Consider the following 72,089-nt stretch of genomic DNA (forward strand, 5'->3'; position numbering starts at 1 on the left):
AAAACCTACATCATGTCACAGAGCGTTAATCTCGCGATAAAAAAATTATCGCCGTTAAAATTGAGTCAAGTTAACGCGTTAATAATGCGACATTTTTGACAGCACTAATATTATATATATATATATATATATATATATATATATATATATATATATACACACACACACACACACACACACACACACACACACACACACGTCCAACATCTGAAGAATGTCAATAAAAACAAAACAATTGAACTTTGTGTGTGTTTATGAAGACATAAGTTAAATTGTAAGCAAAAATATATATATTTTTTTATAAGCAAAAAATGGACTTTAGAAAAATATACAATTGTGCAAAATAAGTTGTCTTACAAAACAGTGGTCTGCGCAGGACAGTTTGTAGCCATACAGTCTGTTAGAGCAAGCCTAACAGCTTGAGCACGGAACTTGTGAACACGGAACTGCCAGTGTTGCCAGATTGGGCAGTTTTAAGTGCATTTTGGCGGATTTGAACATGTTTTGGGCTGGAAAATGTCAGCAGTATCTGGCAACACTGCTGATAACTTTGTTTACTCTTGAATAGCTCTTCTTCATGATGACAACCGGAAGTGTACCAACACGATGGGGTGTGTAGCGCCACCTGTGGCTCGGGTGCACAATGTACCTCACACAATAGCTCGATTTCCTTGTGTGCATGTAGGATTGGATTTCTCTGGCACCCCTGCTGGGACCCTTAGCTCGATTACCGACAGTAGCTCAATTTGGATGTGCATGTAAACGCACTGACTGAAAACAGCTGGGTTGTGGTGTGCATTCAGTTGTCTGGGAAGTGTGCCAAGGACTGCATTGTAGGTGGCTGATAAATTATGTCTTAGACCCCCACGTCTGTTCAGTGATGGCCGACAGAGAGAACCAGCAATCCATTGATCATTTGATCAATGGATTGCTGGCGTGGATTGATCAGCGTGGCGATATAGCTTACACAGGTTATGGTCGCTGAACTGCTGGCTGTCCAGGTGGTGCTCTGAAAACAGTGTGGGCTTTATAGATAATTGGGCTAATTTTGAGGGCACTGCTGGCTTGTTAGGGCAGGATGGTATCCATCCCACTCGGGAAGGTGCTGCTCTCATTTCCTGCAGCATAGGTCATAGTCTCAGAACAGGCCTAGTTAATTTCTGACAATCCAGAGCCAAGGCCAGGGAGCAGATGAACAGGCTACACTGACTGTCTGCTTGCTGCACAGAGTCATCACTCAAGGTCCACTACATTGAGACTGTGTCTGTTCCCCGAGCTAAACAAAAAGGTAGAAATATTCAGAGAGTTTGTTCCAGTAACCTAATCAATATAAAATTAGATCATACTGACTGTACAGCTGCTGCCAGCAACTTTGATCTAAAGGTGGGGCTATTAAATATTAGATCTCTTACATCTAAAGCACTAATGGTTAATGAACTCATAACTGATCAGGAGTTTAATGTACTTTAACTGAAACATGGATTAAGCCAAATGAATATATAGCATTAAATGAAGCGAGTCCTCCTGGATACAGTTATATACACCAGCCTCATCAAACTGGCAGAGGAGGAGGCGTTGCAGTTATTTATAATAATTATCTAGGTGTAACACAAAAACATGGTTATAAATTTAATACATTTGAAGTTCTTCATACTCAAATAATGTATGTAGCCTCGAAAAATAAGTCTACCCAGTTAATTCCATTGCTTATTATTTACAGGCCCCCGAGGCCATACTCTGAATTTCTTTCTGAATTTGCAGATTTTATCTCAGATCTGGTTATTTCCTTAGACAAAGCTTTAATTGTCAGATATTTTAATATTTCACTTCGATAACCCAGAAGACCCTTTAAAAACAGCGTTTGTGTCCATTTTAGATTCAGTAGGGATTAATCAGAATGTCATAGGACCAACCCATAATGGTGGTCACACCCTCGATCTAATACTAACATTCGGGTTAAACATAGACAATATAGACATACTTCCACAGTCTGAAGTTATCTCAGATCATTATCTCATCTCACTCAAACTATGTCTGAGTAATAATATATGCACCTCACCACGCTACTGTATTAAACGTACATTCACGTCAACTACTGCACAGAGCTTTATACAGTAAATGATCTCCCAGAGTTATCAACTTTGATTGGGTCACTGTCAGTCCCTGCAGAACTTGATCAGGCAACTGAATGCTTAGAGTCAACATTCCGTCATACCTTAGATAATGTAGCTCCTCTTAAAAGGAAAATGGTCAGAGACAAAAAAATTAGCACCCTGGTATAATGATGACACTCGCACATTAAAACAGACCACTCGAAAATTGGAACATAAATGGCATCAAACAAAATTGGTAGTGTTCAAATTAGCGTGGAAGGAGAGCTTCCTGAAGTACAGAAAAGCTTTTATTGCTGCGAGATCAACATATCTCTCCTCCCTAATAGAAGAGGAAAATAATCCTAGATTCCTATTTAATACTGTAGCAAAATTAACCAGGAATAAGTCCACTATAGAGATCTTGCATGTGACGTCACAGCCGATCCAGATTGTGACAGACGCCATCTTGTCAGTCAAACGCCATATTTCCGCCTTCTACTTCTACTTCTGGTTCTACTTCTGCCTTTTCTTCTGGAAAACCCTACTATATACAATTCTACGACAACGGCTGCGGCTACAAGCTCTCCCTAACTGTGCATGTTTTTTTTTGTGTGTGTGTATTTTTGCGTGTTGTTCGTCTGTATCGGACTTCAGTATCCACTACAACCATATGGACTTACTGGACATTGGTTTCCAGCAGAAAATGACGGTTTGTAGCGATTTCTATCGCATGCACAACATTCCGGACGAGATAGCGAGACCAGCGGGGTCTCCGTGGATTGTTATCGGAAGCAAAGCGAAGGAGGCGGCGTCGGGAGCGGAAGCAAAAGTGAGGCTGCAGGCAGAGCCGGCCTGTTGACTAAGCTCAGAAAACAGCCACTCAAATCTCCACTGCTAAGCCTTTACCTCTCCAACGCCAGATCCATGGTAAACAAGATGGACGATTTGGAATTACAGCTGGAATTATCTTATTCTATTCTATAATTGGCTGGTCAGTATTAGTAATACTTAAGTGACTTACCCGTCCAATGAGGATTGTTATTTTCTTGTTTACAAGATGCCACATCTGAGTCCCTGACAAATCCTGAATTTCTGTAAAGATAACTGTCCAGAGATTTATAAGCACGCAATGCTTCACCACTGAACAGCGAGGGAAAGTTGATGAGGTAATTATACACGTCTGGGTATTCCACCTCTGGCAGTTCAATATCCACTGACACGGTCGTGAAAACTACGTCTGGTAAGCCATAAGGGTCTCTGTAGATCGTTTATTTTAGACATATATCTAATTATCTGTTCATTAGAAAAATGAACCGTGTAGTCCGTTGGTTGAAATTGATCCATTCTGTACACGAGTGCAGCAGTATTCAGCTGTGTTTTTTACTGACAAGATGGCGGCTGTTAACTTTCCGGTCACGTGACTGCAAGATCTCTATAGACACATGCACACCTGCAGTATGTAATCAGAGGTGGGTAGAGTAGCCAAAAATTGTACTCAAGTAAGAGAGTATTGTTACTTTAGAATAATATTACTCAAGTAAAAGTAAAAAGTAGTCGTCCAATTAATTACTTGAGTAAGAGTAAAAAGTACTAAGTGAAAAAACTACTCAAGTGCTGAGTAACTGCTGAGTAACTTTTGTTTATTGATCAGGATGTCATAACAGGCAGAGATTTCATATATTTCACACAAACTCTGTGTGTGTGTGTAGTTCTGTGTATTAACAATAACAAGAAGCTCAAGGCAGTCTGCACATAAACCATAACACTGTGTGTGTGTGTGTGTGTGTGTGTGTGTGTGTGTGTGTGTGCACGCGCGCGCGCGCGCATGTTCACTCCATGAAGTGACTGTTCAGATTTAACAGCAGCTGGCTCTCAATTTTGCACTGTGAAGCTGTGACCTTTTAGCTGTGAACAGGTGAAAACAATAATAAACTAAATATTAATTAATTAAATCTTTACAAAGTAACATAACAAAACAATGGGTAGAGGTTACAAAGAAAAAGAAGAAAAAGGCAGTCTGCACATAAACCATAACACTGTGTGCGCGCGTGCATGTTCACTCCGTGAAGTGACTGTTCAGCTTTAACAGCAGCTGAACATCACACGTAATATCTCCTCGTACGAAAAAGACTGGAAATAATCCTGCAAGATGCGATCAACGATGTTAATCCTTTCATCTCCCAAAAAGTTGTTTACTGGCTCCATCTCGCAGAGGAGTTAGCAAGTGGAAGTAACAAGCAGAAAGGTTGCTAACTAGCTGCCAGTGCCCAGCTTGGCTGGGTGGTGGTGGGGATTGCTAGCAAGCGGTCAAGCTAACAAGCTAATGCCCTTCCTTTTGTGAACAAGCACTTGTAGACAAATAATAAAACAAATCTCACAGAAAAAAAAACACCTAAAGTCTTCACAAATCCCTCTAATCCACAACAAATACAGTAGCTTGAAAAATGGAGATTTCACAAACGAAATGTTATTATGTTACGAAATGTAAATATAATTATGCGTTTTGTTATTTAGTAAGTTTTCACCAGTCTTCCATTCCCAGTTTTTGACCAGAGCCGTGCACAACTGTAACGCTATTGAGGAGCTGACATTAGGTGAGCAACCTTATTTTCATGAGCATTTTTTGGTTTCACATCAATAAAAAGTGATTGTTAGGAAGATTTTTTTTGTAGTTTTATTTCTTGGTTCTCTGGTGTGTGTGTGTGTGTGTGTGTGTGTGTGTGTGTTATCTTGCCGTCTGAGGCCGCAGTCCGTCAATACATTTCCACAAAACAATGTATTTTACAGTTATTTATGATGTTACAACAGGGCTAACGTCTGCCTACGAATAGGGTTGCCACCCGTCCCGTAAAATATAGACTAGGTCAGAATTGCAAAAAGGGGCTTAAATAAGGAGTTGCAGGCATTTGTGAGTAAAAGTTGGCAAACAAACTTTTCTAAAGGTATTTTTTGCGCTGAATCCATTTTTGCTGTTTGCCAAGCTGTATCTCATACGTGGAGCCCAGTAGAGGGCACATTTGCATATAATTTGCATATTTCGAGTATTTCAATATAAAACTCTTCAATGTTGTACAGTATGAAAAAAGTAAAATAGCAGAAAGTTGCATATACCTCTTGGCTAAATAAGTACCAAATTTGGCTTCAATTGGGTGAAAGGAACTCTCAAAAACAGACTTTAGGTAGTGTGTGTGGTCCAAATTACCATATTAAATTATAAAATTCGTGGTCTTGAGTTTATAGACTATATAATAGACTATATAAAGGGTAATTCTTTCTGCTGAATCCATTTAGGCAGTCTTTTTATTTGTAACTCAGTAGAGTGGCAGTCTCATAGGCTAAAAAAATAAACACATTTCTCAGCTCTGGCTCAAAAATAAAATCTTAAATTGCGACAGAAGATTTATTGGGTACATAAAACAAACATAGGCTAATATTTAAAATACATAATATTTATCTCTGAATATTTTTGGTGAACACTGAACTTTTTATCCATTTTATATATATATATATATATTTTGGTCTTTTTTGCCTTTATGTAGGACATTTAGAGGGCGAGAGGAAATGATTGGGAGAGAGAGATGGGGAAGGATCGGGAAATGACCTTGGGTCAGACTCAAACCTGGGTCCCCGGATTTATGTTACGGCATCCCAGCCAACCAAGCCACGGCGCCTCCAGAACTTTGATTTTTTATTTTTTTTTACTTGAATGCATCCATATAAGAACATCAAAATCATATGTACATAAATGATCTGCAACTATGTAATGTAACTAGGGTGATGGTTTAATATATAAACATATATTAACATAAAACTATAAACAACAACATGACAAGATTCTCCAATATGACTAATTTCACAAAACAGCAAAAATACCACAGACTGTGATATCATGCCTGGCCAATGATCTTAAAATGAAGTTAACTAAACTAAAGTTCAGCAATTGCTACATTCTGCATCAATTGTTTTACACTTACATACAGCAGAGCAACGTAAATGGGACTTTTTGCACATACATCGTGCACTCATACATCTTGAGGTGCAGCTGCAGCTGATCAGTTCCAAACAGTAGTCTGGGACTGGAGGAAGTGACATCAAGATGGGCACTAGTGTAGAACCTTCCAGTCTCCATCCCATTTTCTCTGGAGGAGGAAGGACAGGATATGGCTTGTTTGCTTGGCGCCACAAAGCAGATTGGTAATGTGCCCAACGGATATGAAATGACAGTGCATCACTGGTTGGTGGAAGACTCTCTGGAGCTCGGGACTGTACAAATAGGAGTTCCCTTGCCTTGTTCACGCTGGTTACATTGTGAGCCCGATACACCTTACACACAAATAATTCAGCATCTTTTGCAGTTTGGTCATCCAGTTCGCCTCGACCTATGCCTGTGAGGAGGTGATGTTCTTTGAAAGCTTTCCAGCATGTTTTCTTCCCATGTCCAAGTAGATATGATGTGGTATCACAACCAGTCAAGGCATGAAATGCAATGATATCTTCCACTGCACTGTCATCAAGCAAAAGTTGTTCTGCAATCAAGTGAATTGGGATATATTTCCTTTTTGTGGCTGTACCTGCCTTCATCCAAATCTTTGAACAGGCCATCTTGGGAAAATGTGCCAGAAGCAGTACAAGAACATCTGTATCTCTTGCAGCAATGACAATGCTTGAAGATTGGTTTTCCATACAATGAAGGATGATTCTCGTGTCCGCTTCTTCATGGAGCGCTCTAAGGTGGTCTGTAATCACCATCGAGTCAGAGGATTCCACCCACTCGTCTCGTCTCGTCTCGTCTTCTTCCGCTTATCCAGGACCGGGTCGCGGAGGCAGCAGTCTAAGCATGGAACCCCAAACTTCCCTTCCCCCAGACACCTCGGCCAGCTCCTCGGGAAGAACACCAAGGCGTTCCCAGGCCAGCCGAGAGACATAGTCCCTCCAGCGTGTCCTGGGTCTTCCCCGGGGCCTCCTCCCGGGGGGACATGCCTGGAACACCTCCCCAGGGAGGCGTCCAGGAGGCATCCGAAAAAGATGCCCGAGCCACCTCAGCTGGTTCCTCTCGATGTGGAGGAGCAGCGGCTCTACTCCGAGCTCCTCCCGAGTGACTGTGCTCCTCACCCTATCTCTAAGGGAGCACCCAGCCACCCTGCGAAGGAAACTCATTTCAGCCGCTTGTATCCGCGATCTTGTTCTTTCTGTCATTACCCAAAGCTCATGACCATAGGTGAGAGTCGGAACGTAGATCGACCGGTAAATTGAGAGCTTCGCCTTTTGGCTCAGCTCCTTCTTCACCACGACGGACCGGTAAAGCGACCGCATCACTGCGGAGGCTGCACCGATCCGCCTGTCGATCTCACGCTCCATCCTTCCCTCACTCGTGAACAAGATCCCGAGATACTTAAACTCCTCCACTTGAGGCAGGACTTCTCCACCAACCTGGAGAGGGCAAGCCACCCTTTTCCGGTCGAGAACCATGGCCTCGGACTTGGAGGTGCTGATTCTCATCCCAGCCGCTTCACACTCGACTGCAAACCGCCCCAGTGCATGCTGAAGGTCCTGGTTTGAAGTAGCCAACAGGACAACATCATCCGCAAAAAGCAGAGATGAAATCCTGTGGTTCCCAAACAGGATTCCTTCCGGCCCCTGGCTGCGCCTAGAAATTCTGTCCATAAAAATTATGAACAGAACCGGTGACAAAGGGCAGCCCTGCCGGAGTCCAACATGCACTGGGAACAGGTCTGACTTACTGCCGGCAATGCGAACCAGACTCCTGCTCCGTTCGTACAGGGACCGGACGGCCCTTAGCAAAGAGCCCCGAACCCCATACTCCTGAAGCACCCCCCACAGAATACCACGGGGGACACGGTCGAATGCCTTCTCCAGATCCACAAAGCACATGTGGACTGGTTGGGCAAACTCCCATGAACCCTCGAGCACCCTATGAAGGGTATAGAGCTGGTCCAGTGTTCCGTGACCAGGACGAAAACCGCATTGTTCCTCCTGGATCCGAGGTTCGACTATTGGTCGAATTCTCCTCTCCAGTACCCTGGAGTAAACTTTCCCTGGGAGGCTGAGAAGTGTGATTCCCCTATAATTGGAGCACACTCTCCGGTCCCCTTTCTTAAAAAGAGGGACCACCACCCCAGTCTGCCACTCCAGAGGCACTGTCCCCGACCACCACGCGATGTTGCAGAGGCGTGTCAACCAAGACAGCCCCACAACATCCAGAGACTTGAGATACTCAGGGCGGATCTCATCCACCCCCGGTGCCTTGCCACCGAGGAGCTTGCAAACCACCTCAGTGACTTCGGCTTGGGTAATGGACGAGTCCACCTCTGAGTCATCAGCCTCAGTCTCCTCAGTGGAAGACATGACGGTGGGATTGAGGAGATCCTCAAAGTATTCCTTCCACCGCCCGACAATGTCCCCAGTCGAGGTCAACAGCTCCCCACCCGCACTGTAAACAGTGTTGGCAGAGTACTGCTTCCCCCTCCTGAGGCGCCGGACAGTTTGCCAGAATTTCTTCGAGGCCGACCGATAGTCCTTCTCCATGGCCTCCCCGAACTCCTCCCAGTTCCGAGTTTTTGCCTCCGCAACTGCCCGAGCTGCAGCACGCCTGGCCTGCCGATACCCGTCGGCTGCCTCAGGAGTCCCGGAGGTCAACATGGCCCGATAGGACTCCTTCTTCAGCTTGACGGCATCCCTTACTTCCGGTGTCCACCACCGGGTTCGGGGATTGCCGCCACGACAGGCACCGGAGACCTTGCGGCCACAGCTCCGAACAGCTGCGTCCACAATGGAGGTAGAGAACATGGTCCACTCAGACTCAATATCCCCCGCCTCCCTCAGAAGCTGGGAAAAGCTCTCCCGGAGGTGGGAGTTAAAGACCTCCCCAACAGAGTGCTCGGCCAGACGTTCCCAGCAGACCCTCACCATACGTTTGGGCCTGCCAGGTCTGTCCAGCTTCCTCCTCCGCCAGCGGATCCAACTCACCACCAGGTGGTGATCAGTTGACAGCTCAGCCCCTCTCTTCACCCGAGTGTCCAAGACATAGGGCCGGAGATCAGATGAAACGACTACAAAGTCGATCATCGACCTCCGACCTAAGGTGTCCTGGTGCCACATGCACTTATGGACACCCCTATGCTCGAACATGGTGTTCGTTATGGACAAACCGTGACTAGCACAGAAGTCCAATAACAAAACACCACTCGGGTTCAGATCGGGGAGGCCGTTCCTCCCAACCACGCCCCTCCAGGTGTCACTGTCATCGCCCACGTGAGCATTGAAGTCCCCCAGTAGCACAATGGAGTCCCCAGTCTGAGCACCCCTCAGTACCTCTCCCAGGGACTCCAAGAAGGCCGGATACTCTATACTGCTATTTGGCCCGTAGGCACAAACAACAGCAAGAGCCCTCTCCCCAATCCGAAGGCGCAGAGAGGCGACCCTCTCGTTCACTGGGGTAAACTCCAACACATGGCGGCTGAGCTGGGGAGCTATAAGCAAGCCCACACCAGCCCGCCGCCGCTCACCATGGGCGACTCCAGAGAAGTGGAAAGTCCAGCCCCTCTCGAGAAGCTGGGTTCCAGAGCCCAAGCTATGCGTGGAGGTGAGCCCGACTATCTCTAGCCGGTACCTCTCAACCTCCCGCACAAGCTCAGGCTCCTTCCCCCCCAGCGAAGTGACATTCCATGTCCCAACAGCCAGCCGCTGTGTCCGGGGATCAGGTCGTCGAGGCCCCTGCCTTCGACTGCCACCCAATCCACATTGCACCAAACCCCTACTGCTACCTCTGTGGGTGGTGAACCCACAGGAGGTCGGGCCCACGTCACCTCTTCGGGCTGAGCCCGGCCGGGCCCCATGGGCAAAGGCCCGGCCACCAAGCGCTCGCATACGAGCCCCAACCCCGGGCCTGGCTCCAGGGTGGGGCCCCGGCTGCGTCCTACCGGGCGACGTCACGGTCCACCCACTCCTCATCTGTAAAACCACCAGAGACAGCTATGCACTTACTGACAGGAGCCTTCAAAATTAGTTGTCTTGACAGAAAATTTGCCAAATCTGTTTTGTTCTCGGGATGTGCCATGAAGTTTTCCCACTTGGGAGGAAGTGGAACATCCCGGTTCTCAATCAGCCGACGAATGGCTGCTATTCCTTGGCCACGCCTTGTCCTTGTGCTAGATTTGATTGAGGTTTGATAATACCTATCAAATAAGACATCTATTCTCTTGAAAGCTGTACCTGATTGAAGGACAGTGGATGTAAATACATCAGCAAGACCTCCAAATGTTCTAGCCTTCTGCAGTTTTCCAATTGAACAGACCAGTGCTTGGCCATCAGTGATCAGTGTTGCTGTTGGTCCAAGGTCCTCAACTGAAACACTTGGAGGACATGCTATTTGTGCAGTCAGGACATCGCACAGGTCCACTTTGTTTCCTGAGCGAAGTTTTCCATTGCTCTCTGCCAAAGCTTGTGGAACTGTTAACAGTTCATGGCTAAGTATTTCTGAGAGATTAACCTGGCGGCCACATTCGTATGCAGTGATTAATCTCTGCATAATTTTTCGATCTGCTTTGATGGATTTTTCAGCACCTTTTTGTTTGGAATCCCTGTTTGTTACTTCATAAAGTGAAGCAAATGTACGATATTTCCGTTTTGACAGAGGATCACGGAAGTGGACTTTTCTTGCTTCTGGACTGAGAAGCCTTTCTTCAATGAATTTGTCCAGCTGTTGCTTGCCTTTGATCTGAATGCTCAAAAGGTCTTGTTCAATTTCCATAGTAGCAACATCCTTAGTTGCAATGTTTTGCAGGTCATCACACATCTCATCTGAGAATAGTTTGAATGACTTCAATGCTTGCAGGAGGCTGTCCTCAATCTGTCTGTCATGTATTTGTCTTGATTGGTAAGATTCATTGTGTGAGTATTCATCTTCAAGAACAAGACCATAAGCAGCTCTGGTTTCATTGGCAATGTGAGACCGTAGGTTGTAAGACAGTGCCCATCTACTTAAAGCAGATGAGGTCTTGGTGATGCCTATAATCCCACCACTCTTTTTCCCAATGCCATTGAGCCATTCTTGACTCTGGTCTGGGTCCACTTCATTGAATGGTTGGTCAGTGCGCTTAACCACAAAGTTGCCTTTATCAAATTCCTCCTTGACTTCTTGGGGGAGTTGGTGCATCTCGCTAACATAGATTGTTCCACAACGGGCATAGTTGGTATGCCCATATGCCATGAAGAAAGGAATCATTTGCTTGAAGGCATGCAAGTGTAAGTTCCAGTTTCCTTCTCGTTGAGCACGAGTGAACATCAACAAGATCTCCACCATCTCCATATAGCCCCACCAAAATTTGAAGTTCGGATTCATGTTTGATTTCTCAAAAGAATCCAGAATTTCCAGGAACTCTTTGGTTGCCAGGAATGAGAGAAGATCTTCAATGTCTTCGCTGCTTGATTTCTCTTCCAATGTCTGCTTCAAAGCCTGATTTTTCGTCTGGATGAAGTTCATGAGTTTGGGCATTAGGATTCTCCACATTGCTTGGACTGTGATTTTATGTGCACGGATCGCCTTGGAGTAAGACTTGCCTTTGCTGAGGATGACTTGCTCTGCTGTACCTGGAGCAAAAAGTCCACTTTCAATCCATGCTTCCATCAAACCAGATGATTGCATGTGTTTTCCAATCACCTTAAGGAAGGTAAGAGAAGTATGTAGGCCACCCATTCTGACAATCAGGAAATCCCGATATTCGTCTTTTGCCCACTTGAGTTCCATAAGCTTACAGTAAAGAGCTTCATCAACTGTAAGCACCACATATTGTTGACCAAGTGCTGTTGCAATGTGCCTGCATCTTTGTATTACTGTGTTAAGTGTGTCAAGTTCGTGGGCTGGAGCTTGTACAATTGGCATATAGCCAATACTTGTAACAGCTGAGCTAGTCCTACATATTGTCTGATTGAAATTGGTCCAACCTTTTTTAAGATCTGCATCTTGACGTTTGATGAAAAATGCCATGTCCTTGGCAAGTGCTACACGTGCTGATGGATTATCCTGGATTGGGTCATTGTACCATTCCTGTTTGGTTTGTATAATTGATCCTGGTTCTTTTTTTCCAATCACAACGGCAGCTGGAGAAAGTTGTTCCATGATTTCGGGAACCTGAAGAGTAGTCTTTGTAGATGGATGGAGATCATTCAGTCCCATGTCTGCTTCAGGACCTCTTTGCCATCCTGCAACTTGAGTTGCATGAAAGCTGTTTTTACCATCAAAACTGCTGTCATTTATGTCAATATTGTCACATGTGAAGTGCACAAATCTGTCGGGCACCAAGTTTGGTGGAACCACTGCTCCTGTGTCCATGTCCATTGCATGAAGGGTGCACTCTGCCAAAGCTGTATCAACTTGCTTTAAATTGTTGTAGCTTATGATGTGACCAGCCTTGTGAAATAGCTCAACCAGTTCTTTTGATCTAGTAGCTTGGTGCAATGTGCTTGCCAGACCGAGATGCTTGGGAGTCCAGCGTTTGCCACCACTTATGTTGTACACTAGGTCTTGAGCAATACTAAGAACCTTTCTTTGAGTGTCATCGTCTTTGTTTTGAGCTGCCTCATCATCTTGATCCACCTCTAAGAGACCCTGTCCACCAAACATTAGACGCAGGAACATGAATAGGCTATCTGGAATGCATGATATCATTTCCTCTTCACTTACTACAAAACCTTTGTAAGCTGGTTGTGCAAGTATGTCACCTCTCAGTTTTAATGCAACATGGATCAATTCCATGAACCCCTCAGGGGCTGTGTATTTTGGTATCAGCGAATGTTCTTTTGGTTCTGATAGCAAGATTGACAAAGGGACATGACCAAATTCAACTGGAACGAGCAGTATTTCCTGATCTAGGTTGATGAATTCGTATTTATTCCTTAGCCGTTGTTGAAGTTTCTCTTTGAATGTTGACCTTCTGCTCAGGTAAGAAGGAGGGATGGGTACCTCGGCAGTTTCTGCCAATACACGGTACCTGTCCCAAACCTCCGAAAGTTCATAGACATTTGAGATATTTTCTGTGGATGTCAATTCCTCCAAAAGCCATTCCATGGCCAAATCTGAAAATGAGGAATTTTCTTTGATCTTCGTAGTTTTCCAGAGGAATTTCATATAACATGGAGTATGATACCTTCCTTCTGCTGCTATGAGGTCACTCACACTAGCAAGATGGACTGAAAGGACCTGGTCATATTTTGAAGCTGCCAGTATTTGATCACTCATGTTCAGTGTTGTGACCATGGAAACTTTAAACTTTGAGTTCACTTCCTGGCAGAACATGCAGGCATCCCAATTCATGGTTGCAACAGAACTCCTTGTCACTGTTGGTACTGTAGTGTTCTTGCTCTCTTGCTTGGACCAGCACCTTCATCCAGATCTGCAGAACTGTCACAGGATTTTTGTTGCAGCCTAGAAATGTGGTTTTTACTGGTAAACGAAGCATAGCACATACGGTGCCAGAAGACATTCTGTATGTTCTGAACAAGAAGCACTCTTTGGATAGCATCTCTGTAATTAGTGTCATGAAGCCTTTTTCTGTCTTCTGCAGCTGCTTTTAATGTGAGAAGGCCCTGTTCAGTTGCTTTGAATACCTGATCTCTCTTGGACTCTTTGCATATAATGCAGGTATCCAATGGTATTGACTGGTCTAGCTTCAAGCTACACACAGCTTCCATAATGATGTTCCTACAATCTGACAGACTTCATGGATGATCTTACCGACAGAAATATTTCAAATGCTACCAGAAATGTTGGCTTATACAGCTCTTTGGATAGAGTTTTATGGTGATGAACTAGGGCTGGGCGATATGGAGGAAAAACATATCTCGATTTCTTCTATATCTCGATATACGATATATATCTTGATATTTTCAAATCCCCCTAAATAAATAAAAAATAAGTAAAACTTCTGCTAGTAGGGACAGAACTGTATCAGTTTTTAAACTGCTGTGGGACAAAACTGTCTGTGCTGCTGCTCCGCAGTAAGATGTTTGCCTACTGCAGCATGGGCGATCGAAGCACAGGCAGTCTGAGTGAAGTCGCTGGAGTAGCCAACCGAAGGCATGCAGTGGAAATATGTGAAAACGCAATCAAGTAAATGCTACTGCACAATATTAAATGCTACTTATCTTTCAACTAACAGTGTTTTGAGGTGTTACAGAGTGATAGGGTGACCAAACCTCTGTAATTCCAAAAAGTAATTTTTTTTCTCGATTAATTCGACATCTCAAAATCCATATCGAGATACTTGTCCATCTCGATACATCTTAAATATCAATATATTGCCCAGCCCTATGATTAGCAATATTTAAACACTGTATGGAAATAGAAATGATGGCAAAAAGTGATTTTATTTTGAATTAAAGTTCTTGTGGATAAGTTTGAAGTTAATTTACAAACTCTGATGTGATGGCAACAGTTTCCTTACATCCTCAATGAAATGACTCAGGAATGTAAGATTTTCTATTTGTCTGCTTGAAATATAGGGATAAAAGAAGACATATTCAGGACAACAATAAGAAATGAAAGTGCAATTGTCCTTGTCACATACAAGTACCATAATTCTCACTACAAATAAACCTCCTAGACTTGATCATTATTGTTGTACATGATGTAAAATAAAAAAAACGGAATTTACTGAAATTTTAGAGGTTGTCTTAGATTTTGTGCTTTACAGACTTCCACATAAGAGATACAGCTTGGCAAACAGCAAAAATGGATTCAGCACAAAAAATACTTTTAGAAAAGTTTGTTTGCCAACTTTTACTCAAAAATGCCTGGGGGTGTCACATTATCTGAAAATCGACCTAGTCTAATACGGAATCGTCCTTTATTTGGCAATTAAATCTTGTGTCCCGTATTGAACCGATATGGGACGCGATTTGTTCCGCATTTTCATAAATGTCCAATACACATGTCTGTCTCACACATATCAACACTAAATCTAACAATAATGAACAAAATAAAACAGGAAATACTACGTTGCGGGATCTACCCAGGACACAAACCCCTCCACTCTGTCACGCTCTGTGCGTCTGTGCCTGGCTGCCTGTGTCACTGCATGTGGCACTGTCACGGTTGCCTAGAGACAGACAACACACACCGGCGCTGCTCAAAAAACCCGGGCCTTTTAACAATGTCTGCTGCACCCGGGACTCCACCACGTCCTCAAAAGCGTAAACGCTTGCAAAAATACAGACGTGAGTGGGAAGAGGCACATCCTTGGCTGGACAGCGTGAGCGTGAGTGGAGACGACTACAGAGCAAACTGTAAAGTCTGTCGGCGAGTGTGTTCAGTGGCGTACGGTGGGCTGTCTGACATTAGACAGCATTCGTCAGGAGAGCAACACTGCAGATATGTACACTACCGTTCAAAAGTTTGGGGTCACCCAGACAATTTTGTGTTTTCCATGAAAAGTCACACTTTTATTTACCACCATAAGTTGTAAAATGAATAGACATTTTTCTGGCCATTTTGAGCATTTAATCGACCCCACAAATGTGATGCTCCAGAAACTCAATCTGCTCAAAGGAAGGTCAGTTTTATAGACCCTTTTCAGTCACGTGACCTTCGTAAACGCGACCGCCATTTTGGACATGTAGTGGACTTCGGCTTGAATCAGTTTGAATGTGAGGAAGGCGACAAACGAAAAACATAAAAGAAAAAGGAGCGAGATGCAGAAAACACCTTCACTATCCAGCGATGTAGGGCATTTACAGGGCGAGCAGAGGGAGAGGTATTTGCAAAAATTGAGTTTAGCAGGCTTAGAGAACGACGTTTACCTGCTTCCACCAGGATTGTTCACTGACGTACGGAAGTACACGAAGCCCTTGTCTTTACCTGACTTCGGCCCACATGATCTGTATACCTATGTCGTTAAAAACCCATCGCCATACACATACACGCCAACGTCCGAGGTTCCGGAGCGCGCTCTGGCTTGCTCCAGGAGTGCTCCGGCCGAGGTTCCGGAGCGCGCGCCGGCTTGCTCCCCCTCAAATTAAGCAGCGCGGTCTGGCTTGCTCGCCCTCAAATTAAGCAGCGCGCTCCGGCTTGCTCCGGAGCAAGCCGGAGCGCGCTGCTTAATTCGAGGGCGAGCAAGCCGGAGCGAGCTCCGGAACCTCGGCTGGAGCACTCCGGGAGCAAGCCGGAGCACGCTGTTTAATTTGAGGGCGAGCAAGCCAGAGCGCGCTGCTTAATTCTCGGATGTTGGTTCCAGCAGCTATTTACACTGGATCCGGTGTAAATAGCTGCCGGATCATAATTACAGAAAACTAGTAAATGCAGTAAAGGAAAAACTTGAGACTGAAAGGTTTTAACAGTCATCCAAATGACTGAACGTAAACATTGCTACAGTAACATACCAGCTATGATGTTGTTGACATTAGCTAGTCAACAATAGCTACTACAGAAGAACAAAGAGGTTACAATGGGTTATTTTAACCTATTTGGCTACACACTCGCTGCCACAGAATGTTAACAGCAATGTAATGCCTTTTCTGGCTAATTTTATTCGTCTTACCTCCAACAAAGTAGTCACTACACAAGCGTTGGTATGCCGAGGGCTGCCAATCTGTTAATGGCCGCTATCCATCTTCTCCGTCGGGATCTGATAAAATGATAAACCTTGCCTTGTTTGTTGATGGTTACTACATCCAGGTGCACAACAATATAGTGGCATGATGGAAGTCTTGCTGAAAATAAACACTTTCTTTGCTGCTGTTCCTCAATGTTGGCTGTGGTAAACTACTGGTAGTACACGTCCAAAATGGCGGCCGCGTTTGTCGTGACGTCACGTGAAAAGGGTCCATAGCTTCTCTAAAGAGCTAAACTGTTTTCAGCTGTGCTAACATGATTGTACAAGGGTTTTCTAATCATCCATTAGCCTTCTGAGGCAATGAGCAAACACATTGTACCATTAGAACACTGGAGTGATAGTTGCTGGAAATGGGCCTCTATACACCTATCCCTAGTAACACAGAACGTTAATGTACCGTTAGCCTATGGTTCTCTAAAGGTTTGTTAGAACGTAACCAACAACTAACATTTAGAGAACGTTTCCTCATGGTTATGCATAAACCTAACGAAGCCAAACGTCCCCAAAACGTTGAGGTAACTAACCAACTGAAACGTTATCATTTGGTTACACTATAACCTCCACACAACGTTATGTTTGGTTGTTTTTTTGTTGTTCTGAGAACTATACTATCTGCTTTTCCTGATGCTGGCTAAATTATCTTTTAATCTTTTATTTCAACCTCTTTTGTACTTGTAGCCTTTTCTTTTGCCATAGTAAACTGTCACATATAACTTTCCTTTTGTTATGCATTGTTATGTCGTGCCATTTTGGTTTGGAATCCAACCCTCACACATTGAAGACACCATATGGTCAACAGAAATGTGTGCATACTAGGCCAGATAACTAGTCTATGTTGAGTTGTGAGATATATTGCAAGGAAATTTTCACAAAAATAGGCGACAAACCCATGTACATTCCTGAGTAATGTGTTTTGACTGTCTAAAGCAGTGGTTGCCAACCTTTTTTGGCCTGGGACCCCATTTTTACATCACCAATTTCTCATGACCCCATACACATTTTTTAGATTTTATAGAGATTGCACAGTGTCACATATTCTATATTTTGATCAGCAGCCTAGCCTTCAGTTATGTGGATGTTTTCTTTTCAAAGCTGATATATAGCATTTTATTTGTAATATATAACATAATTAGTTGAACATTTTTATTTTCAGTATTTTCCTTCTATTGGTTATTTCAGGCGACTCCAATTCAATTCCAGGAGACCCCATTAAGAACGAAGGAAAGGAAGCATTTTGAGTGTTAAATGTAAAAGATATTTTACTGGGCAAGAAGGGAATGGTGAAAGCAAAAATGGACAGGTTAAATGTTTTTCTAGTTAGTGCAATGTGGGTAGAGTGTGGCTGATTTGCAGAAATAAACTTATAGGCTAAATTTGTTTGGATTGAAGTGGTGATGTTTTTTGTGGAATTCAAGTGATCTGTAATGAGCAGGCTGCAGCATATATCATATGAAGAGGGTGAACATGGTTTGGCAATGGGTCGTTGTGACTTGGTGCACAGTCTTGTGTGGTGCAAATTGGCTCCTGATAATATGGCAGAGCAGCAACAAAAGTTTGACCTTTAAGTTGTGGTCACACATTTCGCCCTCAAAACATGCTGCATTACAATAATGCCTACATTTTCTCATGCACATACTTCTGGTACATTATCCCTATTGTTGCCCCAACTCACTCACACCCAGCTCCATTGATCAACTTATTTGTACTTTGTCCCAACAACAACCAAATCCACCCTGTACCACTAACAAAATCTGCTGCAATACAAAAAACCACTTCTCTTCTCCTCTTATTTTCTAAAAATAAAAGTCCAGCTAGGTAGCTTCGATGCATCATCATCCTGCACATTACCCAGAATTCTCTGTGCTTTCAAACAGCTCTAAGGCAAATAACAAAATGGCGGACTTAATGGATGCTATGATAGCCCTTTTATTTAGCTATTTGAAAATTTCACCGAGTCTCCTTGTTGGATTTAGAACTACCAGCGCCAGTGTACGTTATCTGGATTTACAGTACGTGCGATCAGGTAATGTGTTATTTTATTCTGTATAAATGTGAATAGTATTCACCTAGCAGTTAGCTGCTATGCATGCAACCATCTCCATCTCCGGTCACATTATACGAAGTGAATCGTTGTTGGTATCTCTAAAACACGTCTTTTCCAGTCTCCCATCTGACAAAGAATTTGTACATAATTCTTTCACCTTTGTTGTGATTTAGCACGCTGATATAATGCTATGTAGCATACCTTAGCATGGCTAACGCCATAGCGCCGAGGTTACGCATGATTACCCCATATCGATATACATGTCGTGTAGGTGACGGTGTTCTCTGTTAAAATGTCTGTGTATTTGTGCCTCAGAACGGCGGCATAACAGCAGTACGGATTTCCCCATGTATTATTTGACGAAATATAGTATGTTGGTGGATAAAACCTCAAGTGAGGGCCTACTTTTGTAGGCTGCAAAGATCAGCAACACGTTTACTGCAGTACTCTGTTAGCCTAGCTCACTCAAACCACATTGCTTAGAGTTTAGAATATAGCACGAGACAAGCATTGTAGTTCAGAGGTTGCACAGAAAACGTAACGTAACTTTTACTGTCTGTTGAAAAACAACACTTTGTTGGTGTGAAGGGTTGTCATAAAAGTTAATAATCATCATGTATTAAATCCAATGGATAAGGGAATCTGAACTATAAAATAAGTAACTTATTTTATAGTTCAGATTCCCTTATCCATTGGATTTGTTCCCATGGGGTCTACAGGAAGAAACGAGACCTAGCCACTGTAAGTTGTTGATTGGTCAGGTTGCCTGACGCAACGGCATGTGACGCAAAACGAACACTCCTCATTGGCTGGACAGATGGATAAGAGGACGTAGGTGCGTGTAGTAAAGTCACTACCCGGAACTTGGATTTGGAAGCAAACGTCTCTGTTGGAAGTACTGAAGTCTGCTTCTGTTCAAGTACTCTACTTTCGAAAAGGTAATTTGTGATTTCTTTCTGGTTGTGGTTATACCTTAAAGGAGAATTCCGTCTGTTTTGCAAATATGTCTCAAACGTTTGTGGTCAAGGAAAGTTGCTAATGATGCCTTTGTTTTCACAGATGAGTTCACATACAATGCTATTGAGGTTGTGCCATCTTCATGGCTTGGACACACTTCTGAGGTACGAGTCTTTTTTTTTTTTTGTCGATACATAGCAAATATGTATGCTTACATATATGCCTATATATTTTTGATATATATATATGCGCTTGTTTTTTATATATATATATATATATATATATATATATATATATATATATATATATATATATATAATATGCGCTTGTTTTTTATATATATATATATATATATATATATATAATATGCGCTTGTTTTATATATATATATATATATATATATATATATATATATATATATATATATATATATATAATATAAATTTTTTTTTTTTTTTTAATTATATATATTTTTAGCATGGCATGGTCTGCTACTGGACGACACACAATGTGCGATTGCATGTTGTGAAGTGCCGAGCACCAAATACAACTTGGGCCAAACATCCCGTTAAGAAAACCTGGTACGAAACAGGTGAGCTATCGCTGCTATGCACTACATGGAATATACTGAATTGTTCTCTCTATGGCAGTACTTTTTTTTTTGTGCTACTGACTAAAAGTCATTTTCCATAGATTCATACGCCAAAGCTGAACAGAAGTGTTTGCAATTGATGGAGTCCTCAAGTGTTGAGACAGAGGATGATGTGAACACTTTTGCAATAAGGCAGCGTAAGCGCCCAAGGAGGTTTGTCTCCGAATCCTCTGATGATGGTAAGCTGTCTTCACTAATGACAACATTAGTTACTCAATTCAGTGTTCATTTTCAAGTCATTTACAAGAAATTTACATTGCACATTGTATGGTCTTTCCTTCCAGATGATTCTGCTCCAGTGGTAGCAGCAACCAAGAAGCAACCCAAGACTCTGACTGTGCCTGGAAGCCCTGTGTGTAAGTTAACAGTTCCCAAATCATCATTCATAGCTTGGAGCTAACATTCATGATGAATAACCGGTGCATATTACGTGACTGATCTGATGTTTGTGTGCTCTTTTCAGGTCAGCAGGACCCAATGCCACTACCACCACAATGTAAGTGTTTTTCAATTTATTTGTAAATGTCTAATGTATTATCATAGGTTCTTCTTTTGTGAATACCATGTATAAGAACCCCCCCCCAATAAATGACTTAACATCCATATGCACCATCTTTTCAGGGTCAACACCAGCCGGGACTGGAGCCAGTCCTCACCACCCTAGCCCAAGTCCTGTTGACCCTGTTCAAGGTACAGTTGCTTTCAAGTTCCCATTTACAGATGTTGGAATACAAAGTCACGAACAGGAAAACTAACATTTTCTTTTTGAAAACTTCAGCCAGCAGCTGGGCACTACACCCAATTCAGTCAGCCAGGCACCTCCAAGAATCACTGGAAACCTCTTTTGACTCTGTTCAAGGTACAGTTGCTTTCAAGTTCCCATTTACAGATGTTGGAATACAAAATCATGAACAGGAAAACTAATATTTTCTTTTTGAAAACTTCAGCCAGCAGCCGGGTGCTTCATGACGGACAGGGTGTCTCAGCTATCACAGCCATGTTTGAGAGAAGTAAGTACTTTTATACACACTAACTAGTTCACTCACTCAGGAAAGTACATTATAAATTACAACTTCCATCACATTTGTCCCCATAGTCACAGAGGCCCACATGAGTCGCTTGATGCGGAGGCTCGAGGCTAGGTTTGACAAGATCGAGTCATTGGTGGAGACCAACGCCCCGACACACACGCCTCAACTCCAGCAAGAAGATGTGGTGTTGGCTAAACCATGCAGCATGGTGATGGAGCTGCTGGAGTTGGATAGGAGTCTGGAACAACCAGACAAGAGGAACAAGATGGTAATTCATTCTATCTATCTATCTATCTATCTATCTATCTATCTATCTATCTATCTATCTATCTATCTATCTATCTATCTATCTATCTTATAAGCTCGCTACAGTAATTTTCATTGTATAATTATTTTTATTTTTTTACAGCAACATTTTCTTGAAACTGTCGGAGGGGCAGGTTTAGGGGCAGCCATTCACCGTATGCTACGCCGAGTGGCAAATAATGAGGTACTCGCCCAGTACAGCTTGCGGGGCAGACGGGCCAAAATGTCCTTTGATGTCCATTCTGTGCAAGATTATAAAGGGTAAGTGTTTATATATTGATCACATCACTTTTATGCCATGCTTGACTGACTAGGTTTTGATGTGTAACTTTCCTTTATTTTGCCTTCTAGCTGCATGCGTCAAAATTTCCTGGCCATATGGAAGCTGAAGTGGAGGAATGCCTTGGGCAGACTCTAAAATTTGCACCACACAGACGGTATACTTCTGCTGTCTAATTTGGTGCAATCACAGAAATTTCGTGGTTGGTAGTAGGGTGGTTTATCATGCTTTTGTGGACATGTGCTCATTGTTCTTGTTTTTAAACATTTTGTTCCTTTTTCTTTTCAGGTCAGCTGGTCAGCAGCAACGGGTGAACAGTGAATTTTTATTCTTTTTTTTTGTGAACAGTGATTTTTATTCTTTTTTTGTGAAGTGATTTTTTTTTTTTATTCTATTTTGTTTGTTATTGAATGCACAGTTACACTTTAAAAAACTGTTATTTCTATTTTATTCTGTTTTGAATGTTTTATTGAATGCACCGTTTCAGAAACTTTTCTATTTTATTCTGTTTTGTATATATGATTTTTATTGAATGCACTGTTACACTTTCAGAAACTTTTTTCTATTTTATTTTTTATTTTCAAACTTTTTTTTATTCAAATTTGTTATTGATATTTTATCTCATTAAACTTTCAAGACCTGCCAAATTTGCCTGTTCATTCATCACTGAGTTTTCTCATGTAGATATGCTAGCAGTTGTGTTGATGTTGCTAATTAGTTGAAAGCAAAATCTAACCAAAACATAAAATTCTACAACGTCAGGGGGACGTTTGGCTAACATTCAGGGAACCAAACATGCAACCAGCAAGGTTAGGGGAAGGGCAGGGGAAGGTTGTTGTTGTAACCAACAGGAAACGTTTGGGCAACGTCAGAAAAACTTTCCATGGCAACCACGTGGCAACCAAGTGGCAACCAAACCTAACGTATATGCACCGTATAGGCAACCAAAGGCGTACGTGCCCAGAACGTTCTGGGAACATAAAATTGTTACTAGGGATGTAGATATTGCACCAAAAACCAGACATAAATGGCCCTTTTCCACTACCCTTTTTCAGCTCACTTCAGCTCACTTCAGCCTGACACGGCTCGCGTTTCGACTACCAAAAAACAGCACGATTCAGCTTGCTTCAGCCCTGCTTAGCCCCTAAAACTCGCACCGTTTTGGAGTAGGGCTGAAGCGAGCCAAAGCGAGCCGAGTGAGGCTGGGGGCGTGAGCAGACACTCCCCTGTGCACTGATTGGTGAGGAGGAGTGTCCTCACATGCCCACACACGCCCCGCGAGCACGCTGGGATCTGTAAACACCGCAAACCCGGAAGAAGGAGAATTACGAATTACGAGAATTATGAAGCCTTATGCGCCTCGCCTCATCTATACGCTCTTGCCAGTATCTGTTGTCGGTGACAACAAGCCACAGCACCAAGACCAGCAACACTAACGACTCCATGTCCATGTTTATTGTTTACTATTCGGGTCATGAGACTACCGCTTAAAAGCTCACTGATGTCACTGTTTGCGCTGCTTAACGACATCACGTGACGTCCACCCACTTTCGCTAACTCCACCCAATGTGTCCACCCACTTCCAGCCAGCACGGTTCAGCGCGGTTGTAGTCGAAATGCAACTCCAACAGCCCCGCTCAGCTCGACTCAGCACGGCACGGCTCAGCCGCGTTTGTAGTGGAAAAGCAGCATTAGTAGAATTTAGCTAGAATAGTCATTTACCACATTAGCAATGTATAGAGTGTATTTCTGATTAGTTTAAAGTGATCTTCATTGAAAAGAACAGTGCTTTTCTTTCAAAAATAAGGAAATTTCAAAGTGACCCCAAACTTTTGAACGGTAGTGTAAAAACACAGAAGACACAAGCGTCAGTCAGTGCGTTTACATGCACATAGAGAGAATCGAATTTCTGCCGTTGCTCGACTGAAATCGAAGTTCAAAATGCCATGTATACACCTTAATTTGGCTGAAATTGAACCAAACTTGATTTCTCGGAATCGAGCTACACAACCTAGATTATGCGATTTCTGCCGAGCTACTTAGTGCATGTAAACCCTATTGAGCTACGTATTCGAGCTACTTACTTCAGCACTGCCCCTTCCGGAAGTGACGATTGACGAGACCACAAGCGGGAAACACAACAGCCTCATTCGGCATGACAACGAATCATGACAACGGCATGAATCTTTTCTTTTTGTGGCATTGTTTGCACTGTTAAAATTTAGCTCACTTACTGTATCACCAAATACATCTGTACAGCTGTTGCATAGCTGTGAATTGTGTACATAAACAAGTCATTGTATGTGTGTGTGTGTATATATGTCCAACATCTGAAGAATGTCAATAAAAACAAAACAATTGAACTTTTTGTGTGTTTATTAAGACATAAGTTAAACTGTAAGCAAAAAAAATTTTTTTTGTAAGCAAAAAATGGACTTTAGAAAAATATACAATTGTGCAAAATAAGTTGTCTTACAAAACAGTGGTCTGCGCAGGACAGTTTGTAGCCATACAGTCTGTTAGAGCAAGCCTAACAGCTTGAGCACGGAACTTGTGAACACGGAACTGCCAGTGTTGCCAGATTGGGCGGTTTTAAGTGCATTTTGGCGGATTTGAACATGTTTTGGGCTGGAAAACGTCAGCAGTATCTGGCAACACTGCGTGATAACTTTGTTTATACTCTTGAATAGCTCTTCTTCATGACGACAACCGGAAGTGTACCAACACAATGGGGCGTGTAGCGCCACCTGTGGCTCGGGTGCACAATGTACCTCACACAATAGCTCGATTTCCTTGTGTGCATGTAGGATTGGATTTCTCTGGCACCCCTGCTGGGACCCTTAGCTCGATTACCGACAGTAGCTCGATTTGGATGTGCATGTAAACGCACTGAGTGATACGGTATGGGACATTATGTTATGATTGTCGTTTGTTTGATTGATTGTTTGAATTAATGATCATTCATCCGTCCGACTGGACGTGTTAAAAAGGATGACAGAGTTGATCCACAAATCAAGCTCTCACTAAATCTCAGCACCTCACTCACTCACACACAGGACCCCCGTCTTCCACACTCACCCCGCCCCCTCGCTTTCTCATCTAACCACGTACTTGCCCGTACTATACACATTCACTGACAATCAGAAAACACACAGCATTATTATTATTATTCTCATCTCATTATCTCTAGCCGCTTTATCCTGTTCTACAGGGTCACAGGCAAGCTGGAGCCTATCCCAGCTGACTACGGGTGAAAGGCGGGGTACACCCTGGACAATTCGCCAGGTCATCACAGGGCTGACACATAGACACAGACAACCATTCACACTCACATTCACACCTACGGTCAATTTAGAGTCACCAGTTAACCTAACCTGCATGTCTTTGGACTGTGGGGGAAACCGGAACACCCAGAGTAAACCCATGCGGACATGGGGAGAACATGCAAACTCTGCACAGAAAGGCCCTCGCCGGCCATGGGGCTCGAACCCGGACCTTCTTGCTGTGAGGTGACAGCGCTAACCACTACACCACCGTGCCACCCCCTGATTATTATTATTATTATTATTATCACACAGCATTCACATTATCTCATCTCATCTCATTATCTCTAGCTGCTTTATCCTTCTACAGGGTCGCAGGCAAGCTGGAGCCTATCCCAGCTGACTATGGGCGAAAGGCGGGGTACACCCTGGACAAGTCGCCAGGTCATCACAGGGCTGACACATAGACACAGACAACCATTCACACTCACATTCACACCTACGGTCAATTTAGAGTCACCAGTTAACCTAACCTGCATGTCTTTGGACTGTGGGGGAAACCGGAACACCCAGAGTAAACCCATGCGGACATGGGGAGAACATGCAAACTCCGCACAGAAAGGCCCTCGCCGGCCATGGGGCTCGAACCCGGACCTTCTTGCTGTGAGGCGACAGCGCTAACCACTACACCACCGTGCCACCCCCTGATTATTATTATTATTATTATTAGCACACAGCATTCACATTATAATAGTAACAAATAAATACATACATACATTTCCTAGATTAAAAATTGTATTTTATTAGTGTGGTTTACTTTAACTGTTTGTTGTGTTTTTGTTCTCTTTTTTCCTCTAAGTAAAAATGTCCCCAAAGTTCACAAAGAGAGTCCCCACACCAAGAACAGTTATGCACTTACATTTACAGTGATAAAGCTCTCAATATATTTAGATTATATTTTAAAAGTTCACTGTTGCCCACTTGTACATTATACATTTTTACAGCATTGGCAATAAAGCATTTCAAGCTTTAAGTATGAGTAATTGCTTTCTTGATCACCCCTTTACTAAAAACACCTACAAAATGAAACATACCACTGCTGCGGGCACCCCACCCCATGGGAGTCGTGCCCATGGTGGTCATGGCCCCACAAGCCGTGGTGGGCGTCCCTTATTTTCATTTCTGAATGGTGGCAACCCTACCTATGAAGACAGCCAAAAGCACATAGCCTACTTACCGCAATGTGTTTCCTCAAATTCGATGTTGAGTTTTTATAAGCTGAAACGTCCACTGGTTTGGGGAGACACATGTGACACCGCAAAACATAACTATTATTTTTTGTTGTTTGGAGAGTGAACATGGTTTGTATGTGTGGCCAGGGTAGGGTGACCACCTGTCCCGCATAGCGCGTGCGCGTACAGCATTTGAAGCCGAATTTATGCGTCCCGCAAATTCAGAACGTGTCCCGCATAATCGATGCTTGCTGAGGGGGATGTCGCTCTCCCCGGGCCACCCAGGCAGCCAAACGAATATTACTTCACATTTCAGCACACCACCGTCGCCACTATAGACTGTAGAACAAAACCACACACACACCCCTCACAACTGACTGGTTGTTGTCAACTTTTTGTTGTTGCCATGACACTGCACTCACGTGCACAGACAGTAACGAGGGACGCAGGTGCAACGCATGCATTGCTTTCATATTAAAAAATGGAGAAAGGTACCGGGGAGATGGCAGGTGAGGCACCGCCACCTCCAGTTAAAAAGAGAAGGTGTATGTACAGGAAAGAGTGGGAAAATGAATATTTGTGGCTGAAAGGGGTTGAGGGGGATACCGAGAGGGCTTTTTGTGACCTTTGCAAAACATCTTTCTCAATCGGACATGCATGCATGGATCTTAGTTCCATGGCGGGGAATACGATGTGAAACGACACAGGCTCGCGGAGACTCACAAGAAAAGTGTGCAACAGGAAGAAACGTCTAAATCTATGGATGCTTTCCTCCGACCTAAAAACGACTCTCTAGCTGACAAAGTGACTGCGGTTGTGAGTTAAGAGACTTTTTTTCTAGTTTCTGTAGTGCTGAGCCACTACAATTCCTGTTAATCCACTGAAAACTAAATGGAGACTTGTCACTATTCCTGCTGTTCTGATGCACTGCAAAGCCTCAGACTCAATATTATATTATGATTGATTTAAAGTGAATAAATTGTAATGGAAAATAAATAAAATTGAGTAGCTTCAGTAAATCATAAGTGGAAGTGTGTCTGTCAAGTCATTGAATGGTCAAAATATTATGAATGTTTATTTAAAAAAAAAAAACACATTTGGTGGCCTGTTCATGACCATACATCACCAATAACAGCAGATTAGGGTATTATTGATATACCATGTAAGGTAGTATGTGCTAGAAATGCATAAACCACTATCTGTGAGTTTTCCAGCGGCCGGCACGGCACAGTGGGGGCGGCGTCCCACATTGTCCCTCAAAAATATACCCCTTGTCCCCCCTTGGGCTTATGAGCAGCTGGTCACCCTAGGCCAGGGGTGTGCCTCTTCGGCTTGATGAGAAACGCTGGCCGCTGTCTCTGCCATTTTTCTTCTGCGCGTGCTCTTTTCCACCTGGACTGGGCTTGCTGCGGGAATTTTGTGTGCGGGCGCGCGCGGTGGCTTGGCTCTGTTTGATTGGCGAAACAGAGTTAAACCATAGCTCCTCCCACTATGGCTCTGTTTGATTGGCGAAACGGAGTTAAACCATAGCTCCTCCCACTATGGCTCTGTCTGCTACATTTGATCGGTGAGATGCGGTCATGTGACAGAGCCTCTGCTGGAAGTCTTGACAAAACATAAACAAACAGACCACGCATTGCACGGATCAGTACAAATAAAGTAGCGAGTAATGAGCAGAATATAGCCCAATGTAACGGAGTAAAAGTACCGCTTCTTCTTCACAAATATACTCAAGTAAAAGTAAAAAGTATGCTGCATTAAAACTACTCTTACAAGTACAATTCATCCAAAAAATTACTCAAGTAAATGTAACAGAGTAAATGTAGCGCGTTACTACCCACCTCTGTATGTAATAGCAACGATTTCATGAATTTTTTTAATGACAAAATTGAGAATATCCGACAAAAAATTCAAACTACTAATTTAAGGTCAAACAATGTAAGTGACCCTGTAGTTAACAATATAACTGTATCAGATCATCAATTAGAATGTTTTACTCCCCTAAAAGAAACTGAATTACTTTCATTAATATTGGCATCAAAAGCCTCAACTTGCGTACTAGATCCCTTACCTACACGTCTATTCAAACAGATAATACCTGAAGTAATTGAACCGCTTCTAAAAATAATAAATTCTTCTCTTATGATTGGCTAGGTACCCTAATCCTTTAAATTAGCAGTTATCAAACCGCTGATTACAAAACCTGACCTTGATCCCTGTCAGCTGTCCAATTATCAGCCAATATCAAACCTCCCCTTTATCTCCAAGATCCTTGAAAAAGCTGTGGCACAGCAGTTATGCTCATATTTACATAGGAATAACATCCATGAAATGTATCAGTCAGGATTTAGACCTAATCATAGCACAGAGACAGCTTTGGTTAAAGTAGTAAATGACCTACTGTTAGCATCTGATCAGGGCTGTGTCTCGCTACTTGTGTTGCTTGACCTTAGTGCAGCATTTCATACCATTGATCATTCCATTCTTCTGGATAGACTAGAAAATGTTGTGGGAGTTAAGGGAACGGCCCTCTCCTGGCTCAGCTTTTATTTAACTGATCGTGATCAGTATGTTGATTATAAATGGTAATATTTCTAGACGTACTGAGGTAAAGTTTGGTGTTCCACAAGGTTCTGTCTTGGGTCCACTGCTTTTTTCTTTATACTGTATATGTTACCTCTGGGTGATATTATTCGTAAACATTGTATTAGTTTCCACTGTTATGCCGATGACACACAGTTGTATGTTTCTGCAAAACCAGATGAGAGACACCAGCTTAATAGAATTGAGGAATGTATAAAGGACATTAGACACTGGATGCTTATTAATTTCCTTCTGCTTAACTCTGACAAGACTGAAGTACTTGTACTCAGACCACATGCAGCTAGAAGTAAGTTTTCTGATTACACAGTAACTCTAGATGGCCATTCTGTTTCTTCACGTGCAGCAGTAAAAGACCTTGGAGTGATTATTGACCCCAGTCTTTCATTCGAAACTCACATTGATAACATTACCTGGATAGTTTTCTTTCATCTCAGAAATATTGCTAAGATAAGAAATTTAATGTCACTACATTAACCGGAAAAACTAGTTCATGCTTTCGTTACCTCCAGGTTGGATTATTGTAATGCCTTACTGTCTGGATGTTCCAATAAGTGCATAAACAAGCTCCAGTTAGTTCAAAATGCAGCAGACACAGTCTCAGCATTTAAGTCTAGGCTGAAAACATATCTGTTTAGTCAAGCCTTTTGTTAATGGTGTTAATGGTGTTTATGAGGTAAAGGTGTAGATCTGGAGGGTCCTCAGACATAGAGTGTTTTGGTAAACTGGGATGTATGGATGCTGTCAGTCCCCACTCGCTTGCTCACTTGAGTTTGTTGACAGTGTAGTGGCTGGCTGCTTCATGTCCTGGGGCTCCCTCATGCCTATGTTACCTTCTGGCTCTCCCCTTTTAGTTATGCTGTCATAGTTAGTTGCCGGAGTCCCTGCTTGTACTTAGTGCAATATGTATACTGTTCCTACTTGTTCAGGTGACATTGGGCATACCTAACAACCTGCGTTTTCTCTCCCTCTCTCTCTCTGCCCCCTCCCCCCAAATCTGTCCCTCTGATGCCCCTTTTCCACCAAAGCAGTTCCAGGGCTGGTTCGGGGCCAGTGCTTAGTTTGGAACCGGGTTTTCTGTTTCCACTGACAAAGAACTGGCTCTGGGGCCAGAAAAACTGGTTCCAGGCTAGCACCAACTCTCTGCTGGGCCGGAGGAAAGAACCGCTTACGTCAGCGGGGGGGTGGAGTTGTTAAGACCAACAACAATAACAAGACAGCGAAAGGTCGCCATTTTTAAGCGATGAGAAGCAGCAGCTGTACAAACGCGAAGTCATCCATTATTGTTGTTGTTGTTGTTGCTGCTGCTTCTTCCGTGTTGTTTTTGCTTCGATATTTGCGGCAAGGTTTATGCAAACATAGCGATGTAACTGACGTATACAGCGACGTAACTGATGTATACAGCAACGTAATGACGTGGCTTCCCTTAGCACCACGAGCTATGGAAAAGCAAACTGGTTCTCAGCTGGCTCACAAGTTGAACAAGTTGTGAACCAGTACCAGCACTGGCCCCAAACCAGCCCTGGAACTGATTTGGTGGAAAAGGGGTATGAGTTACATGTTGGTCCTAGGATCGAGATGCTGACCTTTTCTGCTCCTCGGACCTGCCAGATCCGTCCTGGTGCCCTGTGTCTGGTTGGAGTCTCATTGCATCGCTCCTTTGGAGGACGGCCCCATGAGGACAGTTAAAAGTCACACTTGGAGGACGCTCTGGACTCTTACAGTAATGCTTTTATGGATGAGGACTACAGTTGACTTGCTAACTTTAGGACTGCAGTTGTCATGAACAGTTTTGCACTCAAGTTTCCATCAATGAAGAGTTTATAACATCAACAAAACTGACTTCTTGTTAAAACTGTTAATATTATAGTCATGCTGTCTGTTGTTGCCCAAATGAGGATGGGTTCCCTTTTGAGTCTGGTTCCTCTCAAGGTTTCTTCCTCATGTCGTCTGAGGGAGTTTTTCCTTGCCACCGTCGCCACAGGCTTGCTCATTGGGGATAGATTAGGGATAAAATTAGCTCATGTTTTAAGTCGTTCAAATTGTGTAAAGCTGCTTTGCGACAATGTTTATTGTTAAAAGCGCAATACAAATAAACTTGACTTGACTTGATCACCCCAACGACTCTTGAAGCCATTCACACCCAGCCCCCAGTGACCCACACCAACAGGATGACTCAACGACACCTTAGGATTGCTTTTCATCCATGAGAGGTTAGATACCTGATACTCCCTATAAGTCAGACAGAACTGAAGAAGCCTTTCGGATGAGAGGTGAAACGTCTTCAAGAACCTTCAAGCAAGTCCAGTTGCTCTCTTTTACCATCCACAGTATATTAGAAGATAATTCTCTATTTTTAATAAACCCTGTCTGTTCACCTCATACAGTATCAATGACAGTTGTATTTTTTCCAGTCGTAGAGCAAGCATTTTGGCAAGTATTTTACTGTCAACATTTAGTAGGGAAATGGGGCGATATGAGCCACACTCTAAAGGGTTTTGGTCTTTTTTTGGGATAAAGGATATAACAACCTGACTCATAGTTTGAGGTCGTGAACCAGCTATGGATGACTCTTGAAATACAGAAAGCAATAGAGGAGCTAGTTCTTTAGTATTTTTTTTATTCACTAGGAAACCCATCTGACCCTGGGGATTTACAATTTTGCATAGATTTAACTGCAGAATAAAATTCTTCCTCTGTAAATGGTTTTTCTAGCTCACATGCCATTTGCTAACCTACTGAGGGGATATTTAATTTCCCAAAAAAAAGATTTGAACAGGTTATCATCTTTATGAGATTCTGAAGTGTATAACTTAGAATAAAACTTATGAAAAACCTGGTAAATATGAGAGTGGTTTATATGTTTGGTGCCAAACTCATCTGTTATTTCCGAAATACACTGAGTTGCAGATTTTTGGTGCAGCTGAGGCAGAATCCTTGTGCAGGTCTTCTCTCCATGTTCATAAGTTCTGCGGCATGTTTTATTGAGAAGGTTTGTTGTATGTTTAGTTGAGAGGAGGTTAAATTCCTTCTGAAGTATCAGTCTTTGCTTATGTAGGTCGGGTGATGGGGTTTGAGCAAGCATCGTATCTACATGTAATATATCATCCGTTAATTTCTTGAGGTGAAGCATATTTCCCAGAAAATTATTGCATTTACACATGTTTTGTTATATACATGTTTATTTCCTATGTGTGCATTGGATTAAAACAAAAAGAAAAAGGAAAAAAAGCAAACTTGATATAATTTCATGCAAAACTCAAAAAATGGGTCGGACAAAATTGTTGGCACCCTCAACTTAATATTTGGTTGCACACCCTTTGGAAAAAATAACTGAAATCAATTGCTTCCTATAACCATCAACAAGCTTCTTACACCTCTCAACTGGAATTTTGGACCACTCTTCTTTTGCAAATTGCTCCAGTTCTCTCATATTTGAAGGGTGCCTTATCCCAACAGCAATTTTAAGATCTCTCCACAGGTGTTCAATGGGATTCAGATCAGGACTCATTGCTGGCCACTTTAGAACCCTCCAGTGCTTTCTTTCCATCCATTTCTGGGTGCTTTTTGAGGTATGTTTGGGGTCATTGTCCTGCTGGAAGACCCATGACCTAGGACGCAAACCCAGTTTTCTGACACTGGGCCCTACGTTGCGACCCAAAATCCCTTGATAATCTTCAGATTTCATGATACCTTGCACACAGTCAAGGCATCCAGTGCCAGAGGCAGCAAAACAACCCCAAAACATCTTTGAACCTCCACCATATTTGACTGTAGGTATTGTGTTCTTTTCTTTGTAGGCCTCATTCCGTTTTCGGTAAACAGTAGAATGATGTGTTTTGCCAAAAAGCTCTATCTTGGTCTCATCTGTCCACAAGACGTTTTCCCAGAAGGATTTTGGCTTATTCATGTACATTTTGGCAAACTGCAGTCTAGCTTTTTTATGACTCTGTGTCAGCAGTGGGGTCCTCCTTGGTCTTCTGCCATAGCGTTTCATTTCATTCAAATGTTGACAGATAGTTCGCGCTGACACTGATGCACCCTGAGTCTGCAGGAGAACTTGAATACATTTGGAACTTGATTGGGGCTGCTTATCTACCATTTGGACAATCCTGCGTTGCAACCTTGCATCAATTTTTCTCTTTTGTCCTCGTCCAGGGAGATTAGCTACAATGCCATGGGTTTGGAACTTCTTGATGATGTTGCGCACTGTGGACAAAGGAACACAAAGATCTCTTGAGATGGCCTTGCAACCTTGAGACTGTTGATATTTCTCCACAATTCTGGTTCTCAAGTCCTCAGACAGCTCTCTTCTCCTCTTTCTGTCCTCCATGTTTAGTGTGGCACACACAGACACACAATGCAAAGATTGAGTCAACTTCTCTCCTTTTTATCTGGTTTCAGGTGTGATTCTTATATTGCCCACACCTGTTACTTGCCACAGGTGAGTTTAAATGAGCATCACAGGCTTGAAACTAAATTTACCCACAATTTTGAAAAGGTGCCAATAATTTTGTCTGGCCCATTTTTGGAGTTTTGTGTGAAATTATGCAAATTATTATTTTTTCTCTGTTTTTTTGTATTGTTTCAATACACACAAAGGAAATAAACATGTGTTTAAAAAAACATGAGTAATTGCGATCATTTTCTGGGAGAAATACTTCATTTTCTGGAAAAAAAATCTGGGGTGCCAACACTTTCGGCCATGACTGTAGTTGAGGATGACATGCCTGGTGTTTTGTTATATTGCAGAAATATTGATATTTCAGATGAAATAAACTGAACAAAGCGTTCATCAGCAAGCCATAAACTATTTAAGCGCTACAGGCGATAAGTAGCTTGTGAAACAGGCATCTGTAGTCTCAACAACAATGGAGCATGGTCAGAGATCACTACTGTGTGACATTCACATTCGCTGATGAAAGGAAAAAAAAACAGTTTTCAATGCAAAAGTAGTCTATTCACGAATATGTCTTGGGAACATGAGAAAAGAAAGAATAACACCTGGAAGTGGGGTTTTGGAAATGCCAAACATCCAAAACACCATACATATGAAGAAATAACTCAATGGTCTAGGCTTCTCCAGTTGGAGGTGTGATCCTGGATGAGCTGCGGTCTAGATTAGAAAAAGTACAATTCAGATCTCCTGCTAATATGAGACAATGTGTGTCCATATCTGGTAGTTGGGAGATAGTCTGGCTAACGCGACTTCAAAGCTCTGCGAGCATTTGGTCTGGCAAAGATATTAAGCCCAACTGTTTCCCAAAGTGCGTGGTTGACCCGCCTCCCTGAAATGCCTCAGTTTGCGACTGGTCGAAGCCAGAAAAGGCTGTGACGAAGCTTAAACCAATCACATCACTCGTTCCTCTGACGTATGTGACGCGACGGGGCTAACTGGTAGATTAAACTCTTACCGAAGCCGGTCGGGAGCAAGGCAAAAACGTCCTTCCTTTCAATAAATACCTCCAGGGCTGCTCTTTGCTCCGTTTTCAATGAGAACTTGCTCCATGTTCGTAATGTTTCTAGTGAATGAAGCGCTTCCGGCATAGATTCTGTAAACAATCTATGGCTTCCGGTCGCAGTTCTACTACGTCAGTGCCTTGAACACGCCTCTACCCAGGGCCGTTGGAGATGCTCAAAGTTGATTGGCTCCCGATTTTTCGGGAGCTTGGAAGAGCTGTAGATAGCTTGCCTGGCCAGAATAAGCTCGCAACAAGCCCTCGTGTTGCGTCACGCTTAGGATGGGCGGGCCCAGGCTAGTCGGGAGAAGAAATTTGAAAAGAAAGCATGATCATCCCAAGTGAGCGCATATATATATATATATATATATATATATATATATATATATATATATATAAACTTTCAAGCACCATACACACACACACACACACACACACACATATACAGTATATGTATGTTTGTGTGTGTGTGTATATACTGTATTGTGCTTGAAAGTTTGTGAACCTTTTAGAATTTTCATTATTTCTGCATAAATATGACCTAAAACATCATCAGATTTTCACACAAGTCCTAAAAGTAGATAAAGAGAACCCAGTTAAACAAATGAGACAAAAATATTATACTTGCTCATTTATTTATTGAGGAAAATGATCCAATATTACATATCTGTGAGTGGCAAAAGTATGTGAACCTCTAGGATTAGCAGTTAATTTGAAGGTGAAATTAGAGTCAGGTGTTTTCAATCAGCGGGACAACAATCAGGTGTGAGTGGGCACCCTGTTTTATTTAAAGAACAGGGATCTATCAAAGTCTGATCTTCATAACACATGTTTGTGGACGTGTATCATGGGACGAACAAAGGAGCTTTCTGAGGATCTCAGAAAAAGCGTTGTTGATGCTCATCAGGCTGGAAAAGGTTACAAAACCATCTCCAAAGAGTTTGGACTCCACCAATCCACAGTCAGACAGATTGTGTACAAATGGAGGAAATTCAAGACCACTGTTACTCTTCCCAGGAGTGGTCGACCAACAAAGATCACTCCAAGAGCAAGGTGTGTAATAGTCGGCGAGGTCACAAAGGACCCCAGGGTAACTTCTAAGAAACTAAAGGCCTGTCTCATATTAGCTAATATGTTAAAGTTTATGAGTCCACCATCAGGAGAACACTGAACAGCAATGATTTGCATGGCAGGGTTGCAAGGAGAAAGCCACTGCTCTCCAAAAAGAACATTGCTGCTCATCTGCAGTTTGCTCAAGATCATGTGGACAAGCCAGAAGGCTATAGATAGTTTGCACATGACGTCACAGAGTCAGGGATTCCCTAGTGGTGGCCGTCTTGTGGGTCAAGCTTACCGTACGGGTCACTGAGCACACATTGTAACACGCGAGTACAAAGTCTTCAAAAGAACCCAAGCAGGCTATTTAAAGCTAGCAATGGTGCACACCTGTTGTATTCACGCTGTAGTAATAGGTCAGATGATGACGTCAAGTGGAGCTTTTATGGAATTCCCACTGTACGGGAGCACGAAGGCGAGCAAACAAAGAAACTCAGCATACAAAGGAGAAATCTATGGCTTGCAAGAATCAACCGCAAGGATTATCAGCCTTCCAAACACAGCAAAGTCTGCTCTGATCATTTTATAAGTGGTAAGTTGTTTAAATAAACAATCAATTGTGTTTAAGTTTGTTTTTGGAAACCAAAACATCGTGTAAACAATCTCTGGAGAATGCCTAACTGGAACCGCTGAGTGTACGTTTACATTGTACACTGACATGGTACTGTAATACCACTAATGGATGTAAAATTTGTCTTAAATCAACTCGATATTATACACACACATATATTTATATCAGTGGCGGCTGGTAGTCTTTCAAACAGGGGAGGCTGGTCGGTTACGATATTTCCAGATTTTAAAAGAAAAAACATCAATTTTGCCCATACTCTTGCCTCTGATCTGGCTGATTGTTGGCAGCGTCACAAACTGTGAAATAACAGGTTCTTTTGGCCCATTAGCCTACTGTCCAATATACATGATGGTGGTGTTGGGGGGGGGGTATATTTTAACATTTTATATTTTAAAATTGTGGCATGTTGTTTAAAAATTGATCATTATTTAAAGCAGCTCTTTGTCAGGAACCTCAGCAGTAGAGCTGGGTGCCACACATTTCATTCAATGACACTTTCCCTATATTTTACTTATTTTGACTGAGAAATGTTTTATTGACAATTTTGATAACCCTTCACTTTTAATCCAGGTCTGTAGTGTGAAATGTTCTCGGCTGTGTTTTTGTTTAAAAATGTTTTCCAAATTGTAGCTGTGTTTAATTCATATCCAGAAAAATATATATTCCAATATAATATACTCAGCATAAACATTTTAAATAGATTCTATATTTTTGGTCCATCCATGACATATTACTAAAGTAGCCTATTTACTGTTGCTGATGTGGGTCACTTGCTGTTAGCCAATTCACTTTCTCGTACCAGGAGAGCTGAAAGGAACGAGTATTATTCCCTACCTTTTTCACCAAGTCAGTTTGAGGCGTTGCTCTACCCTGCTCTTTAATTTTTTCCTCGAAAGGAAGACTGGCAAATGGCATCGCCAAAATTAAATCAGCAATGCTTGGCATCCGTGCGCAGCTTTCTTGCTAGCTGACTAGCCCCCTCAAGTTCAAGTTCAGTCACTCAAATAAACGAAATTTCTGGAACTAAGATAGCAAACTTGACAACACTATATTTACACTTTATTTACAATGAAAATATATACAAACTAAAAAAGCTGGTAGAAACCGTATGTAATGAATGAAATCAAAATGTAAGCTGATCTCTTACAATACACCACAGTACTTGCGAATCCGCATGGGACTGAACTGAAATTCACCGCTGCCTGTCTATATTTGAAACGAGCTGTCAATCAAAGAAAATATCCGGCCGCTTTCACCAATCACCAGTCTCCTCGCAGAAACTGCCATGTCCCTCCCATGTGAGGCTGGGAGTCCGGTGGGCGGGCGGTTTCGCAGTATTTGTCCAATAACTGTCTTACATTTTGAGATTGAAAAGTGCATAGCTCCCAAATGCCATTGAAGTCCACTGAGGCTGAGAGTCCGTGAGACTCCGTGGGCGGGCGTTTTCGCAGTATTTGTCCAATAATCGTCTTGCATTTTGAGATTGAAACGCGCATAGCTCCCAAATGCCATTGAAGTCCACTGAGCCTGGGAGTCCGGTGGGACTCCGTGGGCGGGCGTTTTCGCAGTATTTGTCCAATAATCATCTTGCATTTTGAGATTGAAAAGCGCATAGCTCCCAAATGCCATTGAAGTCCACTGAGGCTGAGAGTCCGTGAGACTCCGTGGGCGGGCGTTTTCGCAGTATTTGTCCAATAATCGTCTTGCATTTTGAGATTGAAATGCGCATAGCTCCCAAATGCCATTGAAGTCCACTGAGCCTGGGAGTCCGGTGGGACTCCGTGGGCGGGCGTTTTCGCAGTATTTGTCCAATAATCGTCTTGCATTTTGAGATTGAAAAGCGCATAGCTCCCAAATGCCATTGAAGTCCACTGAGGCTGTGCTGCATCGCACTGTCACGAGGGCGAAAAACTCACGCACACATTAAAGTTATAAGGGAATGATTTCGCACTGTAGTTGGGTTGAGCACACTATGATTCTGGATCTGAAATAGCAATGTTATAAGGTCAGCTATAACATAAGCCTAGTGCAATTCATCCTACACGATGTTCGTCATTTTTAGAGGAGGCTGAGCCTCCCTCGTTGTCTTAGAGCAATCGCCCGTGATTTATATGCAGTGTTGAGAGCTCTAAAATTCCAATGTTTACATACCTTGGCTGTAATTAGGACACGACTGTCACTTGTTTTTATATGGTGGACTTCACGGACCCAGCCACAGACAAAATAATTGTATGACTCCAGCGACTTGTATGCTTTGAGGTCGTCAAGTGTGTAGGCACTTTTACTATTCACGAAATAGTTCACAGTATCAGGGTACGATATGGATGGCAGCCCTGCATAGTCACTTGAAAATGCATCTTTGTCCACTTCGTAGGGGTCAATTCCTCCAATCAAGGCCAGTATGGCTGCATACCGTTGTCGTGAGATGTCGTCTAATGTATCTATATACTTCTGTTTGCTTGATTTTGCCGACATTGATCTTTATTTTAGAAAACTGACTATATAACTTCATAAATTCGTCCAAGATAATGTAGCCGGTAATGGCGATGGTCCATTTTGTTTGACCCACAAGATGGCGGCTGGAGGGCTTTCCCCGGAATGCCGTGATGTCAGTGAAAACTATGTATTGGAAAAATGTTTTGTGAATGGATGAGACCAAAATAGAACTTTTTGGTTTAAATGAGAAGCGTTATGTTTGGAGAAAGGAAAACACTGCCTTCCAGCATAAGAACCTTATTCCATCTGTGAAACATGGTGGTGGTAGTATCATGGTTTGGGCCTGTTTTGCTGCATCTGGGTCAGGACGGTTTGCCATCATTGATGGAACAATGAATTCTGTATTATACCAGCGAATTCTAAAGGAAAATGTCAGGACATCTGTCCATGAACTGAATCTCAAGAGAAGGTAGGTCATGCAGCAAGACAACCACCCTAAGTACACAAGTCGTTCTACCAAAGAATGGTTAAAGAAGAATAAAGTTAATGTTTTGGAATGGCCAAGTCAAAGTCCTGATCTTAATCCAATCAAAATGTTGTGGAAGGACCTGAAGCGAGCAGTTCATGTGAGGAAACCCACCAACATCCCAGAGTTGAAGCTGTTCTGTACGAAGGAATGGGCTAAAATTCCTCCAAGCTGGTGTGCAGGGCTGATCAACAGTTACCACAAACGTTTAGTTGTAGTTATTGCTGCACAAGGGGGTCACACCAGATACTGAAAGCAAAGGTTCACATACTTTTGCCACTCACAGATGTAATATTGCAGGCCTATTCAAATGGCGGCCTGCGGGCCACATGCGGCCCACACGCGACCCAGATGCGGCCCGGACGCGACTGACGTGATGCGTCACTAATTCTGTATAGGCCAATACCACGAGTCTCCAAAACTTAGTACATGCATTTTCATTACCTGATAAAAATAAATAGATAATATTGTAATAATTATTTTGCACGTTTGTTATTTCCCAGCTACTGTTAACTCAGTATGTTCAAATGGAAACAACAAATAGCCTATGCATACTCTATCAAGTGCGCGGAAAAGCGGAAGAGTGGTATGTGTGGAAGAGCGGAACTAGCGACACTAGCAACATATGCGTCCCTAGCAACATGCTGCATACAAAGACGTGCTGTATTTTAAGCTAGGCACTGTTTAAAAAAAGAAAGAAACAAACATGTCTCTCTCTACATGTAAGCGAAAAATTGAGGACGAGAATCGTCGATTCAACCCAGCATGGACTGAGAAATATTTGTTTATTTTGCCGACTGCCAACGCCAAACCAATGTGTTTGATATGCAACGAATGCATTTCTGTGCTAAAAGATTACAATATTCGGAGACACCACCTGGAAAAACACCCAACATTCCGCGTGAACTTCCCGGAGGGATCTGCAGAGAGGGCTGCTAAAGTACAGAGCCTGATCGCGTCTTACTCTCGGAGCACGACAACCATGGTAAGAGCTTGCACCTCTCAAGAAAGAGCTACATCAGCATCTCTGAGGGTAGCTTGGATTTTGGCTAAAAAGAAAATGCCATTCACCGTCTCCGAAACAGTGAAAGAATGTGCATTGGCCATGGTGGAGGAGGTCATAAGTGACGAAAAAATAAAAACAAATGTGGTGTCAGCTCTCAAAAACGTCCCCTTGTCAGACACCTCTAACAGTCGTAGAGTAGAAATACTTGCTACCCAAGCATTTGACTCGCTGCTAAATGATCTGAAAAAAGCTGACGTGATGTCTGTAGCTGTAGACGAGTCAACAGATCAAAGTGATACAGCACAATTGTGCATATATGTGTGCTTTTATGATGGCACAATCTTTCGAGAGGAGCTGCTCGGCTTACTGCCGTTAGAAGAACACACAACGGGCGAGGTGATTTTTGACAAAATTTCATCTTTCTTCAGGGACAACGGTCTGGACATGAAACGTGTGTGCATGCTTGTGACTGATGGGGCTCCATCCATGACAGGCAAAAAAAGTGGGTTGGTAGCGCGTTGGTCTGCTATCTCACCTGACTTGAAATATGTGCACTGCATTGTGCACCAGGCAGTGCTGTGTACAAAGCTGAGCGGGGAGCTGAAAGAAGTGATGGATGATGTGATGGCTATAATTAACTTTATTTGATCCACGTCAAGCCTCCAACATCGCTTGTTCCGTCAGCTGTTGGCAGAAATGAATGCAGACCATTACGATCTCCTTTTGCACAACGATGTCCGATGGCTGTCCAAAGGCCGAGCACTGGATTGCTTCTGTCATCTCTGAGAGGAGATAGCGGTTTTTCTGCGCAACAACAAGCACAGGAAAGCGCATATCCACTTGAATCGCATGCGTGATGATGCATTCATGTCTGCTGTGTGCTTTCTAAACGACATATTCAAGCATCTGAATGACCTAAATTTGGCATTACAAGGCAGAGATAAAACGGTCATTGATCTTGTGGAACAGATGAGGGCATTCCCCGTCAAATTGGATCTTTTCGCCACTGACCTTACAGGCAGAATGTTGCATTTCCCGACGCTCCGCGAATACATCGCATCCCCGACACAAATCACAGACGTGATGAGGGATTTCATTGCAAAGCTGAACGAAAATTTTGCTGCTCGACTGGATGGACTTGCTCTGCCCACGGAGGTTATGGCCTTTGCCAGAGACCCATTCACTGCTGCAAAAGAAGGAGACTTATCTGCCAGAGCAAAGCAAGCGGTCCCTTCCATCGACGAGGGTAAATTCATTCTTGAACTTGTTGACATGCAGTCATCTGCTACCATGGCTGGGGTGCTTCGCAACGATGGGCCAGCAAAGTTCTGGAGTGATTTGAACTCACACCAATTCCCCAACACCAAGAAAGTGGCAATCTTCGTGCTCAGTATGTTTGGATCAACATACACTTGCGAATCGAGCTTTTCACATGTGAACGCAATTAAGAACAGTTATCGGTGCTCCCTAACTGACAACAAACTTCACCAGTGCCTTCGGATTGGGTTGACATCTTATGCACCAAACATCACAGATCTTGTGCAAAACAAAAAATGCCACTTCTCACACTGAAGGCAGCAGTGGGCTAATGTTCTGTTCAGTAGCCTAATGAACAGTGATAAATGTTGAATTTTTTGTTTGTTTTAAATAAAGGGCACAATAAAGAGTGTTGTTCAAGTGAATTTTGATTAGGCCTCTTCAATGTTGGATTGAAATATAATAGACATAATAGAATATAGGGCAGGCTAGACATTATTTATTTTGACATAATAATAATAATAATAATAATAATAATAATAATAATAATAATAAATAGATAGATAATTGGCTGTGCCACTTGTTAGTGACCTCGGAGAACTTGTGGCCCAGCTCAAGCTCTTGGATTCAAAATGTGGCCCAGAAGGAAAACTAATTGAATAGCCCTGTAATATTGGATCATTTTCCTCAATAAATAAATGACCAAAGTATCATGTTTTTGTCTCATTTGTTTAACTGGGTTCTCTTTATCTACTTTTAGGACTTGTGTGAAAATCTGATGTTGTTTTAGGTCATATTTATGCAGAAATATAGAAAATTCTAAAGGGTTCACAAACTTTCAAGCACCACTGTATCTGCCGGATTGATCTGCTTCTACCTTTAACATTGTAAATGGAATATTCTTATGAATTAAGATGGCTGTACCCCTTGATTTACTCTGAACATTGGAGTGGTATAATTGGCCTATCCACCTTCCTCTCAATCTAGAATGGTCAGATGTACGCAAATGTGTTTCTTGAAGAAAATCTATTCCTGCATTAAATTGGCTGAGATGTAAAAGTACTTTTTTTTGTGCTTAACAGGGTGATTTAAAGATTTAATGTTCCAAGTCATAAAATTTACTGGGCATCCTGTATCTCCTGTCAACTGTGTATTAGCCATTTTACATTTTGTGTAAAATCGTTCATGGACCCATACTTTAATAAGCAAAGCAAAAACACATCCTCCAAAAGACAAAGCAAAAGAGAAATATCTGGTGCGATTACATCCCACCCCATGTCACTTATGAACAGAACAAGGTGAGCCTTAAACCCCTTACAGTGGTATCCACACATTCATGCTTGTAATGGGAAACTCAAGTTCGAACAGGGTGCTCTGCTGAAAGTTTTGAACAACAAAAGTTAAAAAGTGCTTCTTTATCTCACTAAACTTACATACAACACTGTCCATTCAGGTGCCAGTATCATCTTGATTGTAGCCAACATATCTTTAAAAAAAAAAGAATAAGGGCGGAATTACCTGCTTGTAGTGATTATTATTCATGGCTACTTTCACTCACCAAAACATTCCCATACAGGGATGAGCGGAATTAACGCTAGCCTATGGCAGTTTATCAATCATTAGAAGTGTCTCTCTCTCCATCAATGATGTTCGATTTGACATAGGACATAGCTTGTTTCAGATCCAGAAAGTCCCTCTTCGTCCCATTGTAGGTAATGCAAAACTTAGCAGGGTGAATGACTCCATATTGAACATCTGCTCAGCCTTTCAGTAGTTGTTTAACTTTGTTAAATGCAGATCTTGCGTGTGCCATGTGGGGGGAGTATCTAGAAAGATGGAGATGGACCGTTCTCTGTATTTCAGACCATCACTCGCTTGCCTCGCTCGATGTTGTATATCCACACAGTCTTGGTGATAATGTAGCTTAGCGATAATGGCACGGGGTTTCCCCTTGGCTTTCTCTACTTGGGGAGTTCGGTGCAATCTGTCAACCATCACATCCTTGTCCATATCGAACACATCCCTAAGTAGCTTTGTAACAAAAGATGGTGAGCCCGAACTGGCCTCCTCTGGTACATTTCAATATTCAAATGTTTGACCTCCTCATGCTCCCTTCCATGTCGAGACACTTTTGTTGTAAATCCGACATCTTTGTTTGAAGTTTACTGACTGCAGTTTGAAGAGTCACTACATCATCTCAACATGTGGTCAGACTGTGCTCCATGTCCGTCACCTCCGTTTTCACCGAGTCAAAGTCGGAGCGAAGCAGTGAAATGCTGTTGATGACCTCATTTTTGACAGGCTGTATTTCACTTTACATGGCATCGAATTCACCAGCTAGGGCATCTTTTAGTTCTGACCTGAGTAATCCGGAGATGTCTTCCTTTAGTGAGGCGAGAAGTTCAGTTTTAGCATCGGCCATGCTTGCTTGTTGGCTGTCAGCAGGGTTTCTTCCTGTCGATAAATTGTTGCAGGTTTTTCACCATTGACAAAATATGTACCAGATAAAGTTCCCCTATAAGTTTGTGACTTTAGGTATCTATTTAGGACCTTTCTAGACAGTATTACGCATTAGAAGTATAATTTTATAACCAAATTCAGCAGAGCTTCCCAAAACACGGCTGACTCCATGGCGTACTTGCTAGTGCCTGTCATTTACACACATTTTGACATAATTAGTGGTATTTATGGTTTTGTATTTTGTAAAATTGAATCTGTTTTGTGTGTTTTGTGACACATTTTTCTTGTCATAAACCTGATGACTGATTCTGATAAAAACATGTTCAAATCTGATCGTTCTGCCCTTTTCTCCTTCTTTACAGATTGAGATTTCCTCCTGATCTGATCTGAGTCTCACACACAGAGGATGATGAGGATAAACCCTTACAGTACAAAGTGATTTGAAAATCATCATCATTTAGAGATCAGATGTGTACAACATGTCAGCACTTCCACTTCTCTAGTTGTTTGTAAAAATACACCAGCTGAGATAAATAAACTTTAACTCAACACTCATAAATATTTTCTTATGAATATCTTTTAGAGCAAAAGAAACTGTTAATGCACATCGAACATCATTTAATAGTTTTGTATGTACAGTATGCTTCTGTTTTTTTCATTTACATGCAGCAGGTGGTCACATTTATATTTAAAACACATCATAAATATCTTATAGTATCAGTTCACTACAGTCATTTGATCACTGCACAAAGTTACACGCAATTTACTTTATGCAGTTAAACAATTTTCCTCTTGAATTTATAAAATTCAGATGAGAGAGGTTTAATTTGGTTGACTCTGTACGTAACTAATGTTTTAATTGATTTTTAAATGCTGTGTTTATAAAAATGAAGATGATTATCAATTCTGTATTGAATGTTAGAAATATTTGTGTGAAGACACTTCATTGTGTATATGTACTGTGTGTGTGTGTGTGTGTGTGTGTCAATACCAATATACTGATTATTGATCAGCATGTTTTCTCAAAGCATCTTTAAGACACTGATGGTTTAAAATTACATTGAAATGAATAATTTGCTGTAAATCGCTGTTTCACATTGTAGACTATTATACTACCATTTAATTTTGCGTTATAAGCATAATAGCTTTGGGTGACCACAGGAGGGGAACAGAACAGATCCTGGAGATGGAACTGATCCCCATCAACCCTGTGACACATAATACAGCTCCATCTAGTGGCTATTCCTGATATGACACTGTGTTGTGGTGTTTTCCAGTTTTTCTCATTCGGATACACACTGTAACGGAATGAATTCACCAAATAATTGATTCATTCTGCTCAAATCTCTGAACCACACAATATTCCTTCACAGCAATAAACACATTCTTATTGTTCAACACAGTTTGCAGTTATACTGCATTCATTTTGCAAACTTCTATACACAACAACACTATGTACTTCTCATTGTCTCATTTTTCTTAAACACTGGAGTCACCAATCAGAACTCAGTGGGTTGATGGATGAAACCACATCTCACCTGTGAAAACCATTCACTCAATTTTCTTCATCACCTGGGGAGAGATGGTTCACAACAGTATGCTCAAGTGTTATTGATAGGAAGGGAGAGGAGAAACCGAGGGGTAGTTCTGGATGACAGAGGGGTCTAGGGTGGGTTTTTCAGCAGTGGGGTGATGTGGGTTTGTTTGAAGCTGGAGGGAAACTATCCGGAGGACAAGGAGGAGTTGATAAATGGGAGGATGTCAGGAGTGATAGTCTGGAGGGGAGATGAGGGGATGTGATCAAGAGTACAGGTGGTAGGACGGTGAGAGAGCAGGAGCTGGGTGACATCAGCTGTGGAAAGAGGGGGAAAAAGCAGAGAGCAGGGGGGAAGAGATGGGATGGGATGGAAGGGGAGGCAAAATAGAACTTTTTGGTTTAAATGAAAAACGTTATGTTTGGAGAAAGGAAAACACTGCATTGCAGCATAAGAACCTTATCCCATCTGTGAAACATGGTGGTGGTAGGATCATGGTTTGGGCCTGTTTTGCTGCATCTGGGCCAGGACGGTTTGCCATCCTTGATGGAACAATGAATTCTGAATTACCAGTCAATTCTAAAGGAAAATGTCAGGACATCTGTTCATGAACTGAATCTCAAGAGAAGGTGGGTCATGCAGCAAGACAATGACCCTAAGCACACAACTTGTTCTACCAAAGAATGGTTAAAGAAGAATAAAGTTAATGTTTTGGAATGGCCCAGTCAAAGTCCTGACCTTAATCCAATCGAAATGTTGTGGAAGGGCCTGAAGCGAGCAGTTCATGTGAGGAAACCCACCAACATCCCAGAGTTGAAGCTGTTCTGTACGGAGGAATGGGCTAAAATTCCTCCAAGCTGGTGTGCAGGACTGATCAACAGTTACCAGAAATGTTTAGTTGCAGTTATTGCTGCACAAGGGGGTCACACCAGATACTGAAAGCAAAGGTTCACATACTTTTGCCACTCACAGATATGTAATATTGGATCATTTTCCTCAATAAATAAATGAGCAAGTATAATATTTTTGTCTCATTTGTTTAACTGGGCTCTCTTTATCTACTTTTAGGACTTGTGTGAAAATCTGATGTTGTTTTTGGTCATATTTATGCAGAAACATAGAAAATTCGAAAGGGTTCACAAACTTTCAAGCACCACTGTACCCCGCCTTTTGCCCGTAGTTAGCTGGGATAGGCTCCAGCTTGCCTGCGACCCTGTAGAACTAGAGCTAGACATAATGAGATGAGATGAGTCAGTGTAATGTGCTGTGATGTAATCTCCCTTTTCAAAGAAATAAAACATGGCATTTTACCTCAACATTTAAATGTTATTCAGTTATTTAGTTATTTCCACTTCCCATCCAGGTTGTTGGGGAAGCAAATACAATTGATGAACAGTCATACAACACAGATATACAGAGTGTTAAAAACGTCAGATTTCAATGGACACAAAACTTCAGAGGTTTCTGCAGTGACATACAAGGGGACAAAGTACACAAAAAGCATTGTTGTTGTTCTAGAGCACACTGGCGACACATTGGTCTTTGGAAAAATATTAATACTCATTGATGATAACAAGGTTCACTTTGTTGTTTTGCAACATCACTCAGTCCTTTTAATATATCTTGGAGTCTACCTGTTAAAGTCAGACAATAAATATGTGTATATTAATGCAGATAGTCTGCAGGACTATTATCCACTGCCAGTTTACAACATCATGGACCTCCCTGTTGTTTCCTTGCATCACTCAGTGTGTTCTTCATTTTAGGTATGGATGTTGAATGCATTCAAGAAATCCAGAAAGCCCCACCAGAACTGGACTATGACAGGTTGATGATTGTTATTGAGCATCTGCCTTCAGTGGTTGGAGTCACAAAAAAACAAGACCTAGCCTATGTAGAGAGGGGCGACTTATGGCCCTTTTCCACTACCCTTTTTCAGCTCACTTCAGCTCGCTTCAGCTCACTTCAGCCCGACACGGCTCGCGTTTCGACTACCAAAAACCAGCACGACTCAGCTCGTTTCAGCCCTGCTTAGCCCCTAAAACTCGCACCGTTTTGGAGTGGGGCTGAAGCGAGCCAAGCCGTGCCGACTGAGGCTGGGGGCGTGAGCAGACACTCCCCTGTGCACTGATTGGTGAGGAGGCGTGTCCTCACATGCCCACACACGCCCCGCGAGCGCGCTGGGATCTGTAAACACCGCAAACCCGGAAGGAGAATAATTATGAATTACGAGAATTTCTGAAGCCTTATGCGCCTCGCCTCATCTATACGCTCTTGCCAGTATCTGTTGGTGTTGTCGGTGACAACAAGCCACAGCACCAAGACCAGCAACACTAACGACTCCATGTCCTCCATGTTTATTGTTTACTATTCGGGTCGTGAGACTACCGCTTAAAAGCTCACTGAATCAGTGACATACAGAGCATCGTGGACGAGTTCGCGGAGCGCAAGGCTCGCCGTATGCCCTTCAAATAATGCGCGCAGTAGGCTATTGATGTTTTATTATGAGCCATGTACAGTATGTCGCCGAATGTTTTTTTTGTTTCTGAGTTACATGTTCGTTTGAAGGACTTAATGTACAAAATAACATAGTTGCACCCCGTAGTGTTGAAATTGGTAAACACAGTGCATTCAGTGAGGTTTGCACCGCCCTCCTTTTATTTCTGACTCTTCCTGTCACCGTTGCAACCTCTGAGCGCTCATTCGTATGCCCTTCAAATAATGTGCGCAGTATAGGCTATTGATGTTTTATTATGAGCCATGTACAGTATCCTAATGTTTTTTGTTTCTGAGTTACATGTTCGTTTGAAGGACTTGATGTACTAAATAACATAGTTGCACCCGGTAGTGTTGAAATTGGTAAACACCGCAGTTGCGGACATTTTGTAGCCTAAAATGATGTTATGATAAGCTTTAATAAAGGGCCCGGTCATTTGCCCCGCCCCCGGCCCGGCTCTGACTTGTTCCGCCACTGTCACTGATGTCACTGTTTGCGCTGCTTAACGACATCACATGACGTCCACCCACTTTCGCTAACTCCACCCAATGTGTCCACCCACTTCCAGCCAGCACGGTTCAGCGCGGTTGTAGTCGAAATGCAACTCCAACAGCCCCACTCAGCTCGACTCAGCTCGACTCGGCACGGCACGGCTCAGCCGCGTTTGTAGTGGAAAAGCGGCATTAGAGGACCTTTTAGCACCATTACAGTGTCGTAGAGTCATCCAGACGTTCAAACAAAGAGGTGTGGGGGGGGACATGTAAAGCAATGTAAAATTATATTTTACAAGGCATCTGTCTAAATAAAGTTGTTGTAGAGTTAAGATAATACTTTAAAGAGATGGGTTAAAAGGTCTAAAAAATGAGATGTTTGAATATGTTTAAAAAAAAGTGAATAGTTTTTTTTTTTGAATGATTGATTCACAATTATATAGCCTAGATTCCTTTGCAGTCAGTGTATGAATGCAAGTGTATGATCAAGAACTGGATGGAAATAAAGATCCTCCTAACTCAAAAGACATCCTAACTCATGAGTTGAGTGCCACAAAGCATTTACCCCCGCCTGTGTTTCTTGCCCCTCAAGCTGTGATAACCTCCATGAATCAAAGCACAGCTGAGCTAGTCAAAGTCTTGGCAGATGCTTTAAGTGTCAACAGAATCCCAGTTCCTGAACCATCAGTATTCAGGGGGATCCATTGAGGTACAGTGATTGGAAGCTCTCTTTTCAAACACTTATCGATCAGAAAAATATTCAAGACAAAGAGAAGATATACTACCTCCATAGATATGTGAGTGGTCAAGCTAAGACTGCACTTGATGGATACTTTCTGCTTGGATCTGAATCTACTTATACTTCAGCATGGGAGATCTTAGAAGAGAGATACGGAAATCCATTCACAGTTGCAAAGGCACACAGAGACAAACTCCAAACATGGCCAAGGATCGGCGCCAAAGATAGCTTTGAGCTCAGAGAGTTTGTCGACTTTCTCCGCAGTTGTGAGGCTGCCATGGTCCACATTAAAGCACTGGAGATTCTAACACTACGTTCAGACTACAACCTGAAACGACCCATATTCGATTTGTTGTGAAATCCGATTTTTTTGTTAGGCCGTTCACATTACCAATTATATGAGACTTGTATGCGATCTCCAATATGAATGGAAAACGACCCAAAAGTGTCCCGCATGCGCAAATTGACACATAATAAGTACATCTATGTAATACATAAACAAAAAAAGCGCGCACTCTTCAAGTTTGCAAGTAAAGCATGGAGATGAGGCGAGACCTGGCGATGTGGTTTTTGTGGTGGCTGCGGAACTCACACAATAATCTGATTAATGTGGGCAGCAGACTAATGAGACCGAAGGTGTCAAATTACTGGAAATTTCCAGAACAATCTTATAATCTTGTAATACAGGATGGTTTAACATCCAGGTCCCTACCAAATCCACCATTAGCTTGATCAATTCTATAAAAGTCTATTTAAATTCTGAAAACTGTACAAATGTTGTTGTTTTCCACCAAAGAGGCGGGATTAGCCAACGCAGAATAGTGACATTTGTCTCTTGTTGATGACGTGTAGGTCGCATGAATGCGACCTGTCCGGTCAGACTGCAGTCGCATGTGAAAATAACGGATATGCATCGGAATTAGGACCACATATCCAAGCGGCCTGGGTCACATGTGAAAAAATCGGATCTGTGTCGTTCAGATTGTCAATAACAAATCGGATACAGGTCGCATATGGGCAAAAAAATCGGATATGGGTCATTTCAGGGTGCAGTCTGAACATAGTCTATATGACTGTAATGAAAACAGAAACATCCTGTCAAAGTTACCAGACTGGGTTACTGTGAGATGGAATAGGAAAGTCCTTGAAGTTGAAGAAAAGGGCAGCAAGTTCCCCTCCTTCAGCCAGCTTGTTGAATTTATGACAAGAGAAGCGAAAATTGCCTGTAACATCATTGCAATCACTAAAGCAAGGTGAAAGTCATCTCATCTCCTTATCTCTAGCCACTTTATCCTGTTCTACAGGGTCGCAGGCAAGCTGGAGCCTATCCCAGCCGACTATGGGTGAAAGGCGGGGTACACCCTGGACAAGTCGCCAGGTCATCACAGGGCTGATACACAGACACCCATTCACACTCACACCTACGGTCAATTTAGAGTCACCAGTTAACCTAACCTGCATGTCTTTGGACTGTGGGGGAAACCGGAGCACCCGGAGGAAACCCACGTGGACACAGGGGGAACATGGAAACTCCGCACAGAAAGGCCCTTTCTGGCCACAGGGATCAAACCTGGGCCCTCTTGCTGTGAGGCAACAGCACTAACCATTACACCACCATGCCACCCAAGGTGAAACTGAAAAGCCAAAATCACAAAGACATCAAAATGACAAAGCAAGAACTCTAACAACAAGTTCCAATGAAGAGACTACGAAGACATGCACTTTCTGCAAGAAGACTGGACACACTTTGCACAAATGCAGAAAGTTCCTAGAAAGGGCAATCTCTGACAGAATAAAGTTCATCCAAGCCGAAAAGCTGTGCTTTGGATGCCTCAAGTCAGGCCATGTCTCCAAGAGCTACAACAGTAGGAGTGTTTGCGACACCTGCAACAAGCAGCACCCTATTTGTTTGCATGAAGACAGAGACAAGGAACAACAAAGATAACCACAAGCTAAATGAAATCCAAGCCAAGAAAAGAATAAAGAAAAGCATCAAGAAATGCAGTCCAAAGACACAACCACAGTTGCTACTTCAAACAGAGTAATCCTTGACGAAGCCAACACACAGACCTCTGCAATACTTCCTGTCTGGCTGTCATCAGTCATGCAGCCAGCACAAGAGGTACTTGTATATGCCCTGTTGGACACAAAGCGATACAACCTTTGTTTTGGGAGAAGTGGCTGATGCTCTAGAAGCTGACAAAGAACAAGTCAAGTTGAAGCTCTCTGCTATGACCTCGAGAACCACAGTAGTAAGCTCTCAAAGAATAAAAGACCTACAAGTCTATGGCTTTTACTCTGGCAAGATCTCTTTACCACCGGTCTACACACGTGACTTTATTCCAGCCAACAGAACTCACATCCCAACCAGTGAAACTGCTAAAGCCTGGCCCCATCTACAGCACCTCCAAGAAGATGTGGCACCTTTACAAGACTGTGAAGTGGGTCTGCTCATCGGGTACAACTGCTCACAAGCCTTACTCCCACGAGAAGTTGTCCCTGGCAAAGAAAATGAGCCGTACGAAACAGCGCACAGGCCTGGGGTGGAGTATAGTAGGCCATGGGGACCTCTGTTTAGACTATGGACATAATTTAGACATAATCTTGAATTCCATCCAAGATGGCACCGCAGACGGCTGCCACGGGACTTTGCTCTCTCGTACTTTCTATGTTTTTGTGTAATTGTTGTGTTAATTCTTCTCCGTGCTTCACGGAATGCTGCGCTGAGGGTTTTTTTTTAATGCCTACACAGTCCGGTCCTGATAGGAGCGAAATGTGTGGGTGTTTTTTCCTCTCATCTCTCATTTTCTCAGCCTCTCCCTTCCTGACAAGCCTCTCTCCTGCTTTGCTTCTGCAGACTTGTCTTGTCTGAGAGACCCTTCCTGCACTGCTCTCCGAATCGAAATTATGGATCTGATCAACTGGTCACTTCACGCAATTGACACAATCTTTTCGACTCGAAGTCTAGGTTCGGGGGAACCTGTTTGTCCTGCCGGAACATTTGCAGCCGGATACACCATGGATGCCTGGGAGAAGTGGCGTGTGGTGTGCTTGGCGATTCTTTCCATGGAGGACATTGAGGATATTTACCTATTCGGAACCATGATCATAGGATTTTTGCTGATTGGACTTGGCATTGCCCTGGTGTATCGAGGAAATCAGTTAATGGTGGCAGCTGTTCAAAGCCCCACAAAGCTGCCCGATATGATCGAAGCGGTGGGCAGAGCCATTAGCACTCAGACTGTAGCTTTTCAGAACTTGAATTGCAACATGGATAACATCATGGAGAAGTTGATGGCTTTGCAAAGAGAAATGGATCGTTTTGGTGGCCAGAATGGACAAGCGGGTTAGGCGAAAAAGGACACATCTACCCATCTTAAGTCTAAACAAATTCCAATCTTATCTTGGCTCCCTAGCCAGCACTGCCTCAAGGCTGTTGCTGTAGAAACGCGATTCTCCCCCTGGAGTTCACTGCAGTGAGACTCTCTCTGTGTGTTTTTTTTTCTTTCTATATTTTTTTCTGTCTGTATTATGAAAGCTAAGTCGAACTGGAGTCAAATTCCTCATGTGTGTAACATACCTGGTGTTAGGTTTATATAAGTATTATTCTTGACCAAGAAGGCAGTAATTTATTAAAATGGTGACAAAATTAAGGATTAATTTCTGTTCAGTTAAAATGACCTTCTGTCTCGGCTGGACATTGTTGAAGAACATATTCTTGATATGAGATGTTTTGCTTATGACTGTCTTTGTTTAGGTTTGTTCTTATTTTTTGTTTACTTTCTTATATCTTTGTTTAACATTGTTAAAGACATATTCTTATTTGTTATTTTGCTTATGATTGTCTTACTACATATTGATGAAATCAAGATGTAATTTGCGGACTTAGCACAAGACACACATTCATGTGTTAAGAATTATGATTTTAATATTTTAGCTTTTTCATCGTTTAGCTTTTAGATTCTTTAACTTGGCATTAATTTCTGATGTATTTGACCTTCTTTGAATAGACTTCGTAGACTAGACATATTATCTGTGTTTAAAAATTCCATCACCATCTTAAGCCCTATGTTGTATCTGACCTGAAGGGGTGCACGTAAGCAATGACCTTTAAAATCTGTCTGTACCTTGCTATCATGTCATATGATCAGAAATATGTCATTATGTTATGATTTACACACACACTGATGGAGATTATTTGACCTGCCCCAAGATCAAGCTGCTCACTTGCTCGCAAGTCAAACACACACACACAAATAGACACAGATATCAAAATGATGTCACTTACTCACACCCTCCCATAGAGACACACACACACACACACACCTCTCTGAGGTCACATACAAACACACACACACATTCGACAGAGACAATAGCCGTTTAGAGAGATTATAATTTGTTATAAAAGGTGTTTGTAATATTTCATCTTTGGCGAGAAAACTGTGAATAAACAGCAGTGAAACCGATCTCTGGTTCTCTGTTTTTTTGCGGTGTTCTGTCCCAGAATTCTGCAGGTGGTACGAGGGTGGGGGTCCCGAGAAGTAAGTTGACCGTTTCCGACTGGGTGAACCCTAACAATTTGTTGGCCCGTACGGGGATACTTCCAGTCAGGTCAGGGGTCTCTTTTAATTGATTAGTTTGATTGGTTGGACTTCCGCCTGGTTGGAGGTATCAGAAAAAAACCCAGTTGTTTATTATTTTGGTTTTTATTGGTAATCCTCGTGTAGAGGCACGGGACGTTTTTATTTTGGGGATCCTCATGGACTTTGTTTACGGGATGTTTTTTGGTGAACCTCGTGGAAGAGCCACGGGAAGATTGGTTAAACCTCGTGTAAAAGCACGGGAAGGCTATCCTCGTAATTTGTTTACGGGAAGGTGATCCTCGTGAAGTGAAGGAGCTGTCACGGGAAGAGCGCGCTTTTTTTATGTTAAACCCATAATAATTACCCTAATTAATCTCGGGACTGATTCCTTCATGCCACCATGGGGGGAAAATTGTATTGCAGTGGTTCTTAACTGGAACAGTCTTGGGACCCACAATTTTCCATGGTCATTAGGTCGCGACCCAATTTTTTTTAGCGTTCAAGTCAATTTAATGTAATTCTCAAAATATAACCATAATATGTAATAATAACAATTATTATTATTATCATCTCATCTCATTATCTCTAGCCGCTTTATCCTGTTTTACAGGGTCGCAGGCAAGCTGGAGCCTATCCCAGCTGACTACGGGCGAAAGGCGGGGTACACCCTGGACAAGTCGCCAGGTCATCACAGGGCTTATTATTATTATTATTATTATTATTATTATTATTATTATTATTATACCTGTGTTTGCATCTGCATGGCCATTATATGCTGTATGTCTGATCAATAAACATAGGCAAAATGACGGCTTCATGCTCTCATGTGCAAGTGTCTCACCACATACCACACAGATGGGTTTCTGTACCATTTTGTCCTCAACACAACTAAATCCATATTTCAAATATTCGGGGTCGTACCGTTGTTTCGACATGTTGTTCACCACTCAAATGACTAGCACGCACGTTATGTCGCATAAACATTCTGCGTCTATGGCAACAGATGACACAGAGCTGGAATCGTCTATCAAAATAAGAGTTGAAAATTGTCGCAGAAAAAAGTTGCACTTTTTTTTAGTGAATCAATGAATTAGCATTTTTTTTACACCACAGCTCTGCGACCCACCCAGGACCCCTCCGCGACCCACTTTTGGGTCGCGACCCACCAGTTAAGAAACACTGTTGTATTGTATTAAGGTACCTGGACCCCGAGAAAAAACCCACGGGATTGGATGAATTGCTGTGGTTTAGCATTCTACACAAATTCTAGACAATTTGGCCGGCTCAGTTTTGATTTATCCTCATTCAGGTATTTGCAATCTCTAGGAGCTGTGTAATGTATCTTTAATTGTTATAGCATTTATATAAGGCATTACTGGATATGCACAAAATAATGAAACAACAAATCAGTACTCTGGACATGAACAGTGTGTTCCTGGTGTGCATAAATGTCAAACATTTGGTCAATCAAACCTGTATAACCAACTTCCAAAGTCCTTATTTCCTTTATAAGATCCTTATAGGATGCAAATTAAAATGATTTACCTAAAATTTGAATGATAATTAACAGTGATATATCCCAGGTACTTTTTATTCAGTATTAATAACATTAAACTTTAAGAATGAATACAAAACTTCAATGTTTGACAAAAAACCACAAAGTGTAAATGTTATGTGCTCTTTTTATCATCGTGGGAATTGATTATAGCTCTAAATAAATATTGAAGGGTTTTTTTTGTTAAAAAGAATCCGTATAACTTTATTTGTACGCCCGTATACTATGTTTATTGAATCAAATCCGTATAAAATACGGACATTCTGTATATTCATTATGATCTCAACGAAAGCTTCACTGAATCGATTCTTTAGAACAAACTCGCATGCGTGTGAATCAATTCACTCTTCACTCTTGACTCAGAATCGACGGAAACCTTATTTGTATTCCTGTTTTCAAATTGTAAACAATAATCACACTTTCATGCTGCATGAAATTAAAGTATGAACTTTCCTCAACCCTCATGTGCATGAACTCAACAAATGCAGTCCATGCGTCTGTATCGATTCGCTCGATCGAGTCATTTTTATGTTTCGTCCCGAAAAAGATCCGAATCGTTTTGTGAATTTCATCACTGTTAGAGATCCTCTTCCCTTAACACAGAATGGAATCATCAGAGGAAAAATCTGCTTCTTAATCAGTTAGTTTCAGCGTTTGGTGAGTAGATCATCTGTATTTTATTTTATATTCATTGTGTGTTGATAGTCCGAAACGTGTAACCAGTGGCGGTTCTAGACCAAAATTACTAGGGGGGCCGAGGTGGGGCCAGTGTTTTTTCAGGGGGGCACATATGGACAAAACATGGCAATATTTAAGCGTTCAAAATGTTTAGTTTAGTTTATTTAAAACCAAAACAAAATACATTGAACATAAATACAATTAGATAAACATTCTGTCTCAATAGCCTAAACATAAAATAAATTGTGCTCAATAAATCTTAAAACCATGTTTCTCTTTTTTGTAAAATAAGAATTCTATTTTTGCATACAATGAATCTTTTCTTCAGATGTGGCTGTACTGGAGTGTCGTCCAAGCACTTGCTGATATCTGGAGAAAGATGAATACAGTAAAGAGAGTGCTACTGAGAACAACATTTATTTATCATTATTCATTTATTAATTTATTATTATATCTATTATTTATATTTTATATTTATTAATTATTATTCAGACTTCACACTTTCAGGGTAGGCTATATGAATTGTAGGCCAAGACTGCTTACACACATGCATTTGTTCAACATCACAAACCTGATGGTGCTGTACTTGATATGCATGGTGAATCTGGTTGTCCCAATGACTCGTTGGGTTGTCCCTCATTCTGTCCCTCAATCTGATCCTGAATGTCTTCATCCTCACTCTCAGATTGCCTTTCAGATGCCTCACTTTCCACCTCTCCAACCACCACCTCTGGCTCTCTCTCCACCTCTGGCTCTCTCTCCTCTTTCATAATCTTCATCTTCCTTACTCTCTCTATGTTGCTTTTTGCCAACAGGGGCAAAAAAGGACATAATGTCCTTCTTGCTCCTTTTCATGATGATAGCCTACAGTAGGCCTATACTAAAAAGTAAACGGAGAGGAATGTAGCCTCTACATATCACAAGGCCATTCGAGTTTTACAAGAAGGTTAAACACTGTCGGTTATTTTACCCATTTCCCAAAAATATTAAGTTAGGCTACTTATTGCTGTGCAACGCACTTTTAAGAAAGCGCAATAAAACGGATTTATTATTGTAGTGAAGTTAAACACTGTCGGTTATTTTACCCATTTCCCAAAAATATTAAGTTAGGCTACTTATTGCTGTGCAACGCACTTTTAAGAAAGCGCAATAAAACGGATTTATTATTGTAGTGAACAACAACAGTAAAACACGGATATGTGCAAACACTGATGTTACAAAATTGAATAATTTTCCTTACCTTCGCCCCTTTGCAATAGCCTAGTTCTTGCAGGGCTGCAGCTGTTATCTCTCACGTCCGAAGTTTACAATTCACGCTGCTGCTGATCTTTCTGCTGCAGGTAACAGTGTGCGTGTAGCGCTTTAAGGAGTCCGTGTAGAACACTCTGTCATGTCAGTTCCGATCTTCGAGCCAGCGCACGTCGAAATTAATAAAGCTTATTATCTGTTCAGCACAGGGGCCACAACAGGGGCCAGGAGCAATTTTACAGGGGCACTGCCCCCCCGGCCCCTGTTTAAAACCGCCTATGCTTGTAACTGGAAAGTCACGAGTGGTCCGCGAGGTGATCCCTGAACAGGTCCCTGAGCAGTCTACAAGACTATTAATGTGTTTTCATAATTAATAGTGCAGCTATTAATGCAGTTTCATGTCTAGATCTTATAAATGATGAATACGAAGTAGTTAAAACTAAGACAGAAGTATGTGATGAACTCCAGTTCCCATAATGCTTGTGAACTGGGCATGCGCACTGGATAAAAGAAAAAGCAGCTCTTTAGGGCAAAACTCTCGTCTCATCAGATTTGGGCAGTAATTCTATGCGTTCAGACCTTAAATAATGAAATAACTGTACAAGCAAATACAACACAAAAACCATTTTTAAAACATTCACTTAAATTAAACAGACATGGTAAAAACAGAAGAAATATATTTAAGGCTTAGAGTTTGATTAATTTAGCCAAATCAAATATCACTTTCAGATTTGAAGATGTTTATCAGGAATCATTTTTAAAATATTGAGTATTATACCACTTCCTGTTTAAAGGCATAATAAAAGGCATCAAATATATTTACCCTACATGTGAATGGAAATGCCGAAAGGTTTAATGTTTAACCTAATGTTTAATGTTGATCTAAACATTTTAAAACTGATCGTGTAGTGGTATTTTTATTAATCATATGTAATTCTAACCTTTAAATATCCTATATACTCCTGTTTCTGACGCGTTTTAGTGAGACAAGGACTTGTTTAGTTAGGCCCCGGTCACATCGCCTGAACTTTGCTGGAGCGTTCCTTGAATGGTAGGGAGGGGGCGCCGAATTTCGACAACGCTCGTCACCGTGCACAAAATGGGAAAAAAATCGAAAACATGGGCGTTGGCTTAGCGGTGCACCGCTGAAGCCGGCGTTGCTTTAGCGTTGGTTTAGCGGTAGCGAGCGGTAGCGAGCGTTAGTATAGCGGCGTTCTGCGCATGCAGGCTTTGGCTCGGCAGGGGTATAAAGTTGGTTTAGCACCAATCATAGCAAGTCTCTCAGCATCCATGGTGATACAGTTTTACTGTAACTTTGAGCAAATTCGATATAGATGAGGTCTGAACTCAACGGCAGCTCGATTCCAAATGAGCTCCTGGTCCATTTCTCCCCGTATTTATAGCCAAATTCTGGTCCCGCTCCGACACCTCTATACCAACGCCAAACCAAAGTTCATTGCCGCCATGGATAGCTGCTTCAACGCCCGACACCATTCCAGCAACCCCGTGTTTGCTCGTAAAACGCTTACAACCGCTCCACCGAAGTTTGTGCAACGTTTAATCGCCGCCCGGGCAACGCTGGTGAAGCAGCGGTGGTCCAGCGTTCAAGATTTCTGTGTTGGCCTAGCGGACCCAAGCATCCACGAACTTGCGTCTAGCGGTGCCAAACTTTGACTGGGCGTTGGTGGAGCGGGGGTGAACTTTGCCGGGGCGGAAAATTGCCCCCTCCTCACCGCTCGCAATATTTTGTGCAGCTCAAAACTTTCGGAGCGGTAGGAGGGCCCCTCGAGAAACATCAGCGGTGGCCGAGCGTATACGGCGTTGCTTTAACGGGGGCCAACTTTTGTTAAACGGTGGTGAACGGTTATGAGCGGTGATGAATTTTTTTCACCACTCCAGGAACGCTCCAGCAAAGTTCGGGCGGTGTGACCGGGGCCTTAGTTGAATTAGTTCAACAGCGAGCTTTTTACTTCATTTTTGACATTTTTTGAATAATTGTCGTCCTATTATAAATATAATATTTTGAATAATTGTTCCGTCTCTATAGTCTCTCTGTCTCTTTCTGGGAGATAAGGGCTCCCAAACTGTTACAGATAGCTATAATATAAACAACTCATGCAAGAACAGCAGGCAAGGACAGCCACAGATATTTGCAATCTCATCTCATCTCATCTCATCTCATTATCTCTAGCCGCTTTATTCTTCTACAGGGTCGCAGGCAAGCTGGAGCCTATCCCAGCTGACTACGGGCGAAAGGCCGGGTACACCCTGGACAAGTCGCCAGGTCATCACAGGGCTGACACATAGACACAGACAACCATTCACACTCACATTCACACCTACGGTCAATTTAGAGTCACCAGTTAACCTAACCTGCATGTCTTTGGACTGTGGGGGAAACCGGAGCACCCGGAGGAAACCCATGCGGACACGGGGAGAACATGCAAACTCCGCACAGAAAGGCCCTCGCCGGCCCCGGGGCTCGAACCCAGGACCTTCTTGCTGTGAGGCGACAGCACTAACCACTACACCACCGTGCCGCCCCCCACTATTTTTAATTGAATTAAAAATGTATTTTGAGTCTCTGTCACATATCGAATCCAACAAAAAGTGCTTATCAGCTATTCAATTTTATTCAAACTACATTCAGTGAAATTGTTTGTCATTTCAATTTGCCCTGTTTTTTTATCTCCTTTTCTTCCTTTAAACTTATTGCTCCTTATGAGGCTAAGCTTAAACATGTTCCTCCTAATTTCGAACTATTGATATGAAATGCTCTGATTGATTGTTTGCTGAGTTTTAAACCTCCATACTTTTGCCTTTAAAAACCACAGAGGATATGGAATGGATAGGCTTTTAATGTATTTAGTTAACCATAATTTTTTTCAGCAAGAAACAGAGTTAACAAACGTTTACTTGGAGAATGTTGAGAAAAAAGAAGGGGGGGAGAAAATTTTTTTCCTTCCAGTGGTGTTTATAAATCGGAGACTTGGGTTTATCTTTATTTAACCATTAAGAAAAAAAACTTCATAAATTATCATGATTATGATACATTGGCTTGTATAAGTATTCATTGTCCTTGAACCTTTCCGCATTTTGTTGCACTGCAACCTGGAACTTAAATTGACATGAAACTACACAAAATATGATTTAATAAGCAGTACCTCTCTCTCTGGATCGATGTCATCCTACAGTCTCTTCTCGAGCAAGGCGTGGTGAGATCGTGCACCAGCTTGTACAATACACCTGTCATTTTGTCTTGACACCGAAATTTGTGTCACATCCTCTTTTGATAATGTAGGTCACGCTCTCGCACGCCTCCTTAATTCTCGGGATGACACTTGGGATGACATTGATATTGGCTGTCTATCAGGTCTGATCTCTTTCCTCCAGCCCTCTAGGGATCTTTGTTGGTGGTTTTTGTTCTAAACCCTCAGACGGTGTATAATATTTATAATTTATAATATTTATCATACCTCTGTGGTTACTCTGTGTGTTCACTGCCTGATATTCTGCATGAGACATACGCTGTTCCTTTCTCATTTGATTTTTGTCATCTTGATTGTGGACAAATTCATAAATGGGTAGAAGTTTTTTTTTCCCTGTTTTCGAGAGAACACGAAGGTAGTTACTCGTAATCTGGCAAAAGAAATAGTACCTAGTTATAATAATAATAATAATAATAATAATAATACATTTTATTTATAAGTGCCTTTCAAGGTACCTAAGGACACTGGACAGTAAAAAAGAAAACAAACAATAAAAGCAGAACAATAAAATAACAACAATAAAATAATAAGAAATCAATAATAATTATTGTTATAGTTATGGGGTTTCAAATGCCATAGACTCAGACAAAGGTACCCGTTTCACCTCAAAAGTCACACAAAACCTTTGTAAGTATCTCTAAACTAAACTGGTGTTTTCACATTCCTCAATCCTCTGGTATAGTAGAACGTACTAATCGAACATTGAAAGACAAATTAATTAAGGCCATGCAGGACACAGGTTTGGCTCTGTAATCCATAATTCATTCTGGCTGAAATTCGTGTGACACCAAGAAATTATTTTTGGAAGACCTTTCCCTCTCCCCTGGAAGAAGGGAACTCCGGCTCCGGGTACCTCTGATTTGAAAATGCATATGGATGAGTATTCTGCAGCCCTTATAGATAAGTTGCATAAAATTTGTACCAAGGTCAATAATACAATATTATCTCCACCACACACCCCTTTCACGTGGGAGACAAGTGCTGGTGTGACTTTTTGAACGATTTGGACAATTGGGAAAACAATATAGTGGGCCTGCAGACATAGTCGCCATTACTTTTACTGCTGTTTTAACTGATCTTTTTCCACAGTGGATCCATGCCACGCGATTGAAGAAGGCTCCATAACAAAGTTGTGTTACAATGACAAGTTTGCTACTAACGTTTTTTTTTCTGTGTCCCTATCCAGTCTCTGTTCTTTCTCTCTGTCTCTCTATTTCTGAGCTCTACACAGATTCGACTGAGAATCCTCAAGACGTTGTGAACAAAGAGGGGAAGAGATCTTGCGCCCCGTTTGGAACCAATCATCCTCACTACAACCATGACAGTCCTCATCACGGGTTTCGTGACTTCATTGTTGCTCGGGGCAGGGCTACCCGCCCGAGCCTTCGTGACTGCTTCATCTTTGCTCGGGGCAGGGCTACCCGCCCGAGCCTTCTGGACCACTTCATTGCTCGGAGCAGGGTTACTCGCTCGAGCTGGACAACATCTTCTGGCAATTTGCTAACTGGACTGCACAAGCGCACACCACACGAATGTGTTATGTCTGTCATCTGATGCCGTTTTCTACTATTATTACACATCTCTATGCTCTGAAACTCTGTATTCTTACAGGACTCTGTTCTCACTATAGGTCGATATGCCTTCTAATTTCATTTTCCCTCACTGTTTTAGAACAAATTACTCTGAAGGAAGTAGCGTGTATTTGGGACGAATTAAGAGGTTTTGAGTTTCTCTAAGCTCCGGTGAGGTGGGACGAGGGCTGATCGGGCATGCCCACCCTCTGAGCACCAATATATGTCAAAAAGGGCAAAGATTAACTCAAGATTAATTCTCGATGTAATCACATATATGATCATGAGGTGATAATGATCAAATATGATCCTAGGATTTGATAATAGTGATACTATTATCAAAGGGGGGGATTGTTAGGTTTATATAAGTATTATTCTTGACCAAGAATGCAGTAATTTATTAAAATGGTGACAAAATTAAGGATTAATTTCTGTTCAGTTAAAATGACCTTCTGTCTTGGCTGGACATTGTTTAAGAACATATTCTTGATATGAGATGTTTTGCTTATGACTGTCTTTGTTTAGGTTTGTTCTTATTTTTTGTTTACTTTCTTATAACATATCTTTGTTTAACATTGTTAAAGACATATTCTTATTTGTTATTTTGCTTATGATTGTCTTACTACATATTGAAATCAAGATGTAATTTGAGGACTTAGCACAAGACACACATTCATGTGTTAAGAATTATGATTTTAATATTTTAGCTTTTTCATCGTTTAGCTTTTAGATTCTTTAACTTGGCATTAATTTCTGATGTATTTGACCTTCTTTGAATAGACTTCGTAGACTAGACATATTATCTGTGTTTAAAAATTCCATCACCATCTTAAGCCCTATGTTGTATCTGACCTGAAGGGGTGCACGTAAGCAATGACCTTTAAAATCTGTCTGTACCTTGCTATCATGTCATATGATCAGAAATATGTCATTATGTTATGATTTACACACACACTGATGGAGATTATTTGACCTGCCCCAAGATCAAGCTGCTCACTTGCTCGCAAGTCTAACACACACACACACACACACACACACACACACACACACACACACACACAAATAGACACAGATATCAAAATGATGTCACTTACTCACACCCTCCCATAGAGACACACACACATACACACACACACACACCTCTCTGAGGTCACATACAAACACACACACACACACACATTCGACAGACACAATAGCCATTTAGAGAGATTATAATTTGTTATAAAAAGTGTTTGTAATATTTCATCTTTGGCGAGAAACCTGTGAATAAACAGCAGTGAAACCGATCTCTGGTTCTCTGTTTTTTTGCGGTGTTCCGTCCCAGAATTCTGCAGGTGGTACGAGGGCGGGGGTCCCGAGAAGCAAGTTGACTGTTTCCAACTGGGTGAACCCTAACACCTGGCAATAAAGTGCTTCTGATTCTGATGGAGATGCCTTCGGGATCAGTCATTGTGTAGTGGTGAGGCAAGTGACTCCACATGTTGAGCCCTCCATCAACCTGAAAACAAGTGCACGATGTGAACAGATCCAAAGTGAAAGAAATTATTCCCTCAGACATCTTAAAAGTCCTTGAATCAGACTTCTCAGAAAAGGCTGGAGAAGAGGATCCTGTGGCTCAAGACGATCTCAAGTTCCTGTCAAAGATGAAAGAAAACATCAAGCAAAAGGATGATGGTCATTACAAAATGCCATTACCATTCAAAGAAGAAAGACCGAAGCTGCCCAACAACAAGATTTGTGCAATACGCCATGTAAACTGTCTTGAAAAAAGACTAAGGAAGAATGAAACATACTTCAAAGACTATGTGAACTTCATGGATGACATAATCTCATGTGGTGATGCAGAGAAAGTCCCTGAGCAAGAAAGTGACAACATTCCTGCATGGTATATACCACATCATGGAGTTTATCATCCGCAGAAACCAGGGAAAATACATGTAGTATTCGACTGTTCTGCCAAGTTTCAAGAAACATCTCTCAATGACCATCTGCTTACCGGGCCCGACCTCACAAACACATTGGTGGGAGTCCTGTGCAGATTCCAAAAAGACCTAATCACTGTGACTTGTGACATCGAAAGGATGTTTCACCAGTTTCATGTGAAAAGGGAAGATCAGGATTACTTACGGTTCTTACGGTGGGAGTACGGTGATCTGGAAACCACACCCTCAACTTACAGAATGAAAGTCCACCTGTTTGGAGCAGCTTCATCTCCTGGTTGTGCCAACTTTGGCCTGAAACATCTGGCAGCACAAGGGCAAGGTCAGTACAGCAAAGACACCATACACTTCATTCAGAGAAATTTCTACGTAGATGATGGTCTAGGGCGGCATGGTGGTGTAGTGGTTAGCGCTGTCGCCTCACAGCAAGAAGGTCCTGGGTTTGAGCCCCGGGGCTGGCGAGGGCCTTTCTGTGTGGAGTTTGCATGTTCTCCCCGTGTCCGCGTGGGTTTCCTCCGGGTGCTCCGGTTTCCCCCACAGTCCAAAGACATGCAGGTTAGGTTAACTGGTGACTCTAAATTGACCGTAGGTGTGAATGTGAGTGTGAATGGTTGTCTGTGTCTATGTGTCAGCCCTGTGATGACCTGGCGACTTGTCCAGGGTGTACCCCGCCTTTCGCCCGTAGTCAGCTGGGATAGGCTCCAGCTTGCCTGCGACCCTGTAGAAGGATAAAGCGGCTAGAGATAATGAGATGAGATGAGATGATGGTCTAGCAAGTGTTCACACTGAGAAGGAAGCCATTCAGCTCATTAAGGAATCAAGGGAACTTTGCTCCATCGGAAAGCTAAGGCTCCACAAGTTTGTCTCCAATAACAAGAATGTGATGGCATCCATCCCAAAGGAAGAACGTGCTACTGTTAAGGATCAAGACATGGCCTTGAGCTTACCTCATATGGAGAGAGCGCTTGGTGTAGAATGGTGCATCACCTTCAATTCGTTTAAGCTCAGAGTGCAAGTGAACACCAATCCACTCACAAGAAGAGGTGTTCTCTCTACAGTTGCCTCTGTGTATGATCCATTAGGATTCATGGCACCTTTTGTACTTCTTGGAAAGCAAGTTCTTCAGCAAATGTGTAGAGAAAGAATTGAATGGAAGAAAAAAACTATTAATACTAGTACTGTGTGCAGGCAGTCTCTCCTGAAGACTAAATTAAACAATAATTATAAACTAATAAAATAAATGGCTCAGGCTTCATAGAAGAAAAAAACAATTTGAACAGAATCTCACAGTATGATGCTGAAGCTGCCTAAACAATGGAAAATAAAATACCATTTTGGCAAAAACGTTGGCATCCATTAATTTCTTGTATTAAGTAAAAAAAAATATGTTGCCAGATACTGCTGACGTTTTACAGCCCAAAATATGTTCAAAACCCGCCAAAATGCACTTAAAACCGTCCAATTGAGCGGGAAACCACTCAATCTGGCAACACAGGGCAGTAATGGCTGCACTCATGTCGAGGATGTAAACACAGTTGATGCGGCAACGGACATACATGACATAGTGGATGTAATTTACGTTCACAACTTTTTTTGCCGTCGTAAATATTTAATATTAAATTTTGTGACTCGACTGACAATAGCTGGTGGCATAACAAGCCACAGACGGCAATTTGCCGCCGGTGACCGGCTACTTTTGAGACCGCTGACAGTGTGAAAGCTCTCCGCGCTAATGTGAGCAGCTATTTAACCCACCGTTCCAGCCCAACACAGCTCCTTTTAGCGATAGTGTGCTTCAGCCTATTGCTTGCAGAACATTCTCGTTTTTCATACTTACGGCAGTGCTTGAAAGTTTGTGAACCCTTTAGAATTTTCTATATTTCTGCATAAATATGACCTAAAACATCAGATTTTCACATAAGTCCGAAAAGTAGATCAAGAGAACCCAGTTAAACAAATGAGACAAAAATATTATACTTGGTCATTTATTTATTGAGGAAAATGATCCAATATTACAGATCTGTGAGTGGCAAAAGTATGTGAACCTCTTTACTCACTATTATTCGACACGCTATCCACACTCTTCATCGCACTGCCAACACAACCGCTAACCTTCTCTGACTGCCACAGACTGCATAAACTCGGCGGGAACTTAGAAGGTAAAACTACGGTAGGCGTAGTGGACAAACCGGACCGTTGCATACTTGCCGCGATCATCGGTGATTGAAGTTTTTTAGCAGGCAGACAACAACGCAACCGGCACATTTTTTATTAATGTTTTGCAGGCACTTCTAGGAATGGACTGAGCGGATGTAAGAATTTTAGACTTGGATAAATTAAATTTTAGACCTGGGATGAAAATATGTTTGTTTTTTTAGACATTTTAAGGCCTAAAATTTAACTTTCTGAATTTTAGACTTTTTTAGACTTTTTTAGACCCCGCGGGAACCCTGTGTATGGTCTCTCACTAACATTCAAACTTCTACTTACACATATGTCCAGATTATTCTCATGTCCAGGTTGAGTCTTATCGGTATACCCAGGTTCATTGTTTTTACCACCTCTAACCTATATTATATGGGTAAATTAACATGTATATCTTGGAATATTAGAGGGGTCAACTCTCCAATTAAGAGGAACAAAATGTTGACATATTTGAAGAGGCAGAATGTAGTAGATATTGCCTTTATCCAAGAGAGCCACCTCACTGACACTGAACATTTAAAACTGCGTAGAGACTGGGTGGGTAATGTTTTCTACTCTTCCTACTCCTCAAAAGCAAGAGGTGTCGCCCTATTCATTAAAAAACACCTGAACTTTAAATTAAATTCAGTTGAAAAAGATAAAAACGGCAGATTTTTGCTTGTAGACTGTGAAATAAATAGGAACAAGATATTTTTGGTGAATATATATGGGCCTAACTACGATGACCCATTGTTCTTTAACAATCTGATTATGAAACTGGCTACAATTGGGGGTCAATGTGTTGTGGGTGGAGACTTTAATTTGGTCTTAAACCCTCTTTTGGATCGATCATTACCCAAAACAACTTCACTATCAAAGGCAGCAACAGCACTAAACCAAGGTATGAAAGACATAGGCATAATTGACATGTGGCGAAATCTTTATCCAAATCAGAGGGATTTTTTCTTTCTTTTCACCAACACATAATACACACTCTAGAATTGACATGTTCTTGGTGCCACAAGATATGATGGCCATGGTGATAGAATGCTCCTTTTTAGCAGCTACCTTCTCAGATCATAATCCCATCAAATTCTCCTGGATGATTGATACTCCACAGCCCACAACCCGTAGGTGGAGATTTAAAAATTACATGTTAAAAGACCCCGAATTTATTTCATATATAATCACTAACATTGAAATATTTCTTGATGCCAATTTAAATTCCTCTTCTCACGCCAACATTTGGGAGGCTCTTAAAGCCTATATGAGAGATCAGATTTTATCATACAGTGCCCATAAGGTAAAAAAAAAAAATTAGAGAGAGACTAACTAGATTAGAAAGTGATATTAAAAAGCAGGAACAGGACTACATTGCCACCAGAAAGGAAGAACACCTTAATACATTAATAAAAACAAGGATGCAGTATAATAATCTATGTACCAACAAAGAGGAAGCAGCAATGGCCAGAACTAGGTATCACTATTATGAATTTGGGAACAAGACAAGTAAACTCTTGGCTTGGCAAATTAGAAAGGAGACATCTGATAAGTTTATACACTCAATATTAACAGAGGACGGCAGACTCCTTGACAATTCACCATCCATAAATGCAGAATTCAAACAAGTTTACGAAGATTTATATAAAACTGGGCAGGACGCTGATAATATTGGAGCAAAAAGGTTTATGGATGTAATAACCCTTCCTAAATTACAAGATGAGGATAGAGAACTGCTTGATGCACACATATCAGAAATGGAGGTACTCCAAGCCATTAACTTCTTTACAAAATAACAAGACTCCCGGGCCAGACGGTTTCCCTGTCGAGTATTATAAGGCCTTTTCAAAAAAATTATTGACCCCCCTCACGAACATGTTTAAAGAAGCTCTAGAAAATAAAAAATTACCAGACTCATTGGAAATCGCAACAATCACACTGCTTCCAAAGCCGGGTAAGGACAAACAGAAATGTGACTCATACAGACCCCTCAGCCTTCTAAATGCAGATTATAAAATACTGTCCAAACTAATTGTTCTCAGACTGGAAGATGCTATACCAAAGATAATACACGCTGACCAAACAGGCTTCGTTAAAAACAGGCATGGAGCAGATAATGTGTGGCGACTACTCCACATACTGAACATTGTTCAAAAAAATCAAAATCCTATGCTAATAATATCTATGGATGAAACCAAAGCATTTGACAGGATTGAACCAAGCTTTCTCTTTCGGACTCTACAGGCTATGAGCTTTGGAGAGAAATTCACTCGGTATATTAAAACAAGGGCGGCACGGTGGTGTAGTGGTTAGTGCTGTCGCCTCACAGCAAGAAGGTCCGGGTTCGAGCCCCGTGGCCAGCGAGGGCCCTTCTGTGCAGAGTTTGCATGTTCTCCCCGTGTCCGCGTGGGTTTCCTCTGGGTGCTCCGGTTTCCCCCACAGTCCAAAGACATGCAGGTTCGGTTAACTGGTGACTCTAAATTGACCGTAGGTGTGAATGTGAGTGTGAATGGTTGTCTGTGTCTATGTGTCAGCCCTGTGATGAACTGGTGACTTGTCCAGGGTGTACCCCGCCTTTCGCCCGTAGTCAGCTGGGATAGGCTCCAGCTTGCCTGCGACCCTGTAGAAGGATAAAGCGGCTAGAGATAATGAGATGAGATAATGAGATATTAAAACAATTTTTAATGCTCCCAAAGCTAATATTTTAACAAATGACATTCTGTCTAACACTTTCTCCTTATCCAGAGGCTGCAGGCAAGGCTGTCCAAGCTCCCCCCTGCTCTTCGCACTTGCAATCGAACCATTAGCCATCGCCATCCGCTCCAACACCTCTATAGCTGGAATTAAATTTGGTACAAGTGAACATAAACTTTCTCTGTATGCAGATGATCTCCTTTTATATATAACCAATCCACACACATCAGTCCCCCCTCTATTGGAATGCCTCAAAGAATATAGTGCAGTTTCAAGGTATAAATTAAATTACACTAAAAGCGAGATTCTACCACTAAATATACTGGACAAAAATATCAGAGCTCTCACTGACCCATTGAAGTGGTGCAACAATGGTTTCAAATATTTGGGTATACAAAGTAGCAAATCGGATGGGCATATATTTAAACAGAACTATATGAAATTATTGGAACAATGATACCAGAAGGTTTCAAGTGTTTGTAGCAAACCAAATCCAAAGAATCAAGTCAAGCACAAAGCCTGAACAATGGACCTATGTTGCGTCTGAGGAAAATCCAGCAGATTACGCCTCTCGAGGATTAACAGCAGAACAACTCAAGACCTCCAGTTGGTTCACTGGACCGAGGTTTCTCTGGCAAAAGGAACTGTCTGACAGACAGTGTAAAGTGGGAAAAGTTAAGGAGGATGACCCTGAATTTTGCAAGGCTCACATGTTCAATACTAAGGCAACGGAGGACAGATCATTATTGGACCGCCTTGAGAAGTTCTCTGACTGGTCAAGAGTCATGCAAGCAGTGGCCAGATTGAATCAAAGAACACAAATGTGAGAAGCAAAGAACCAATGAAAGTAGAAGCTTGGAAGAAAGAAAAGAAGCAGAAAGTGCTATTGTCAAGTTAGTCCAGGAAAGGGCGTTTCCAGATGAGATGAAGAACCTGAAAGCAAACAAGGTCATCACCAAGTCACGCAGTAAGCTGTACAAGGTAAGTCAGTTTTTGGATGAAGAAGGGATTCTAAGAGTGGGAGGACATCTAAGTCAAGCCTCGTTACACCCACATGTGAAACATCCAGCAATACTTCCAAAAGGTAGTCACAGATCCAGCTTACTTGTTAAGCACTTCCATGAGAGAGCATATCATCAGGAACATGGAATGACAGTCAATTAACTGCGAGCTAATGGATGGTGGATTCTGGGATGCAGCAGTGCAGTATCGTCGCACCAAATGTTTTAAGTGTTGGAAGTACAGAAGACGTACTGAAGGCCAGAAAATGGGCAACTTACCTGAAGACAGAATGGAAACGACTCCTCCATTCATATACACCAGCATAGACTGCTTTGGTCCAATCTATGTAAAAGAAGGAAGAAAAGATGTCAGAAGATGTGGACTTTTACTTACCTGTCTCTGTTCAAGAGCTGTACACATTGAAATGCTCAATGACATGACATCTGATGTGTTCATCAATGCCCTAAGAGCATCCATTGCCATAAGAGGGAATGTGCGTCAACTTAGAAGTGACCAAGGAACCAATTTCATTGGTGCAAGGCGAGAGTTCGCAGAACTTATGCAAGGAACGAATGGAGAAAGCGTGAAGGCTTTAGGATGCGAGTTTCTAATGAATCCTCCAGCGGCAAGTCATATGGGTGGCATCTGGGAGAGACAAATCAGAACCATAAGGAGAAAGAAAATAAATAAATAAATAAATAAATAAATCTCATTATCTCTAGCCGCTTTATCCTTCTACAGGGTCGCAGGCAAGCTGGAGCCTATCCCAGCTAACTACAGGCGAAAGGCGGGGTACACCCTGGACAAGTCGCCAGGTCATCACAGGGCTGACACATAGACACAGACAACCATTCACACTCACACCTACGGTCAATTTAGAGTCACCAGTTAACCTAACCTGCATGTCTTTGGACTGTGGGGGAAAACGGAGCACCTGGAGGAAACCCACGTGGACACGGGGAGAACATGCAAACTCCGCACAGAAAGGCCCTCGCCGGCCCCGGGGCTCGAACCCAGGACCTTCTTGCTGTGAGGCGACAGCGCTAACCACTACACCACCGTGCCGCCCAAATAAATAAATAAATAAATAAATAACAACTTTATTCATCACACACTTGTGAAATTTCCTCTCTGCATTTAACCCATCTGAAGCAGTGAACACACACGAGCAATGAGCGCACACACACATACCCAGAACAGTGGGCAGCCATGCTAACAGTGCCCAGAGAGCAATTGGGAGTTACAGTAGGTGCCTTGCTCAAGGGCACCTCAGCCCAAGGCCGTCCCATATTAACCTAGCCTACATGTCTTTGGATTGTGGGGGAAACCGGAGCACCCGGAGGAAACCCACGCAGACACAGGGAGAACATGCAAACTCCACAAAGAAAGGCCCTCACCGGCCGCTGGGTTCAAACCCAGAACCTTCTTGCTGTGAGGCGACCGTACTAACCACTACACCACCATGCCGGAGTGTTCTCACTGCTATTCTTGACCAGTCAGCGCAAAGACTTATAATAATAATAATAGTTTGGTTTTATATAGCGCCTTTCAAAATACCCAAGGTCGCTTAACAAGGTGTCAGTGTAGAAGTGTGTGTGTGGGTGCATATAAGTGTGTGCGTGTGTGCTTGTGGAAACTAGGAGCCAAAGGCCTCCATGAAGAGATGGGTTTTAAGGTGTTTTTTAAACGCTGCCAGTGAAGGAGCATTCTGGATGGTGTTGGGTAGCCTGTTCCATAGAGAAGGAGCAGCTGCATAGAATGCTCTATCGCTGGTGGCCTTAAGTCTGGTGCGGGGGATGACCAGCTGGCCCTTGGATGAGGACCGCAGGGATCTTGATGGGGAGTAGGGATGGAGGAGATCTTTGAGGTAATGGGGTCCCAGACCATGGAGAGACTTGTAAGTGAGGAGGAGGACTTTGTAGGAAATGCGAGATTTAATGGGCAGCCAGTGGAGCTGTTTGAGAATGGGGGTGATGTGCTGCCAGGGCCTGGTGCCTGTGAGAATCCTGGCAGCTGAATTCTGAACATATTGCAGTCGGTCTGTGATCTTATTCGGCAGACCAAGCAGGATGGCATTGCAATAGTCTAGGCGGGATGATATGAAAGCATGAATAAGAGTCTCTGTAACAGTGTTAGAGAGTGAGGGCCTGAGTCTGGAAATGTTGCGGAGGTGAAAGAAAGCAGAT

General features: G+C 42.2%; 1 protein-coding gene across 3 annotated transcripts; it reads left to right on the top strand.

The window, feature by feature from the left end:
* Positions 1-18,601: 18,601 nt before the first annotated feature.
* On the top strand, positions 18,602-21,990 carry LOC132887173 (uncharacterized). 3 transcript variants are annotated; one of them, XM_060922646.1, is made up of 12 exons: positions 18,602-18,743; positions 19,484-19,702; positions 19,824-19,885; positions 20,199-20,313; positions 20,415-20,552; positions 20,658-20,729; positions 20,837-20,869; positions 20,995-21,063; positions 21,152-21,232; positions 21,321-21,383; positions 21,470-21,672; positions 21,814-21,990. In XM_060922646.1, the coding sequence occupies exons 4-12, from the start codon at positions 20,205-20,207 to the stop codon at positions 21,973-21,975; spliced, it is 930 nt and encodes a 309-aa protein (XP_060778629.1). In that variant the 5' UTR covers positions 18,602-18,743; positions 19,484-19,702; positions 19,824-19,885; positions 20,199-20,204; the 3' UTR covers positions 21,976-21,990. The 3 variants fall into 3 exon arrangements, with proteins under 3 accessions (XP_060778629.1, XP_060778631.1, XP_060778630.1); XM_060922648.1 differs by lacking the exon at positions 21,152-21,232; XM_060922647.1 differs by lacking the exon at positions 18,602-18,743 and having other exon boundaries at positions 19,444-19,702.
* The last annotated feature ends 50,099 nt before the right edge of the window (positions 21,991-72,089 follow it).

The sequence above is a fragment of the Neoarius graeffei genome, chromosome 5 (genome assembly GCF_027579695.1).
Source record: "Neoarius graeffei isolate fNeoGra1 chromosome 5, fNeoGra1.pri, whole genome shotgun sequence".
In the NCBI taxonomy this organism is placed as follows: Eukaryota; Metazoa; Chordata; class Actinopteri; order Siluriformes; family Ariidae; genus Neoarius; species Neoarius graeffei.

Excerpts from the sequence above, each read along its gene's own strand:
- LOC132887173 (XM_060922646.1), top strand. The coding sequence starts at position 20,205 with ATGGTCTGCTACTGGACGACACACAATGTGCGATTGCATGTTGTGAAG. Across the intron at positions 20,553-20,657 it reads CTCCGAATCCTCTGATGATG|ATGATTCTGCTCCAGTGGTA; the intron begins GTAAGCTGTCTT and ends CTTTCCTTCCAG. Across the intron at positions 21,384-21,469 it reads CACAGCCATGTTTGAGAGAA|TCACAGAGGCCCACATGAGT; the intron begins GTAAGTACTTTT and ends TTGTCCCCATAG.